This window comes from Osmia lignaria, unplaced genomic scaffold (assembly GCF_051020975.1).
Source record: "Osmia lignaria lignaria isolate PbOS001 unplaced genomic scaffold, iyOsmLign1 scaffold0005, whole genome shotgun sequence".
In the NCBI taxonomy this organism is placed as follows: Eukaryota; Metazoa; Arthropoda; class Insecta; order Hymenoptera; family Megachilidae; genus Osmia; species Osmia lignaria.
In genome coordinates, this window is record NW_027478162.1 from 20,852,364 (window position 1) to 20,924,452 (window position 72,089).

Genomic DNA, 72,089 nt, shown 5'->3' on the forward strand with positions numbered 1-72,089 from the left:
CTCGAAATATGTCCGTCAGGCCCCTTCCCTTGAGATAAATCTGCAAATATCTCGGAAACGAAGCGAGCTATGGCAAAATGTTAAGAGACCTTTTCTGTAGAGAATTATGTTTCCTACAATTTATGTTCTATGATATTTTTTGATCAGAAGCGTAGTTTTCGAGATATATCGAGATATTTAAAAGTTCCGAAGCCGCACCAACATAATAGAGATACAGAAACACCGTGGCCCCTTTCTTTGAGATAACTCTGCACTATTGCGAGCCGCAAATGCCACTTCCAGCTTAGCTGTGCAGAAGAAGAACAACAAGAAGAAGAAATATCTCGAAATATGTCCGTCAGGCCCCTTCCCTTGAGATAAATCTGCAAATATCTCGGAAACGAAGCGAGCTATGGCAAAATGTTAAGAGACGTTTTTTGTAGAGAATTATGTTTCCTACAATTTATGTTCTATGATATTTTTTGATCAGAAGCGTAGTTTTCGAGATATATCGAGATACTTAAAAGTTCCGAAGCCGCACCAACATAATAGAGATACAGAAACACCGTGGCCCCTTTCTTTGAGATAACTGTGCACTAGTGCGAGCCGCAAATGCCACTTCGAGCTTAGCTGTGCAGAAGAAGAACAACAAGAAGAAGAAATATCTCGAAATATGTCCGTCAGACCCCTTCCCTTGAGATGAATCTGCAAATATCTCGGAAACGAAGCGAGCTATGGCAAAATCTTAAGAGACCTTTTTTGTAGAGAATTATGTTTCATACAATTTAGGTTCTATGATATTTTTTGATCAGAAGCGTAGTTTTCGAGATATATCGAGATATTTAAAAGTTCCGAAGCCGCACCAACATAATAGAGATACAGAAACACCGTGGCCCCTTTCATTGAGATAACTCTGCACTAGTGCGAGCCGCAAATGCCACTTCCAGCTTAGCTGTGCAGAAGAAGAACAACAAGAAGAAGAAATATCTCGAAATATGTCCGTCAGGCCCCTTCCCTTGAGATAAATCTGCAAATATCTCGGAAACGAAGAGAGCTATGGCAAAATGTTAAGAGACCTTTTTGGTAGAGAATTAAGTTTCCTACTTTTCATGTTCTATGATATTTTTTGATCAGATGCGTAGTTCTCGAGATATATCAAGATATTTAAAAGTTCCGAAGCCGCACCAACATAATAGAGATACAGAAACACCGTGGCCCCTTTCTTTGAGATAACTCTGCACTGTTGCGAGCTGTAAATGCCACTTCCAGCTTAGATGTGCAGAAGAAGAACAACAAGAAGAAGAAATATCTCGAAATATGTCCGTCAGGCCCCTTCCCTTGAGATATATCTGCAAATATCTCGGAAACGAAGCGAGCTATGGCAAAATGTTAAGAGACCTTTTTTGTAGAGAATTATGCTTCCTACAATTTATGTTCTATGATATTTTTTGATCAGAAGCGTAGTTTTCGAGATATATCGAGATATTTAAAAGTTCCGAAGCCGCACCAACATAATAGAGATACAGAAACACCGTGGCCCCTTTCGTTGAGATAACTCTGCACTAGTGCGAGGGGCAAATGCCACTTCCAGCTTAGCTGTGCAGAAGAAGAACAACAAGAAGAAGAAATATCTCGAAATATGTCCGTCAGGCCCCTTCCCTTGAGATAAATCTGCAAATATCTCGGAAACGAAGCGAGCTATGGCAAAATGTTAAGAGACCGTTGTTGTAGAGAATTAAGTTTCCTACTTTTTATGTTCTATGATATTTTTTGATCAGACGTGTAGTTCTCGAGATATATCAAGATATTTAAAAGTTCCGAAGCCGCACCAACATAATAGAGATACAGAAACACCGTGGCCCCTTTCTTTGAGATAACTCTGCACTGTTGCGAGGTGTAAATGCCACTTCCAGCTTAGATGTGCAGAAGAAGAACAACAAGAAGAAGAAATATCTCGAAATATGTCCGTCAGGCCCCTTCCCTTGAGATATATCTGCAAATATCTCGGAAACGAAGCGAGCTATGGCAAAATGTTAAGAGACCTTTTTTGTAGAGAATTATGCTTCCTACAATTTATGTTCTATGATATTTTTTGATCAGAAGCGTAGTTTTCGAGATATATCGAGATATTTAAAAGTTCCGAAGCCGCACCAACATAATAGAGATACAGAAACACCGTGGCCCCTTTCGTTGAGATAACTCTGCACTAGTGCGAGGGGCAAATGCCACTTCCAGCTTAGCTGTGCAGAAGAAGAACAACAAGAAGAAGAAATATCTCGAAATATGTCCGTCAGGCCCCTTCCCTTGAGATAAATCTGCAAATATATCGGAAACGAAGCGAGCTATGGCAAAATGTTAAGAGACCTTTTTTGTAGAGAATTATGTTTCCTACAATTTATGTTCTATGATATTTTTTGATCAGAAGCGTAGTTTTCGAGATATATCGAGATATTTAAAAGTTCCGAAGCCGCACCAACATGATAGAGATACAGAAACACCGTGGCCCCTTTCTTTGAGATAACTCTGCACTAGTGCGAGCCGCAAATGCCACTTCCAGCTTAGCTGTGCAGAAGAAGAACAACAAGAAGAAGAAATATCTCGAAATATGTCCGTCAGGCCCCTTCCCTTGAGATAAATCTGCAAATATCTCGGAAACGAAGCGAGCTATGGCAAAATGTTAAGAGACCTTTTTTGTAGAGAATTAAGTTTCCTACTTTTTATGTTCTATGATATTTTTTGATCAGATGCGTAGTTCTCGAGATATATCAAGATATTTAAAAGTTCCGAAGCCGCACCAACATAATAGAGATACAGAAACACCGTGGCCCCTTTCTTTGAGATAACTCTGCACTAGTGCGAGCCGCAAATGCCACTTCCAGCTTAGCTGTGCAGAAGAAGAACAACAAGAAGAAGAAATGTCTCGAAATATGTCCGTCAGGCCCCTTCCCTTGAGATAAATCTGCAAATATCTCGGAAACGAAGCGAGCTATGGCAAAATGTTAAGAGACCTTTTCTGTAGAGAATTATGTTTCCTACAATTTATGTTCTATGATATTTTTTGATCAGAAGCGTAGTTTTCGAGATATATCGAGATATTTAAAAGTTCCGAAGCCGCACCAACATAATAGAGATACAGAAACACCGTGGCCCCTTTCTTTGAGATAACTCTGCACTATTGCGAGCCGCAAATGCCACTTCCAGCTTAGCTGTGCAGAAGAAGAACAACAAGAAGAAGAAATATCTCGAAATATGTCCGTCAGGCCCCTTCCCTTGAGATAAATCTGCAAATATCTCGGAAACGAAGCGAGCTATGGCAAAATGTTAAGAGACCTTTTTTGTAGAGAATTAAGTTTCCTACTTTTTATGTTCTATGATATTTTTTGATCAGATGCGTAGTTCTCGAGATATATCAAGATATTTAAAAGTTCCGAAGCCGCACCAACATAATAGAGATACAGAAACACCGTGGCCCCTTTCTTTGAGATAACTCTGCACTAGTGCGAGCCGCAAATGCCACTTCCAGCTTAGCTGTGCAGAAGAAGAACAACAAGAAGAAGAAATGTCTCGAAATATGTCCGTCAGGCCCCTTCCCTTGAGATAAATCTGCAAATATCTCGGAAACGAAGCGAGCTATGGCAAAATGTTAAGAGACCTTTTCTGTAGAGAATTATGTTTCCTATAATTTATGTTCTATGATATTTTTTGATCAGAAGCGTAGTTTTCGAGATATATCGAGATATTTAAAAGTTCCGAAGCCGCACCAACATAATAGAGATACAGAAACACCGTGGCCCCTTTCTTTGAGATAACTCTGCACTATTGCGAGCTGCAAATGCCACTTCCAGCTTTGCTGTGCAGAGGAAGAACACCAAGAAGAAGAAGTATCTCGAAATATGTCCGTCAGGCCCGTTCCTTTGAGCTGAATCTGCAAATATCTCGGAATCGAAGCGAGCTATGGCAAAATGTTAAGAGACGTTTTTTGTAGAGAATTATGTTTCCTACAATTTATGTTCTATGATATTTTTTGATCAGAAGCGTAGTTTTCGAGATATATCGAGATATTTAAAAGTTCCGAAGCCGCACCAACATAATAGAGATACAGAAACACCGTGGCCCCTTTCTTTGAGATAACTCTGCACTAGTGCGAGCCGCAAATGCCACTTCCAGCTTAGCTGTGCAGAAGAAGAACAACAAGAAGAAGAAATATCTCGAAATATGTCCGACAGGCCCCTTCCCTTGAGATAAATCTGCAAATATCTCGGAAACGAAGCGAGCTATGGCGAAATGTTAAGAGACCTTTTTTGTAGAGAATTAAGTTTCCTACTTTTTATCTTCTATGATATTTTTTGATCAGATGCGTAGTTCTCGAGATATATCAAGATATTTAAAAGTTCCGAAGCCGCACCAACATAATAGAGATACAGAAACACCGTGGCCCCTTTCTTTGAGATATCTCTGCACTATTGCGAGCTGCAAATGCCACTTCCAGCTTAGCTGTGCAGAAGAAGAACAACAAGAAGAAGAAATATCTCGAAATATGTCCGTCAGGCCACTTCCCTTGAGATAAATCTGCAAATATCTCGGAAACGAAGCGAGCTATGGCAAAATGCTAAGAGACCTTTTTTGTAGAGAATTAAGTTTCCTACTTCTTATGTTCTATGATATTTTTTGATCAGACGCGTAGTTCTCGAGATATATCAAGATATTTAAAAGTTCCGAAGCCGCACCAACATAATAGAGATACAGAAACACCGTGGCCCCTTTCTTTGAGATAACTCTGCACTATTGCGAGCTGCAAATGCCACTTCCAGCTTAGCTGTGCAGAGCAAGAACAACAAGAAGAAGAAATATCTCGAAATATGTCGGTCAGGCCAGTTCCTTTGAGCTGAATCTGCAAATATCTCGGAAACGAAGCGAGCTATGGCAAAATGTTAAGAAACATTTTTTGTAGAGAATTATGTTTCCTACAATTTATGTTCTATGATATTTTTTGATCAGAAGCGTAGTTTTCGAGATATATCGAGATATTTAAAAGTTCCGAAGCCGCACCAACATAATAGAGATACAGAAACACCGTGGCCCCTTTCTTTGAGATAACTCTGCACCATTGCGAGCTGCAAATGCCACTTCCAGCTTAGCTGTGCAGAGCAAGAACAACAAGAAGAAGAAATATCTCGAAATATGTCGGTCAGGCCAGTTCCTTTGAGCTGAATCTGCAAATATCTCGGAAACGAAGCGAGCTATGGCAAAATGTTAAGAGACATTTTTTGTAGAGAATTATGTTTCCTACAATTTATGTTCTATGATATTTTTTGATCAGAAGCGTACTCTTCGAGATATATCGAGATACTTATAAGTTCCGAAGCCGCACCAACATAATAGAGATACAGAAACACCGTGGCCCCTTTCTTTGAGATAACTGTGCACTAGTGCGAGCCGCAAATGCCACTTCCAGCTTAGCTGTGCAGAAGAAGAACAACAAGTAGAAGAAATATCTCGAAATATGTCCGTCAGGCCCCTTCCCTTGAGATAAATCTGCACGATTGCGAGCTGGAAATGCCACTTCCAGTTTAGCTGTGCAGAGGAAGAACAACAAGAAGAAGAAATATCTCGAAATATGTCCATCAGGACCCTTCCCTTGAGATAAATCTGCAAATATCTCGGAAACGAAGCGAGCTATGGCAAAATGTTAAGAGACCTTTTTTGTAAAGAATTATGTTTCCTATAATTTATGTTCTATGATATTTTTTGATCAGAAGTGTAGTTTTCGAGATATATCGAGATATTTAAAAGTTCCGAAGCCGCACCAACATAATAGAGATACAGAAACACCGTGGCCCCTTTCTTTGAGATAACTCTGCACTGTTGCGAGCTGTAAATGCCACTTCCAGCTTAGATGTGCGGAAGAAGAACAACAAGAAGAAGAAATATCTCGAAATATGTCCGTCAGGCCCCTTCCCTTGAGATATATCTGCAAATATCTCGGAAACGAAGCGAGCTATGGCAAAATGTTAAGAGACCTTTTTTGTAGAGAATTATGCTTCCTACAATTTATGTTCTATGATATTTTTTGATCAGAAGCGTAGTTTTCGAGATATATCGAGATATTTAAAAGTTCCGAAGCTGCACCAACATAATAGAGATACAGAAACACCGTGGCCCATTTCGTTGAGATAACTCTGCACTAGTGCGAGGGGCAAATGCCACTTCCAGCTTAGCTGTGCAGAGGAAGAACACCAAGAAGAAGAAGTATCTCGAAATATGTCCGTCAGGCCCGTTCCTTTGAGCTGAATCTGCAAATATCTCGGAATCGAAGCGAGCTATGGCAAAATGTTAAGAGACGTTTTTTGTAGAGAATTATGTTTCCTACAATTTATGTTCTATGATATTTTTTGATCAGAAGCGTAGTTTTCGAGATATATCGAGATATTTAAAAGTTCCGAAGCCGCACCAACATAATAGAGATACAGAAACACCGTGGCCCCTTTCTTTGAGATAACTCTGCACTAGTGCGAGCCGCAAATGCCACTTCCAGCTTAGCTGTGCAGAAGAAGAACAACAAGAAGAAGAAATATCTCGAAATATGTCCGACAGGCCCCTTCCCTTGAGATAAATCTGCAAATATCTCGGAAACGAAGCGAGCTATGGCGAAATGTTAAGAGACCTTTTTTGTAGAGAATTAAGTTTCCTACTTTTTATCTTCTATGATATTTTTTGATCAGATGCGTAGTTCTCGAAATATATCAAGATATTTAAAAGTTCCGAAGCCGCACCAACATAATAGAGATACAGAAACACCGTGGCCCCTCTCTTTGAGATAACTCTGCACTATTGCGAGCTGCAAATGCCACTTCCAGCTTAGCTGTGCAGAAGAAGAACAACAAGAAGAAGAAATATCTCGAAATATGTCCGTCACGCCCCTTCCCTTGAGATAAATCTGCAAATATCTCGGAAACGAAGCGAGCTATGGCAAAATGTTTAGAGACCTTTCTTGTAGAGAATTAAGTTTCCTACTTTTTATGTAGTATGATATTTTTTGATCAGATGCGTAGTTCTCGAGATATATCAAGATATTTAAAAGTTCCGAAGCCGCACCAACATAATAGAGATACAGAAACACCGTGGCCCCTTTCTTTGAGATAACTCTGCACTATTGCGCGCTGCAAATGCCACTTCCAGCTTAGCTGTGCAGAAGAAGAACAACAAAAAGAAGAAATATCTCGAAATATGTCCGTCAGGCCCCTTCCCTTGAGATAAATCTGCAAATATCTCGGAAACGAAGCGAGCTATGGCAAAATGTTAAGAGACCTTTTTTGTAGAGAATTAAGTTTCCTACTTTTTATGTTCTATGATATTTTTCGATCAGAGGCGTAGTTCTCGAGATATATCAAGATATTTAAAAGTTCCGAAGCCGCACCAACATAATAGAGATACAGAAACACCGTGGCCCCTTTCTTTGAGATAACTCTGCACTATTGCGCGCTGCAAATGCCACTTCCAGCTTAGCTGTGCAGAAGAAGAACAACAAAAAGAAGAAATATCTCGAAATATGTCCGTCAGGCCCCTTCCCTTGAGATAAATCTGCAAATATCTCGGAAACGAAGCGAGCTATGGCAAAATGTTAAGAGACCTTTTTTGTAGAGAATTAAGTTTCCTACTTTTTATGTTCTATGATATTTTTCGATCAGAGGCGTAGTTCTCGAGATATATCAAGATATTTAAAAGTTCCGAAGCCGCACCAACATAATAGAGATACAGAAACACCGTGGCCCCTTTCTTTGAGATAACTCTGCACGATTGCGAGCTGGAAATGCCACTTCCAGTTTAGCTGTGCAGAAGAAGAACAACAAGAAGAAGAAATATCTCGAAATATGTCCATCAGGACCCTTCCCTTGAGATAAATCTGCAAATATCTCGGAAACGAAGCGAGCTATGGCAAAATGCTAAGAGACCTTTTTTGTAAAGAATTATGTTTCCTACAATTTATGTTCTATGATATTTTTTGATCAGAAGCGTAGTTTTCGAGATATATCAAGATATTTAAAAGTTCCGAAGCCGCACCGACATAATAGAGATACAGAAACACCGTGGCCCCTTTCTTTGAGATAACTCTGCACTAGTGCGAGCCGCAAATGCCACTTCCAGCTTAGCTGTGCAGAAAAAGAACAACAAGAAGAAGAAATGTCTCGAAATATGTCCGTCAGGCCCCTTCCCTTGAGATAAATCTGCAAATATCTCGGAAACGAAGCGAGCTATGGCAAAATGTTAAGAGACCTTTTCTGTAGAGAATTATGTTTCCTACAATTTATGTTCTATGATATTTTTTGATCAGAAGCGTAGTTTTCGAGATATATCGAGATATTTAAAAGTTCCGAAGCCGCACCAACATAATAGAGATACAGAAACACCGTGGCCCCTTTCTTTGAGATAACTCTGCACTATTGCGAGCTGCAAATGCCACTTCCAGCTTAGCTGTGCAGAGCAAGAACAACAAGAAGAAGAAATATCTCGAAATATGTCGGTCAGGCCAGTTCCTTTGAGCTGAATCTGCAAATATCTCGGAAACGAAGCGAGCTATGGCAAAATGTTAAGAGACATTTTTTGTAGAGAATTATGTTTCCTACAATTTATGTGCTATGATATTTTTTGATCAGAAGCGTAGTTTTCGAGATATATCGAGATACTTATAAGTTCCGAAGCCGCACCAACATAATAGAGATACAGAAACACCGTGGCCCCTTTCTTTGAGATAACTGTGCACTAGTGCGAGCCGCAAATGCCACTTCCAGCTTAGCTGTGCAGAAGAAGAACAACAAGTAGAAGAAATATCTCGAAATATGTCCGTCAGGCCCCTTCCCTTGAGATAAATCTGCAAATATCTCGGAAACGAAGCGAGCTATGGCAAAATGTTAAGAGACCTTTTTTGTAGAGAATTGCGTTTCTTACTTTTTATGTTCTACGATATTTTTTGATCAGATGCGTAGTTCTCGAGATATATCAAGATATTTAAAAGTTCCGAAGCCGCACCAACATAATAGAGATACAGAAACACCGTGGCCCCTTTCTTTGAGATATCTCTGCACTATTGCGAGCTGCAAATGCCACTTCCAGCTTAGCTGTGCAGAAGAAGAACAACAAGAAGAAGAAATATCTCGAAATATGTCCGTCAGGCCACTTCCCTTGAGATAAATCTGCAAATATCTCGGAAACGAAGCGAGCTATGGCAAAATGTTAAGAGACCTTTTTTGTAGAGAATTCAGTTTCCTACTTCTTATGTTCTATGATATTTTTTGATCAGACGCGTAGTTCTCGAGATATATCAAGATATTTAAGAGTTCCGAAGCCGCACCAACATAATAGAGATACAGAAACACCGTGGCCCCTTTCTTTGAGATAACTCTGCACTATTGCGAGCTGCAAATGCCACTTCCAGCTTAGCTGTGCAGAAGAAGAACAACAAGAAGAAGAAATATCTCGAAATATGTCCGTCAGGCCCCTTCCCTTGAGATAAATCTGCAAATATCTCGGAAACGAAGAGAGCTATGGCAAAATGTTAAGAGACCTTTTTGGTAGAGAATTAAGTTTCCTACTTTTCATGTTCTATGATATTTTTTGATCAGATGCGTAGTTCTCGAGATATATCAAGATATTTAAAAGTTCCGAAGCCGCACCAACATAATAGAGATACAGAAACACCGTGGCCCCTTTCATTGAGATAACTCTGCACCATTGCGAGCTGCAAATGCCACTTCCAGCTTAGCTGTGCAGAGCAAGAACAACAAGAAAAAGAAATATCTCGAAATATGTCGGTCAGGCCAGTTCCTTTGAGCTGAATCTGCAAATATCTCGGAAACGAAGCGAGCTATGGCAAAATGTTAAGAGACATTTTTTGTAGAGAATTATGTTTCCTACAATTTATGTTCTATGATATTTTTTGATCAGAAGCGTAGTTTTCGAGATATATCGAGATACTTAAAAGTTCCGAAGCCGCACCAACATAATAGAGATACAGAAACACCGTGGCCCCTTTCTTTGAGATAACTCTGCACTATTGCGAGCTGTAAATGCCACTTCCAGCTTAGCTGTGCAGAAGAAGAACAACAAGAAGAAGAAATATCTCGAAATATGTCCGTCAGGCCACTTCCCTTGAGATAAATCTGCAAATATCTCGGAAACGAAGCGAGCTATGGCAAAATGTTAAGAGACCTTTTTTGTAGAGAATTCAGTTTCCTACTTCTTATGTTCTATGATATTTTTTGATCAGACGCGTAGTTCTCGAGATATATCAAGATATTTAAGAGTTCCGAAGCCGCACCAACATAATAGAGATACAGAAACACCGTGGCCCCTTTCTTTGAGATAACTCTGCACTATTGCGAGTTGCAAATGCCACTTCCAGCTTAGCTGTGCAGAGCAAGAACAACAAGAAGAAGAAATATCTCGAAATATGTCGGTCAGGCCAGTTCCTTTGAGCTGAATCTGCAAATATCTCGGAAACGAAGCGAGCTATGGCAAAATGTTAAGAGACATTTTTTGTAGAGAATTATGTTTCCTACAATTTATGTTCTATGATATTTTTTGATCAGAAGCGTAGTTTTCGAGATATATCGAGATACTTAAAAGTTCCGAAGCCGCACCAACATAATAGAGATACAGAAACACCGTGGCCCCTTTCTTTGAGATATCTCTGCACTATTGCGAGCTGCAAATGCCACTTCCAGCTTAGCTGTGCAGAAGAAGAACAACAAGAAGAAGAAATATCTCGAAATATGTCCGTCAGGCCACTTCCCTTGAGATAAATCTGCAAATATCTCGGAAACGAAGCGAGCTATGGCAAAATGTTAAGAGACCTTTTTTGTAGAGAATTCAGTTTCCTACTTCTTATGTTCTATGATATTTTTTGATCAGACGCGTAGTTCTCGAGATATATCAAGATATTTAAGAGTTCCGAAGCCGCACCAACATAATAGAGATACAGAAACACCGTGGCCCCTTTCTTTGAGATAACTCTGCACTATTGCGAGCTGCAAATGCCACTTCCAGCTTAGCTGTGCAGAAGAAGAACAACAAGAAGAAGAAATATCTCGAAATATGTCCGTCAGGCCCCTTCCCCTGAGATAAATCTGCAAATATCTCGGAAACGAAGAGAGCTATGGCAAAATGTTAAGAGACCTTTTTGGTAGAGAATTAAGTTTCCTACTTTTCATGTTCTATGATATTTTTTGATCAGATGCGTAGTTCTCGAGATATATCAAGATATTTAAAAGTTCCGAAGCCGCACCAACATAATAGAGATACAGAAACACCGTGGCCCCTTTCATTGAGATAACTCTGCACCATTGCGAGCTGCAAATGCCACTTCCAGCTTAGCTGTGCAGAGCAAGAACAACAAGAAGAAGAAATATCTCGAAATATGTCGGTCAGGCCAGTTCCTTTGAGCTGAATCTGCAAATATCTCGGAAACGAAGCGAGCTATGGCAAAATGTTAAGAGACATTTTTTGTAGAGAATTATGTTTCCTACAATTTATGTTCTATGATATTTTTTGATCAGAAGCGTAGTTTTCGAGATATATCGAGATACTTAAAAGTTCCGAAGCCGCACCAACATAATAGAGATACAGAAACACCGTGGCCCCTTTCTTTGAGATAACTCTGCACTATTGCGAGCTGTAAATGCCACTTCCAGCTTAGCTGTGCAGAAGAAGAACAACAAGAAGAAGAAATATCTCGAAATATGTCCGTCAGGCCCCTTCCCTTGAGATATATCTGCAAATATCTCGGAAACGAAGCGAGCTATGGCTAAATGTTAAGAGACCTTTTTTGTAGAGAATTATGTTTCCTACAATTTATGTTCTATGATATTTTTTGATCAGAAGCGTAGTTTTCGAGATATATCGAGATATTTAAAAGTTCCGAAGCCGCACCAACATAATAGAGATACAGAAACACCGTGGCCCCTTTCTTTGAGATAACTCTGCACTAGTGCGAGCCGCAAATGCCACTTCCAGCTTAGCTGTGCAGAAGAAGAACAACAAAAAGAAGAAATATCTCGAAATATGTCCGTCAGGCCCCTTCCCTTGAGATAAATCTGCAAATATCTCGGAAACGAAGCGAGCTATGGCAAAATGTTAAGAGACCTTTTTTGTAGAGAATTATGTTTCCTACAATTTATGTTCTATGATATTTTTTGATCAGAAGCGTAGTTTTCGAGATATATCGAGATATTTAAAAGTTCCGAAGCCGCACCAACATAATAGAGATACAGAAACACCGTGGCCCCTTTCTTTGAGATAACTCTGCACTAGTGCGAGCCGCAAATGCCACTTCCAGTTTAGCTGTGCAGAAGAAGAACAACAAGAAGAAGAAATATCTCGAAATATGTCCGTTAGGCCCCTTCCCTTGAGATAAATCTGCAAATATCTCGGAAACGAAGCGAGCTATGGCAAAATGTTAAGAGACCTTTTTTGTAGAGAATTAAGTTTCCTACTTTTTATGTTCTATGATATTTTTTGATCAGAAGCGTAGTTTTCGAGATATATCGAGATATTTAAAAGTTCCGAAGCCGCACCAACATAATAGAGATACAGAAACACCGTGGCCCCTTTCATTGAGATAACTCTGCACCATTGCGAGCTGCAAATGCCACTTCCAGCTTAGCTGTGCAGAGCAAGAACAACAAGAAGAAGAAATATCTCGAAATATGTCGGTCAGGCCAGTTCCTTTGAGCTGAATCTGCAAATATCTCGGAAACGAAGCGAGCTATGGCAAAATGTTAAGAGACATTTTTTGTAGAGAATTATGTTTCCTACAATTTATGTTCTATGATATTTTTTGATCAGAAGCGTAGTTTTCGAGATATATCGAGATACTTAAAAGTTCCGAAGCCGCACCAACATAATAGAGATACAGAAACACCGTGGCCCCTTTCTTTGAGATAACTCTGCACTATTGCGAGCTGTAAATGCCACTTCCAGCTTAGCTGTGCAGAAGAAGAACAACAAGAAGAAGAAATATCTCGAAATATGTCCGTCAGGCCCCTTCCCTTGAGATATATCTGCAAATATCTCGGAAACGAAGCGAGCTATGGCAAAATGTTAAGAGACCTTTTTTGTAGAGAATTATGTTTCCTACAATTTATGTTCTATGATATTTTTTGATCAGAAGCGTAGTTTTCGAGATATATCGAGATATTTAAAAGTTCCGAAGCCGCACCAACATAATAGAGATACAGAAACACCGTGGCCCCTTTCTTTGAGATAACTCTGCACTAGTGCGAGCCGCAAATGCCACTTCCAGCTTAGCTGTGCAGAAGAAGAACAACAAAAAGAAGAAATATCTCGAAATATGTCCGTCAGGCCCCTTCCCTTGAGATAAATCTGCAAATATCTCGGAAACGAAGCGAGCTATGGCAAAATGTTAAGAGACCTTTTTTGTAGAGAATTATGTTTCCTACAATTTATGTTCTATGATATTTTTTGATCAGAAGCGTAGTTTTCGAGATATATCGAGATATTTAAAAGTTCCGAAGCCGCACCAACATAATAGAGATACAGAAACACCGTGGCCCCTTTCTTTGAGATAACTCTGCACTAGTGCGAGCCGCAAATGCCACTTCCAGTTTAGCTGTGCAGAAGAAGAACAACAAGAAGAAGAAATATCTCGAAATATGTCCGTTAGGCCCCTTCCCTTGAGATAAATCTGCAAATATCTCGGAAACGAAGCGAGCTATGGCAAAATGTTAAGAGACCTTTTTTGTAGAGAATTAAGTTTCCTACTTTTTATGTTCTATGATATTTTTTGATCAGAAGCGTAGTTTTCGAGATATATCGAGATATTTAAAAGTTCCGAAGCCGCACCAACATAATAGAGATACAGAAACACCGTGGCCCCTTTCTTTGAGATAACTCTCCACTAGTACGAGCCGCAAATGCCACTTCCAGCTTAGCTGTGCAGAAGAAGAACAACAAGAAGAAGAAATATCTCGAAATATGTCCGTCAGGCCCCTTCCCTTGAGATAAATATGCAAATATCTCGGAAACGAAGCGAGCTATGGCAAAATGTTAAGAGACCTTTTTTGTAGAGAATTAAGTTTCCTACCTTTTATGTTCTATGATATTTTTTGATCAGATGCGTAGTTTTCGAGATATATCGAGATATTTAAAAGTTCCGAAGCCGCACCAACATAATAGAGATACAGAAACACCGTGGCCCCTTTCATTGAGATAACTCTGCACCATTGCGAGCTGCAAATGCCACTTCCAGCTTAGCTGTGCAGAGCAAGAACAACAAGAAGAAGAAATATCTCGAAATATGTCGGTCAGGCCAGTTCCTTTGAGCTGAATCTGCAAATATCTCGGAAACGAAGCGAGCTATGGCAAAATGTTAAGAGACATTTTTTGTAGAGAATTATGTTTCCTACAATTTATGTTCTATGATATTTTTTGATCAGAAGCGTAGTTTTCGAGATATATCGAGATACTTAAAAGTTCCGAAGCCGCACCAACATAATAGAGATACAGAAACACCGTGGCCCCTTTCTTTGAGATAACTCTGCACTATTGCGAGCTGTAAATGCCACTTCCAGCTTAGCTGTGCAGAAGAAGAACAACAAGAAGAAGAAATATCTCGAAATATGTCCGTCAGGCCACTTCCCTTGAGATAAATCTGCAAATATCTCGGAAACGAAGCGAGCTATGGCAAAATGTTAAGAGACCTTTTTTGTAGAGAATTCAGTTTCCTACTTCTTATGTTCTATGATATTTTTTGATCAGACGCGTAGTTCTCGAGATATATCAAGATATTTAAGAGTTCCGAAGCCGCACCAACATAATAGAGATACAGAAACACCGTGGCCCCTTTCTTTGAGATAACTCTGCACTATTGCGAGCTGCAAATGCCACTTCCAGCTTAGCTGTGCAGAGCAAGAACAACAAGAAGAAGAAATATCTCGAAATATGTCGGTCAGGCCAGTTCCTTTGAGCTGAATCTGCAAATATCTCGGAAACGAAGCGAGCTATGGCAAAATGTTAAGAGACATTTTTTGTAGAGAATTATGTTTCCTACAATTTATGTTCTATGATATTTTTTGATCAGAAGCGTAGTTTTCGAGATATATCGAGATACTTAAAAGTTCCGAAGCCGCACCAACATAATAGAGATACAGAAACACCGTGGCCCCTTTCTTTGAGATATCTCTGCACTATTGCGAGCTGCAAATGCCACTTCCAGCTTAGCTGTGCAGAAGAAGAACAACAAGAAGAAGAAATATCTCGAAATATGTCCGTCAGGCCACTTCCCTTGAGATAAATCTGCAAATATCTCGGAAACGAAGCGAGCTATGGCAAAATGTTAAGAGACCTTTTTTGTAGAGAATTCAGTTTCCTACTTCTTATGTTCTATGATATTTTTTGATCAGACGCGTAGTTCTCGAGATATATCAAGATATTTAAGAGTTCCGAAGCCGCACCAACATAATAGAGATACAGAAACACCGTGGCCCCTTTCTTTGAGATAACTCTGCACTATTGCGAGCTACAAATGCCACTTCCAGCTTAGCTGTGCAGAAGAAGAACAACAAGAAGAAGAAATATCTCGAAATATGTCCGTCAGGCCCCTTCCCCTGAGATAAATCTGCAAATATCTCGGAAACGAAGAGAGCTATGGCAAAATGTTAAGAGACCTTTTTGGTAGAGAATTAAGTTTCCTACTTTTCATGTTCTATGATATTTTTTGATCAGATGCGTAGTTCTCGAGATATATCAAGATATTTAAAAGTTCCGAAGCCGCACCAACATAATAGAGATACAGAAACACCGTGGCCCCTTTCATTGAGATAACTCTGCACCATTGCGAGCTGCAAATGCCACTTCCAGCTTAGCTGTGCAGAGCAAGAACAACAAGAAGAAGAAATATCTCGAAATATGTCGGTCAGGCCAGTTCCTTTGAGCTGAATCTGCAAATATCTCGGAAACGAAGCGAGCTATGGCAAAATGTTAAGAGACATTTTTTGTAGAGAATTATGTTTCCTACAATTTATGTTCTATGATATTTTTTGATCAGAAGCGTAGTTTTCGAGATATATCGAGATACTTAAAAGTTCCGAAGCCGCACCAACATAATAGAGATACAGAAACACCGTGGCCCCTTTCTTTGAGATAACTCTGCACTATTGCGAGCTGTAAATGCCACTTCCAGCTTAGCTGTGCAGAAGAAGAACAACAAGAAGAAGAAATATCTCGAAATATGTCCGTCAGGCCCCTTCCCTTGAGATATATCTGCAAATATCTCGGAAACGAAGCGAGCTATGGCTAAATGTTAAGAGACCTTTTTTGTAGAGAATTATGTTTCCTACAATTTATGTTCTATGATATTTTTTGATCAGAAGCGTAGTTTTCGAGATATATCGAGATATTTAAAAGTTCCGAAGCCGCACCAACATAATAGAGATACAGAAACACCGTGGCCCCTTTCTTTGAGATAACTCTGCACTAGTGCGAGCCGCAAATGCCACTTCCAGCTTAGCTGTGCAGAAGAAGAACAACAAAAAGAAGAAATATCTCGAAATATGTCCGTCAGGCCCCTTCCCTTGAGATAAATCTGCAAATATCTCGGAAACGAAGCGAGCTATGGCAAAATGTTAAGAGACCTTTTTTGTAGAGAATTATGTTTCCTACAATTTATGTTCTATGATATTTTTTGATCAGAAGCGTAGTTTTCGAGATATATCGAGATATTTAAAAGTTCCGAAGCCGCACCAACATAATAGAGATACAGAAACACCGTGGCCCCTTTCTTTGAGATAACTCTGCACTAGTGCGAGCCGCAAATGCCACTTCCAGTTTAGCTGTGCAGAAGAAGAACAACAAGAAGAAGAAATATCTCGAAATATGTCCGTTAGGCCCCTTCCCTTGAGATAAATCTGCAAATATCTCGGAAACGAAGCGAGCTATGGCAAAATGTTAAGAGACCTTTTTTGTAGAGAATTAAGTTTCCTACTTTTTATGTTCTATGATATTTTTTGATCAGAAGCGTAGTTTTCGAGATATATCGAGATATTTAAAAGTTCCGAAGCCGCACCAACATAATAGAGATACAGAAACACCGTGGCCCCTTTCTTTGAGATAACTCTGCACTATTGCGAGCTGCAAATGCCACTTCCAGCTTAGCTGTGCTGAGCAAGAACAACAAGAAGAAGAAATATCTCGAAATATGTCGGTCAGGCCAGTTCCTTTGAGCTGAATCTGCAAATATCTCGGAAACGAAGCGAGCTATGGCAAAATGTTAAGAGACATTTTTTGTAGAGAATTATGTTTCCTACAATTTATGTTCTATGATATTTTTTGATCAGAGGCGTAGTTTTCGAGATATATCGAGATACTTATAAGTTCCGAAGCCGCACCAACATAATAGAGATACAGAAACACCGTGGCCCCTTTCTTTGAGATAACTGTGCACTAGTGCGAGCCGCAAATGCCACTTCCAGCTTAGCTGTGCAGAAGAAGAACAACAAGTAGAAGAAATATCTCGAAATATGTCCGTCAGGCCCCTTCCCTTGAGATAAATCTGCAAATATCTCGGAAACGAAGCGAGCTATGGCAAAATGTTAAGAGACCTTTTTTGTAGAGAATTGCGTTTCTTACTTTTTATGTTCTACGATATTTTTTGATCAGATGCGTAGTTCTCGAGATATATCAAGATATTTAAAAGTTCCGAAGCCGCACCAACATAATAGAGATACAGAAACACCGTGGCCCCTTTCTTTGAGATATCTCTGCACTATTGCGAGCTGCAAATGCCACTTCCAGCTTAGCTGTGCAGAAGAAGAACAACAAGAAGAAGAAATATCTCGAAATATGTCCGTCAGGCCACTTCCCTTGAGATAAATCTGCAAATATCTCGGAAACGAAGCGAGCTATGGCAAAATGTTAAGAGACCTTTTTTGTAGAGAATTCAGTTTCCTACTTCTTATGTTCTATGATATTTTTTGATCAGACGCGTAGTTCTCGAGATATATCAAGATATTTAAGAGTTCCGAAGCCGCACCAACATAATAGAGATACAGAAACACCGTGGCCCCTTTCTTTGAGATAACTCTGCACTATTGCGAGCTGCAAATGCCACTTCCAGCTTAGCTGTGCAGAAGAAGAACAACAAGAAGAAGAAATATCTCGAAATATGTCCGTCAGGCCCCTTCCCTTGAGATAAATCTGCAAATATCTCGGAAACGAAGAGAGCTATGGCAAAATGTTAAGAGACCTTTTTGGTAGAGAATTAAGTTTCCTACTTTTCATGTTCTATGATATTTTTTGATCAGATGCGTAGTTCTCGAGATATATCAAGATATTTAAAAGTTCCGAAGCCGCACCAACATAATAGAGATACAGAAACACCGTGGCCCCTTTCATTGAGATAACTCTGCACCATTGCGAGCTGCAAATGCCACTTCCAGCTTAGCTGTGCAGAGCAAGAACAACAAGAAGAAGAAATATCTCGAAATATGTCGGTCAGGCCAGTTCCTTTGAGCTGAATCTGCAAATATCTCGGAAACGAAGCGAGCTATGGCAAAATGTTAAGAGACATTTTTTGTAGAGAATTATGTTTCCTACAATTTATGTTCTATGATATTTTTTGATCAGAAGCGTAGTTTTCGAGATATATCGAGATACTTAAAAGTTCCGAAGCCGCACCAACATAATAGAGATACAGAAACACCGTGGCCCCTTTCTTTGAGATAACTCTGCACTATTGCGAGCTGTAAATGCCACTTCCAGCTTAGCTGTGCAGAAGAAGAACAACAAGAAGAAGAAATATCTCGAAATATGTCCGTCAGGCCCCTTCCCTTGAGATATATCTGCAAATATCTCGGAAACGAAGCGAGCTATGGCAAAATGTTAAGAGACCTTTTTTGTAGAGAATTATGTTTCCTACAATTTATGTTCTATGATATTTTTTGATCAGAAGCGTAGTTTTCGAGATATATCGAGATATTTAAAAGTTCCGAAGCCGCACCAACATAATAGAGATACAGAAACACCGTGGCCCCTTTCTTTGAGATAACTCTGCACTAGTGCGAGCCGCAAATGCCACTTCCAGCTTAGCTGTGCAGAAGAAGAACAACAAAAAGAAGAAATATCTCGAAATATGTCCGTCAGGCCCCTTCCCTTGAGATAAATCTGCAAATATCTCGGAAACGAAGCGAGCTATGGCAAAATGTTAAGAGACCTTTTTTGTAGAGAATTATGTTTCCTACAATTTATGTTCTATGATATTTTTTGATCAGAAGCGTAGTTTTCGAGATATATCGAGATATTTAAAAGTTCCGAAGCCGCACCAACATAATAGAGATACAGAAACACCGTGGCCCCTTTCTTTGAGATAACTCTGCACTAGTGCGAGCCGCAAATGCCACTTCCAGTTTAGCTGTGCAGAAGAAGAACAACAAGAAGAAGAAATATCTCGAAATATGTCCGTTAGGCCCCTTCCCTTGAGATAAATCTGCAAATATCTCGGAAACGAAGCGAGCTATGGCAAAATGTTAAGAGACCTTTTTTGTAGAGAATTAAGTTTCCTACTTTTTATGTTCTATGATATTTTTTGATCAGAAGCGTAGTTTTCGAGATATATCGAGATATTTAAAAGTTCCGAAGCCGCACCAACATAATAGAGATACAGAAACACCGTGGCCCCTTTCTTTGAGATAACTCTCCACTAGTACGAGCCGCAAATGCCACTTCCAGCTTAGCTGTGCAGAAGAAGAACAACAAGAAGAAGAAATATCTCGAAATATGTCCGTCAGGCCCCTTCCCTTGAGATAAATATGCAAATATCTCGGAAACGAAGCGAGCTATGGCAAAATGTTAAGAGACCTTTTTTGTAGAGAATTAAGTTTCCTACCTTTTATGTTCTATGATATTTTTTGATCAGATGCGTAGTTTTCGAGATATATCGAGATATTTAAAAGTTCCGAAGCCGCACCAACATAATAGAGATACAGAAACACCGTGGCCCCTTTCTTTGAGATAACTCTGCACTAGTGCGAGCCGCAAATGCCACTTCCAGCTTAGCTGTGCAGAAGAAGAACAACAAGAAGAAGAAATATCTCGAAATATGTCCGTCAGGCCCCTTCCCTTGAGATAAATATGCAAATATCTCGGAAACGAAGCGAGCTATGGCAAAATGTTAAGAGACCTTTTTTGTAGAGAATTAAGTTTCCTACTTTTTATCTTCTATGATATTTTTTGATCAGATGCGTAGTTCTCGAGATATATCAAGATATTTAAAAGTCCGAAGCCGCACCAACATAATAGAGATACAGAAACACCGTGGCCCCTTTCTTTGAGATAACTCTGCACTAGTGCGAGCCGCAAATGCCACTTCCAGCTTAGCTGTGCAGAAGAAGAACAACAAGAAGAAGAAATATCTCGAAATATGTCCGTCAGGCCCCTTCCCTTGAGATAAATCTGCAAATATCTCGGAAACGAAGCGAGCTATGGCAAAATGTTAAGAGACCTTTTTTGTAGAGAATTAAGTTTCCTACTTTTTATGTTCTATGATATTTTTCGATCAGAGGCGTAGTTCTCGAGATATATCAAGATATTTAAAAGTTCCGAAGCCGCACCAACATAATAGAGATACAGAAACACCGTGGCCCCTTTCTTTGAGATAACTCTGCACGATTGCGAGCTGGAAATGCCACTTCCAGTTTAGCTGTGCAGAAGAAGAACAACAAGAAGAAGAAATATCTCGAAATATGTCCATCAGGACCCTTCCCTTGAGATAAATCTGCAAATATCTCGGAAACGAAGCGAGCTATGGCAAAATGCTAAGAGACCTTTTTTGTAAAGAATTATGTTTCCTACAATTTATGTTCTATGATATTTTTTGATCAGAAGCGTAGTTTTCGAGATATATCGAGATATTTAAAAGTTCCGAAGCCGCACCAACATAATAGAGATACAGAAACACCGTGGCCCCTTTCTTTGAGATAACTCTGCACTAGTGCGAGCCGCAAATGCCACTTCCAGCTTAGCTGTGCAGAAGAAGAACAACAAGAAGAAGAAATATCTCGAAATATGTCCGTCAGGCCCCTTCCCTTGAGATAAATATGCAAATATCTCGGAAACGAAGCGAGCTATGGCAAAATGTTAAGAGACCTTTTTTGTAGAGAATTAAGTTTCCTACTTTTTATCTTCTATGATATTTTTTGATCAGATGCGTAGTTCTCGAGATATATCAAGATATTTAAAAGTCCGAAGCCGCACCAACATAATAGAGATACAGAAACACCGTGGCCCCTTTCTTTGAGATAACTCTGCACTAGTGCGAGCCGCAAATGCCACTTCCAGCTTAGCTGTGCAGAAGAAGAACAACAAGAAGAAGAAATATCTCGAAATATGTCCGTCAGGCCAGTTCCTTTGAGCTGAATCTGCAAATATCTCGGAAACGAAGCGAGCTATGGCAAAATGTTAAGAGACCTTTTTTGTAGAGAATTATGTTTCCTACAATTTATGTTCTATGATATTTTTTGATCAGAAGCGTAGTTTTCGAGATATATCGAGATATTTAAAAGTTCCGAAGCCGCACCAACATAATAGAGATACAGAAACACCGTGGCCCCTTTCTTTGAGATAACTCTGCACTAGTGCGAGCCGCAAATGCCACTTCCAGCTTAGCTGTGCAGAAGAAGAACAACAAAAAGAAGAAATATCTCGAAATATGTCCGTCAGGCCCCTTCCCTTGAGATAAATCTGCAAATATCTCGGAAACGAAGCGAGCTATGGCAAAATGTTAAGAGACCTTTTTTGTAGAGAATTATGTTTCCTACAATTTATGTTCTATGATATTTTTTGATCAGAAGCGTAGTTTTCGAGATATATCGAGATATTTAAAAGTTCCGAAGCCGCACCAACATAATAGAGATACAGAAACACCGTGGCCCCTTTCTTTGAGATAACTCTGCACTAGTGCGAGCCGCAAATGCCACTTCCAGTTTAGCTGTGCAGAAGAAGAACAACAAGAAGAAGAAATATCTCGAAATATGTCCGTTAGGCCCCTTCCCTTGAGATAAATCTGCAAATATCTCGGAAACGAAGCGAGCTATGGCAAAATGTTAAGAGACCTTTTTTGTAGAGAATTAAGTTTCCTACTTTTTATGTTCTATGATATTTTTTGATCAGAAGCGTAGTTTTCGAGATATATCGAGATATTTAAAAGTTCCGAAGCCGCACCAACATAATAGAGATACAGAAACACCGTGGCCCCTTTCTTTGAGATAACTCTCCACTAGTACGAGCCGCAAATGCCACTTCCAGCTTAGCTGTGCAGAAGAAGAACAACAAGAAGAAGAAATATCTCGAAATATGTCCGTCAGGCCCCTTCCCTTGAGATAAATATGCAAATATCTCGGAAACGAAGCGAGCTATGGCAAAATGTTAAGAGACCTTTTTTGTAGAGAATTAAGTTTCCTACCTTTTATGTTCTATGATATTTTTTGATCAGATGCGTGGTTTTCGAGATATATCGAGATATTTAAAAGTTCCGAAGCCGCACCAACATAATAGAGATACAGAAACACCGTGGCCCCTTTCTTTGAGATAACTCTGCACTAGTGCGAGCCGCAAATGCCACTTCCAGTTTAGCTGTGCAGAAGAAGAACAACAAGAAGAAGAAATATCTCGAAATATGTCCGTTAGGCCCCTTCCCTTGAGATAAATCTGCAAATATCTCGGAAACGAAGCGAGCTATGGCAAAATGTTAAGAGACCTTTTTTGTAGAGAATTAAGTTTCCTACTTTTTATGTTCTATGATATTTTTTGATCAGAAGCGTAGTTTTCGAGATATATCGAGATATTTAAAAGTTCCGAAGCCGCACCAACATAATAGAGATGCAGAAACACCGTGGCCCCTTTCTTTGAGATAACTCTCCACTAGTACGAGCCGCAAATGCCACTTCCAGCTTAGCTGTGCAGAAGAAGAACAACAAGAAGAAGAAATATCTCGAAATATGTCCGTCAGGCCCCTTCCCTTGAGATAAATATGCAAATATCTCGGAAACGAAGCGAGCTATGGCAAAATGTTAAGAGACCTTTTTTGTAGAGAATTAAGTTTCCTACCTTTTATGTTCTATGATATTTTTTGATCAGATGCGTAGTTTTCGAGATATATCGAGATATTTAAAAGTTCCGAAGCCGCACCAACATAATAGAGATACAGAAACACCGTGGCCCCTTTCTTTGAGATAACTCTGCACTAGTGCGAGCCGCAAATGCCACTTCCAGCTTAGCTGTGCAGAAGAAGAACAACAAGAAGAAGAAATATCTCGAAATATGTCCGTCAGGCCCCTTCCCTTGAGATAAATATGCAAATATCTCGGAAACAAAGCGAGCTATGGCAAAATGTTAAGAGACCTTTTTTGTAGAGAATTAAGTGTCCTACTTTTTATCTTCTATGATATTTTTTGATCAGATGCGTAGTTCTCGAGATATATCAAGATATTTAAAAGTCCGAAGCCGCACCAACATAATAGAGATACAGAAACACCGTGGCCCCTTTCTTTGAGATAACTCTGCACTAGTGCGAGCCGCAAATGCCACTTCCAGCTTAGCTGTGCAGAAGAAGAACAACAAGAAGAAGAAATATCTCGAAATATGTCCGTCAGGCCCCTTCCCTTGAGATAAATCTGCAAATATCTCGGAAACGAAGCGAGCTATGGCAAAATGTTAAGAGACCTTTTTTGTAGAGAATTAAGTTTCCTACTTTTTATGTTCTATGATATTTTTTGATCAGATGCGTAGTTCTCGAGATATATCAAGATATTTAAAAGTTCCGAAGCCGCACCAACATAATAGAGATACAGAAACACCGTGGCCCCTTTCTTTGAGATAACTCTGCACTATTGCGAGCTGGAAATGCCACTTCCAGTTTAGCTGTGCAGAAGAAGAACAACAAGAAGAAGAAATATCTCGAAATATGTCCGTTAGGCCCCTTCCCTTGAGATAAATCTGCAAATATCTCGGAAACGAAGCGAGCTATGGCAAAATGTTAAGAGACCTTTTTTGTAGAGAATTAAGTTTCCTACTTTTTATGTTCTATGATATTTTTTGATCAGAAGCGTAGTTTTCGAGATATATCGAGATATTTAAAAGTTCCGAAGCCGCACCAACATAATAGAGATACAGAAACACCGTGGCCCCTTTCTTTGAGATAACTCTCCACTAGTACGAGCCGCAAATGCCACTTCCAGCTTAGCTGTGCAGAAGAAGAACAACAAGAAGAAGAAATATCTCGAAATATGTCCGTCAGGCCCCTTCCCTTGAGATAAATATGCAAATATCTCGGAAACGAAGCGAGCTATGGCAAAATGTTAAGAGACCTTTTTTGTAGAGAATTAAGTTTCCTACCTTTTATGTTCTATGATATTTTTTGATCAGATGCGTAGTTCTCGAGATATATCAAGATATTTAAAAGTTCCGAAGCCGCACCAACATAATAGAGATACAGAAACACCGTGGCCCCTTTCTTTGAGATAACTCTGCACTATTGCGAGCTGCAAATGCCACTTCCAGCTTAGCTGTGCAGAGGAAGAACAACAAGAAGAAGAAATATCTCGAAATATGTCCGTCAGGCCCCTTCCCTTGAGATATATCTGCAAATATCTCGGAAACGAAGCGAGCTATGGCAAAATGTTAAGAGACCTTTTTTGTAGAGAATTAAGTTTCCTACTTTTTATGTTCTATGATATTTTTTGATCAGATGCGTAGTTCTCGAGATATATCAAGATATTTAAAAGTTCCGAAGCCGCACCAACATAATAGAGATACAGAAACACCGTGGCCCCTCTCTTTGAGATAACTCTGCACTATTGCGAGCTGCAAATGCCACTTCCAGCTTAGCTGTGCAGAACAAGAACAACAAGAAGAAGAAATATCTCGAAATATGTCCGTCAGGCCCCTTCCCTTGAGATAAATCTGCAAATATCTCGGAAACGAAACGAGCTATGGCAAAATGTTTAGAGACCTTTCTTGTAGAGAATTAAGTTTCCTACTTTTTATGTAGTATGATATTTTTTGATCAGATGCGTAGTTCTCGAGATATATCAAGATATTTAAAAGTTCCGAAGCCGCACCAACATAATAGAGATACAGAAACACCGTGGCCCCTTTCTTTGAGATAACTCTGCACTAGTGCGAGCCGCAAATGCCACTTCCAGCTTAGCTGTGCAGAAGAAGAACAACAAGAAGAAGAAATATCTCGAAATATGTCCGTCAGGCCCCTTCCCTTGAGATAAATATGCAAATATCTCGGAAACGAAGCGAGCTATGGCAAAATGTTAAGATACCTTTTTTGTAGAGAATTAAGTTTCCTACTTTTTATGTTCTATGATATTTTTTGATCAGATGCGTAGTTCTCGAGATATATCAAGATATTTAAAAGTTCCGAAGCCGCACCAACATAATAGAGATACAGAAACACCGTGGCCCCTTTCTTTGAGATAACTCTGCACTAGTGCGAGCCGCAAATGCCACTTCCAGCTTAGCTGTGCAGAAGAAGAACAACAAGAAGAAGAAATATCTCGAAATATGTCCGTCAGGCCCCTTCCCTTGAGATAAATCTGCAAATATCTCGGAAACGAAGCGAGCTATGGCAAAATGTTAAGAGACCTTTTTTGTAGAGAATTAAGTTTCCTACTTTTTATGTTCTATGATATTTTTTGATCAGATGCGTAGTTCTCGAGATATATCAAGATATTTAAAAGTTCCGAAGCCGCACCAACATAATAGAGATACAGAAACACCGTGGCCCCTTTCTTTGAGATAACTCTGCACTAGTGCGAGCCGCAAATGCCACTTCCAGCTTAGCTGTGCAGAAGAAGAACAACAAGAAGAAGAAATATCTCGAAATATGTCCGTTAGGCCCCTTCCCTTGAGATAAATCTGCAAATATCTCGGAAACGAAGCGAGCTATGGCAAAATGTTAAGAGACCTTTTTTGTAGAGAATTAAGTTTGCTACTTTTTATGTTCTATGATATTTTTTGATCAGAAGCGTAGTTTTCGAGATATATCGAGATATTTAAAAGTTCCGAAGCCGCACCAACATAATAGAGATACAGAAACACCGTGGCCCCTTTCTTTGAGATAACTCTCCACTAGTACGAGCCGCAAATGCCACTTCCAGCTTAGCTGTGCAGAAGAAGAACAACAAGAAGAAGAAATATCTCGAAATATGTCCGTCAGGCCCCTTCCCTTGAGATAAATATGCAAATATCTCGGAAACGAAACGAGCTATGGCAAAATGTTTAGAGACCTTTCTTGTAGAGAATTAAGTTTCCTACTTTTTATGTAGTATGATATTTTTTGATCAGATGCGTAGTTCTCGAGATATATCAAGATATTTAAAAGTTCCGAAGCCGCACCAACATAATAGAGATACAGAAACACCGTGGCCCCTTTCTTTGAGATAACTCTGCACTAGTGCGAGCCGCAAATGCCACTTCCAGCTTAGCTGTGCAGAAGAAGAACAACAAGAAGAAGAAATATCTCGAAATATGTCCGTCAGGCCCCTTCCCTTGAGATAAATATGCAAATATCTCGGAAACGAAGCGAGCTATGGCAAAATGTTAAGAGACCTTTTTTGTAGAGAATTAAGTTTCCTACTTTTTATGTTCTATGATATTTTTTGATCAGATGCGTAGTTCTCGAGATATATCAAGATATTTAAAAGTTCCGAAGCCGCACCAACATAATAGAGATACAGAAACACCGTGGCCCCTTTCTTTGAGATAACTCTGCACTAGTGCGAGCCGCAAATGCCACTTCCAGCTTAGCTGTGCAGAAGAAGAACAACAAGAAGAAGAAATATCTCGAAATATGTCCGTCAGGCCCCTTCCCTTGAGATAAATCTGCAAATATCTCGGAAACGAAGCGAGCTATGGCAAAATGTTAAGAGACCTTTTTTGTAGAGAATTAAGTTTCCTACTTTTTATGTTCTATGATATTTTTTGATCAGATGCGTAGTTCTCGAGATATATCAAGATATTTAAAAGTTCCGAAGCCGCACCAACATAATAGAGATACAGAAACACCGTGGCCCCTTTCTTTGAGATAACTCTGCACTAGTGCGAGCCGCAAATGCCACTTCCAGCTTAGCTGTGCAGAAGAAGAACAACAAGAAGAAGAAATATCTCGAAATATGTCCGTTAGGCCCCTTCCCTTGAGATAAATCTGCAAATATCTCGGAAACGAAGCGAGCTATGGCAAAATGTTAAGAGACCTTTTTTGTAGAGAATTAAGTTTGCTACTTTTTATGTTCTATGATATTTTTTGATCAGAAGCGTAGTTTTCGAGATATATCGAGATATTTAAAAGTTCCGAAGCCGCACCAACATAATAGAGATACAGAAACACCGTGGCCCCTTTCTTTGAGATAACTCTCCACTAGTACGAGCCGCAAATGCCACTTCCAGCTTAGCTGTGCAGAAGAAGAACAACAAGAAGAAGAAATATCTCGAAATATGTCCGTCAGGCCCCTTCCCTTGAGATAAATATGCAAATATCTCGGAAACGAAGCGAGCTATGGCAAAATGTTAAGAGACCTTTTTTGTAGAGAACTAAGTTTCCTACTTTTTATGTTCTATGATATTTTTTGATCAGATGCGTAGTTCTCGAGATATATCAAGATATTTAAAAGTTCCGAAGCCGCACCAACATAATAGAGATACAGAAACACCGTGGCCCCTTTCTTTGAGATAACTCTGCACTAGTGCGAGCCGCAAATGCCACTTCCAGCTTAGCTGTGCAGAAGAAGAACAACAAGAAGAAGAAATATCTCGAAATATGTCCGTCAGGCCCCTTCCCTTGAGATAAATCTGCAAATATCTCGGAAACGAAGCGAGCTATGGCAAAATGTTAAGAGACCTTTTTTGTAGAGAATTAAGTTTCCTACGTTTTATGTTCTATGATATTTTTTGATCAGATGCGTAGTTCTCGAGATATATCAAGATATTTAAAAGTTCCGAAGCCGCACCAACATAATAGAGATACAGAAACACCGTGGCCCCTTTCTTTGAGATAACTCTGCACTAGTGCGAGCCGCAAATGCCACTTCCAGCTTAGCTGTGCAGAAGAAGAACAACAAGAAGAAGAAATATCTCGAAATATGTCCGTCAGGCCCCTTCCCTTGAGATAAATATGCAAATATCTCGGAAACGAAGCGAGCTATGGCAAAATGTTAAGAGACCTTTTTTGTAGAGAATTAAGTTTCCTACTTTTTATGTTTCATGATATTTTTTGATCAGATGCGTAGTTCTCGAGATATATCAAGATATTTAAAAGTTCCGAAGCCGCACCAACATAATAGAGATACAGAAACACCGTCGCCCCTTTCTTTGAGATAACTCTGCACTAGTGCGAGCCGCAAATGCCACTTCCAGCTTAGCTGTGCAGAAGAAGAACAACAAGAAGAAGAAATATCTCGAAATATGTCCGTCAGGCCCCTTCCCTTGAGATAAATCTGCAAATATCTCGGAAACGAAGCGAGCTATGGCAAAATGTTAAGAGACCTTTTTTGTAGAGAATTAAGTTTCCTACGTTTTATGTTCTATGATATTTTTTGATCAGATGCGTAGTTCTCGAGATATATCAAGATATTTAAAAGTTCCGAAGCCGCACCAACATAATAGAGATACAGAAACACCGTGGCCCCTTTCTTTGAGATAACTCTGCACTATTGCGAGCTGGAAATGCCACTTCCAGTTTAGCTGTGCAGAAGAAGAACAACAAGAAGAAGAAATATCTCGAAATATGTCCGTTAGGCCCCTTCCCTTGAGATAAATCTGCAAATATCTCGGAAACGAAGCGAGCTATGGCAAAATGTTAAGAGACCTTTTTTGTAGAGAATTAAGTTTCCTACTTTTTATATTCTATGATATTTTTTGATCAGAAGCGTAGTTTTCGAGATATATCGAGATACTTAAAAGTTCCGAAGCCGCACCAACATAATAGAGATACAGAAACACCGTGGCCCCTTTCTTTGAGATAACTCTGCACTAGTGCGAGCCGCAAATGCCACTTCCAGCTTAGCTGTGCAGAAGAAGAACAACAAGAAGAAGAAATATCTCGAAATATGTCCGTCAGGCCCCTTCCCTTGAGATAAATATGCAAATATCTCGGAAACGAAGCGAGCTATGGCAAAATGTTAAGAGACCTTTTTTGTAGAGAATTAAGTTTCCTACTTTTTATGTTCTATGATATTTTTTGATCAGATGCGTAGTTCTCGAGATATATCAAGATATTTAAAAGTTCCGAAGTCGCACCAACATAATAGAGATACAGAAACACCGTGGCCCCTTTCTTTGAGATAACTCTGCACTAGTGCGAGCCGCAAATGCCACTTCCAGCTTAGCTGTGCAGAAGAAGAACAACAAGAAGAAGAAATATCTCGAAATATGTCCGTCAGGCCCCTTCCCTTGAGATAAATCTGCAAATATCTCGGAAACGAAGCGAGCTATGGCAAAATGTTAAGAGACCTTTTTTGTAGAGAATTAAGTTTCCTACTTTTTATATTCTATGATATTTTTTGATCAGAAGCGTAGTTTTCGAGATATATCGAGATATTTAAAAGTTCCGAAGCCGCACCAACATAATAGAGATACAGAAACACCGTGGCCCCTTTCTTTGAGATAACTCTGCACTATTGCGAGCTGTAAATGCCACTTCCAGCTTAGCTGTGCAGAAGAAGAACAACAAGAAGAAGAAATATCTCGAAATATGTCCGTCAGGCCCCTTCCCTTGAGATATATCTGCAAATATCTCGGAAACGAAGCGAGCTATGGCAAAATGTTAAGAGACCTTTTTTGTAGAGAATTATGTTTCCTACAATTTATGTTCTATGATATTTTTTGATCAGAAGCGTAGTTTTCGAGATATATCGAGATATTTAAAAGTTCCGAAGCCGCACCAACATAATAGAGATACAGAAACACCGTGGCCCCTTTCTTTGAGATAACTCTGCACTATTGCGAGCTGGGAATGCCACTTCCAGTTTAGCTGTGCAGAAGAAGAACAACAAGAAGAAGAAATATCTCGAAATATGTCCGTCAGGACCCTTCCCTTGAGATATATCTGCAAATATCTCGGAAACGAAGCGAGCTATGGCAAAATGTTAAGAGACCTTTTTTGTAGAGAATTATGTTTCCTACAATTTATGTTCTATGATATTTTTTGATCAGAAGCGTAGTTTTCGAGATATATCGAGATATTTAAAAGTTCCGAAGCCGCACCAACATAATAGAGATACAGAAACACCGTGGCCCCTTTCTTTGAGATAACTCTGCACTAGTGCGAGCCGCAAATGCCACTTCCAGCTTAGCTGTGCAGAAGAAGAACAACAAGAAGAAGAAATATCTCGAAATATGTCCGTCAGGCCCCTTCCCTTGAGATAAATATGCAAATATCTCGGAAACGAAGCGAGCTATGGCAAAATGTTAAGAGACCTTTTTTGTAGAGAATTAAGTTTCCTACTTTTTATGTTCTATGATATTTTTTGATCAGATGCGTAGTTCTCGAGATATATCAAGATATTTAAAAGTTCCGAAGCCGCACCAACATAATAGAGATACAGAAACACCGTGGCTCCTTTCTTTGAGATAACTCTGCACTATTGCGAGCTGGAAATGCCACTTCCAGTTTAGCTGTGCAGAAGAAGAACAACAAGAAGAAGAAATATCTCGAAATATGTCCGTTAGGCCCCTTCCCTTGAGATAAATCTGCAAATATCTCGGAAACGAAGCGAGCTATGGCAAAATGTTAAGAGACCTTTTTTGTAGAGAATTAAGTTTCCTACTTTTTATGTTCTATGATATTTTTTGATCAGAAGCGTAGTTTTCGAGATATATCGAGATATTTAAAAGTTCCGAAGCCGCACCAACATAATAGAGATACAGAAACACCGTGGCCCCTTTCTTTGAGATAACTCTCCACTAGTACGAGCCGCAAATGCCACTTCCAGCTTAGCTGTGCAGAAGAAGAACAACAAGAAGAAGAAATATCTCGAAATATGTCCGTCAGGCCCCTTCCCTTGAGATAAATATGCAAATATCTCGGAAACGAAGCGAGCTATGGCAAAATGTTAAGAGACCTTTTTTGTAGAGAATTAAGTTTCCTACCTTTTATGTTCTATGATATTTTTTGATCAGATGCGTAGTTCTCGAGATATATCAAGATATTTAAAAGTTCCGAAGCCGCACCAACATAATAGAGATACAGAAACACCGTGGCCCCTTTCTTTGAGATAACTCTGCACTATTGCGAGCTGCAAATGCCACTTCCAGCTTAGCTGTGCAGAGGAAGAACAGCAAGAAGAAGAAATATCTCGAAATATGTCCGTCAGGCCCCTTCCCTTGAGATATATCTGCAAATATCTCGGAAACGAAGCGAGCTATGGCAAAATGTTAAGAGACCTTTTTTGTAGAGAATTATGTTTCCTACAATTTATGTTCTATGATATTTTTTGATCAGAAGCGTAGTTTTCGAGATATATCGAGATATTTAAAAGTTCCGAAGCCGCACCAACATAATAGAGATACAGAAACACCGTGGCCCCTTTCTTTGAGATAACTCTGCACTAGTGCGAGCCGCAAATGCCACTTCCAGCTTAGCTGTGCAGAAGAAGAACAACAAGAAGAAGAAATATCTCGAAATATGTCCGTCAGGCCCCTTCCCTTGAGATAAATATGCAAATATCTCGGAAACGAAGCGAGCTATGGCAAAATGTTAAGAGACCTTTTTTGTAGAGAATTAAGTTTCCTACTTTTTATGTTCTATGATATTTTTTGATCAGATGCGTAGTTCCCGAGATATATCAAGATATTTAAAAGTTCCGAAGCCGCACCAACATAATAGAGATACAGAAACACCGTGGCCCCTTTCTTTGAGATAACTCTGCACTAGTGCGAGCCGCAAATGCCACTTCCAGCTTAGCTGTGCAGAAGAAGAACAACAAGAAGAAGAAATATCTCGAAATATGTCCGTCAGGCCCCTTCCCTTGAGATAAATCTGCAAATATCTCGGAAACGAAGCGAGCTATGGCAAAATGTTAAGAGACCTTTTTTGTAGAGAATTAAGTTTCCTACTTTTTATGTTCTATGATATTTTTTGATCAGATGCGTAGTTCTCGAGATATATCAAGATATTTAAAAGTTCCGAAGCCGCACCAACATAATAGAGATACAGAAACACCGTGGCCCCTTTCTTTGAGATAACTCTGCACTATTGCGAGCTGGAAATGCCACTTCCAGTTTAGCTGTGCAGAAGAAGAACAACAAGAAGAAGAAATATCTCGAAATATGTCCGTCAGGCCCCTTCCCTTGAGATAAATATGCAAATATCTCGGAAACGAAGCGAGCTATGGCAAAATGTTAAGAGACCTTTTTTGTAGAGAATTAAGTTTCCTACCTTTTATGTTCTATGATATTTTTTGATCAGATGCGTAGTTCTCGAGATATATCAAGATATTTAAAAGTTCCGAAGCCGCACCAACATAATAGAGATACAGAAACACCGTGGCCCCTTTCTTTGAGATAACTCTGCACTATTGCGAGCTGCAAATGCCACTTCCAGCTTAGCTGTGCAGAGGAAGAACAGCAAGAAGAAGAAATATCTCGAAATATGTCCGTCAGGCCCCTTCCCTTGAGATATATCTGCAAATATCTCGGAAACGAAGCGAGCTATGGCAAAATGTTAAGAGACCTTTTTTGTAGAGAATTATGTTTCCTACAATTTATGTTCTATGATATTTTTTGATCAGAAGCGTAGTTTTCGAGATATATCGAGATACTTAAAAGTTCCGAAGCCGCACCAACATAATAGAGATACAGAAACACCGTGGCCCCTTTCTTTGAGATAACTCTGCACTAGTGCGAGCCGCAAATGCCACTTCCAGCTTAGCTGTGCAGAAGAAGAACAACAAGAAGAAGAAATATCTCGAAATATGTCCGTCAGGCCCCTTCCCTTGAGATAAATATGCAAATATCTCGGAAACGAAGCGAGCTATGGCAAAATGTTAAGAGACCTTTTTTGTAGAGAATTAAGTTTCCTACGTTTTATGTTCTATGATATTTTTTGATCAGATGCGTAGTTCTCGAGATATATCAAGATATTTAAAAGTTCCGAAGCCGCACCAACATAATAGAGATACAGAAACACCGTGGCCCCTTTCTTTGAGATAACTCTGCACTATTGCGAGCTGCAAATGCCACTTCCAGCTTAGCTGTGCAGAGGAAGAACAGCAAGAAGAAGAAATATCTCGAAATATGTCCGTCAGGCCCCTTCCCTTGAGATATATCTGCAAATATCTCGGAAACGAAGCGAGCTATGGCAAAATGTTAAGAGACCTTTTTTGTAGAGAATTATGTTTCCTACAATTTGTGTTCTATGATATTTTTTGATCAGAAGCGTAGTTTTCGAGATATATCGAGATACTTAAAAGTTCCGAAGCGGCACCAACATAATAGAGATACAGAAACACCGTGGCCCCTTTCTTTGAGATAACTCTGCACTAGTGCGAGCCGCAAATGCCACTTCCAGCTTAGCTGTGCAGAAGAAGAACAACAAGAAGAAGAAATATCTCGAAATATGTCCGTCAGGCCCCTTCCCTTGAGATAAATATGCAAATATCTCGGAAACGAAGCGAGCTATGGCAAAATGTTAAGAGACCTTTTTTGTAGAGAATTAAGTTTCCTACTTTTTATGTTCTATGATATTTTTCGATCAGAGGCGTAGTTCTCGAGATATATCAAGATATTTAAAAGTTCCGAAGCCGCACCAACATAATAGAGATACAGAAACACCGTGGCCCCTTTCTTTGAGATAACTCTGCACTAGTGCGAGCCGCAAATGCCACTTCCAGCTTAGCTGTGCAGAAGAAGAACAACAAGAAGAAGAAATATCTCGAAATATGTCCGTCAGGCCCCTTCCCTTGAGATAAATATGCAAATATCTCGGAAACGAAGCGAGCTATGGCAAAATGTTAAGAGACCTTTTTTGTAGAGAATTAAGTTTCCTACTTTTTATGTTCTATGATATTTTTTGATCAGATGCGTAGTTTTCGAGATATATCGAGATATTTAAAAGTTCCGAAGCCGCACCAACATAATAGAGATACAGAAACACCGTGGCCCCTTTCTTTGAGATAACTCTCCACTAGTACGAGCCGCAAATGCCACTTCCAGCTTAGCTGTGCAGAAGAAGAACAACAAGAAGAAGAAATATCTCGAAATATGTCCGTCAGGCCCCTTCCCTTGAGATAAATATGCAAATATCTCGGAAACGAAGCGAGCTATGGCAAAATGTTAAGAGACCTTTTTTGTAGAGAATTAAGTTTCCTACTTTTTATGTTCTATGATATTTTTTGATCAGATGCGTAGTTCTCGAGATATATCAAGATATTTAAAAGTTCCGAAGCCGCACCAACATAATAGAGATACAGAAACACCGTGGCCCCTTTCTTTGAGATAACTCTGCACTATTGCGAGCTGCAAATGCCACTTCCAGCTTAGCTGTGCAGAGGAAGAACAGCAAGAAGAAGAAATATCTCGAAATATGTCCGTCAGGCCCCTTCCCTTGAGATATATCTGCAAATATCTCGGAAACGAAGCGAGCTATGGCAAAATGTTAAGAGACCTTTTTTGTAGAGAATTATGTTTCCTACAATTTATGTTCTATGATATTTTTTGATCAGAAGCGTAGTTTTCGAGATATATCGAGATACTTAAAAGTTCCGAAGCCGCACCAACATAATAGAGATACAGAAACACCGTGGCCCCTTTCTTTGAGATAACTCTGCACTATTGCGAGCTGCAAATGCCACTTCCAGCTTAGCTGTGCAGAGGAAGAACAGCAAGAAGAAGAAATATCTCGAAATATGTCCGTCAGGCCCCTTCCCTTGAGATATATCTGCAAATATCTCGGAAACGAAGCGAGCTATGGCAAAATGTTAAGAGACCTTTTTTGTAGAGAATTATGTTTCCTACAATTTGTGTTCTATGATATTTTTTGATCAGAAGCGTAGTTTTCGAGATATATCGAGATACTTAAAAGTTCCGAAGCCGCACCAACATAATAGAGATACAGAAACACCGTGGCCCCTTTCTTTGAGATAACTCTGCACTAGTGCGAGCCGCAAATGCCACTTCCAGCTTAGCTGTGCAGAAGAAGAACAACAAGAAGAAGAAATATCTCGAAATATGTCCGTCAGGCCCCTTCCCTTGAGATAAATATGCAAATATCTCGGAAACGAAGCGAGCTATGGCAAAATGTTAAGAGACCTTTTTTGTAGAGAATTAAGTTTCCTACTTTTTATGTTCTATGATATTTTTCGATCAGAGGCGTAGTTCTCGAGATATATCAAGATATTTAAAAGTTCCGAAGCCGCACCAACATAATAGAGATACAGAAACACCGTGGCCCCTTTCTTTGAGATAACTCTGCACTAGTGCGAGCCGCAAATGCCACTTCCAGCTTAGCTGTGCAGAAGGAGAACAACAAGAAGAAGAAATATCTCGAAATATGTCCGTCAGGCCCCTTCCCTTGAGATAAATATGCAAATATCTCGGAAACGAAGCGAGCTATGGCAAAATGTTAAGAGACCTTTTTTGTAGAGAATTAAGTTTCCTACTTTTTATGTTCTATGATATTTTTTGATCAGATGCGTAGTTCTCGAGATATATCAAGATATTTAAAAGTTCCGAAGCCGCACCAACATAATAGAGATACAGAAACACCGTGGCCCCTTTCTTTGAGATAACTCTGCACTAGTGCGAGCCGCAAATGCCACTTCCAGCTTAGCTGTGCAGAAGAAGAACAACAAGAAGAAGAAATATCTCGAAATATGTCCGTTAGGCCCCTTCCCTTGAGATAAATCTGCAAATATCTCGGAAACGAAGCGAGCTATGGCAAAATGTTAAGAGACCTTTTTTGTAGAGAATTAAGTTTCCTACTTTTTATGTTCTATGATATTTTTTGATCAGAAGCGTAGTTTTCGAGATATATCGAGATATTTAAAAGTTCCGAAGCCGCACCAACATAATAGAGATACAGAAACACCGTGGCCCCTTTCTTTGAGATAACTCTCCACTAGTACGAGCCGCAAATGCCACTTCCAGCTTAGCTGTGCAGAAGAAGAACAACAAGAAGAAGAAATATCTCGAAATATGTCCGTCAGGCCCCTTCCCTTGAGATAAATATGCAAATATCTCGGAAACGAAGCGAGCTATGGCAAAATGTTAAGAGACCGTTTTTGTAGAGAATTAAGTTTCCTACCTTTTATGTTCTATGATATTTTTTGATCAGATGCGTAGTTCTCGAGATATATCAAGATATTTAAAAGTTCCGAAGCCGCACCAATATAATAGAGATACAGAAACACCGTGGCCCCTTTCTTTGAGATAACTCTGCACTATTGCGAGCTGCAAATGCCACTTCCAGCTTAGCTGTGCAGAGGAAGAACAGCAAGAAGAAGAAATATCTCGAAATATGTCCGTCAGGCCCCTTCCCTTGAGATATATCTGCAAATATCTCGGAAACGAAGCGAGCTATGGCAAAATGTTAAGAGACCTCTTTTGTAGAGAATTATGTTTCCTACAATTTATGTTCTATGATATTTTTTGATCAGAAGCGTAGTTTTCGAGATATATCGAGATACTTAAAAGTTCCGAAGCCGCACCAACATAATAGAGATACAGAAACACCGTGGCCCCTTTCTTTGAGATAACTCTGCACTAGTGCGAGCCGCAAATGCCACTTCCAGCTTAGCTGTGCAGAAGAAGAACAACAAGAAGAAGAAATATCTCGAAATATGTCCGTCAGGCCCCTTCCCTTGAGATAAATATGCAAATATCTCGGAAACGAAGCGAGCTATGGCAAAATGTTAAGAGACCTTTTTTGTAGAGAATTAAGTTTCCTACGTTTTATGTTCTATGATATTTTTTGATCAGATGCGTAGTTCTCGAGATATATCAAGATATTTAAAAGTTCCGAAGCCGCACCAACATAATAGAGATACAGAAACACCGTGGCCCCTTTCTTTGAGATAACTCTGCACTATTGCGAGCTGCAAATGCCACTTCCAGCTTAGCTGTGCAGAGGAAGAACAGCAAGAAGAAGAAATATCTCGAAATATGTCCGTCAGGCCCCTTCCCTTGAGATATATCTGCAAATATCTCGGAAACGAAGCGAGCTATGGCAAAATGTTAAGAGACCTTTTTTGTAGAGAATTATGTTTCCTACAATTTATGTTCTATGATATTTTTTGATCAGAAGCGTAGTTTTCGAGATATATCGAGATACTTAAAAGTTCCGAAGCCGCACCAACATAATAGAGATACAGAAACACCGTGGCCCCTTTCTTTGAGATAACTCTGCACTAGTGCGAGCCGCAAATGCCACTTCCAGCTTAGCTGTGCAGAAGAAGAACAACAAGAAGAAGAAATATCTCGAAATATGTCCGTCAGGCCCCTTCCCTTGAGATAAATCTGCAAATATCTCGGAAACGAAGCGAGCTATGGCAAAATGTTAAGAGACCTTTTTTGTAGAGAATTAAGTTTCCTACGTTTTATGTTCTATGATATTTTTTGATCAGATGCGTAGTTCTCGAGATATATCAAGATATTTAAAAGTTCCGAAGCCGCACCAACATAATAGAGATACAGAAACACCGTGGCCCCTTTCTTTGAGCTAACTCTGCACTAGTGCGAGCCGCAAATGCCACTTCCAGCTTAGCTGTGCAGAAGAAGAACAACAAGAAGAAGAAATATCTCGAAATATGTCCGTCAGGCCCCTTCCCTTGAGATGAATATGCAAATATCTCGGAAACGAAGCGAGCTATGGCAAAATGTTAAGAGACCTTTTTTGTAGAGAATTAAGTTTCCTACTTTTTATGTTCCATGATATTTTTTGATCAGATGCGTAGTTCTCGAGATATATCAAGATATTTAAAAGTTCCGAAGCCGCACCAACATAATAGAGATACAGAAACACCGTGGCCCCTTTCTTTGAGATAACTCTGCACTAGTGCGAGCCGCAAATGCCACTTCCAGCTTAGCTGTGCAGAAGAAGAACAACAAGAAGAAGAAATATCTCGAAATATGTCCGTTAGGCCCCTTCCCTTGAGATAAATCTGCAAATATCTCGGAAACGAAGCGAGCTATGGCAAAATGTTAAGAGAACTTTTTTGTAGAGAATTAAGTTTCCTACTTTTTATATTCTATGATATTTTTTGATCAGAAGCGTAGTTTTCGAGATATATCGAGATACTTAAAAGTTCCGAAGCCGCACCAACATAATAGAGATACAGAAACACCGTGGCCCCTTTCTTTGAGATAACTCTGCACTAGTGCGAGCCGCAAATGCCACTTCCAGCTTAGCTGTGCAGAAGAAGAACAACAAGAAGAAGAAATATCTCGAAATATGTCCGTCAGGCCCCTTCCCTTGAGATAAATATGCAAATATCTCGGAAACGAAGCGAGCTATGGCAAAATGTTAAGAGACCTTTTTTGTAGAGAATTAAGTTTCCTACTTTTTATGTTCTATGATATTTTTTGATCAGATGCGTAGTTCTCGAGATATATCAAGATATTTAAAAGTTCCGAAGCCGCACCAACATAATAGAGATACAGAAACACCGTGGCCCCTTTCTTTGAGATAACTCTGCACTAGTGCGAGCCGCAAATGCCACTTCCAGCTTAGCTGTGCAGAAGAAGAGCAACAAGAAGAAGAAATATCTCGAAATATGTCCGTCAGGCCCCTTCCCTTGAGATAAATATGCAAATATCTCGGAAACGAAGCGAGCTATGGCAAAATGTTAAGAGACCTTTTTTGTAGAGAATTAAGTTTCCTACTTTTTATGTTCTATGATATTTTTTGATCAGAAGCGTAGTTTTCGAGATATATCGAGATAGTTAAAAGTTCCGAAGCCGCACCAACATAATAGAGATACAGAAACACCGTGGCCCCTTTCTTTGAGATAACTCTGCACTAGTGCGAGCCGCAAATGCCACTTCCAGCTTAGCTGCGCAGAAGAAGAACAACAAGAAGAAGAAATATCTCGAAATATGTCCGTCAGGCCCCTTCCCTTGAGATATATCTGCAAATATCTCGGAAACGAAGCGAGCTATGGCAAAATGTTAAGAGACCTTTTTTGTAGAGAATTATGTTTCCTACAATTTATGTTCTATGATATTTTTTGATCAGAAGCGTAGTTTTCGAGATATATCGAGATTTTTAAAAGTTCCGAAGCCGCACTAACATAATAGAGATACAGAAACACCGTGGCCCCTTTCTTTGAGATAACTCTGCACTAGTGCGAGCCGCAAATGCCACTTCCAGCTTAGCTGTGCAGAAGAAGAACAACAAGAAGAAGAAATATCTCGAAATATGTCCGTCAGGCCCCTTCCCTTGAGATAAATATGCAAATATCTCGGAAACGAAGCGAGCTGTGGCAAAATGTTAAGAGACCGTTGTGGTAGAGAATTAAGTTTCCTACTTTTTATGTTCTATGATATTTTTTGATCAGACGCGTAGTTCTCGAGATATATCAAGATATTTAAAAGTTCCGAAGCCGCACCAACATAATAGAGATACAGAAACACCGTGGCCCCTTTCTTTGAGATAATTCTCTACTATTGCGAGCTGCAAATGCCACTTCCAGCTTAGCTGTGCAGAAGAAGAACAACAAGAAGAAGAAATATCTCGAAATATGTCCGTCAGGCCCCTTCCCTTGAGATAAATCTGCAAATATCTCGGAAACGAAGAGAGCTATGGCAAAATGTTAAGAGACCTTTTTTGTAGAGAATTATGTTTCCTACAATTTATGTTCTATGATATTTTTTGATCAGAAGCGTAGTTTTCGAGATATATCGAGATATTTAAAAGTTCCGAAGCCGCACCAACATAATAGAGACACAGAAACACCGTGGCCCCTTTCTGTGAGATAACTCTGCAATATTGCGAGCTGCAAATGCTACTTCCAGCTTAGCTGTGCAGAGGAAGAACAACAAGAAGAAGAAATATCTCGAAATATGTCCGTCAGGCCAGTTCCTTTGAGCTGAATCTGCAAATATCTCGGAAACGAAGCGAGCTATGGCAAAATGTTAAGAGACCTTTTTTGTAAAGAATTAAGTTTCCTACTTTTTATGTTCTATGATATTTTTTGATCAGAAGCGTAGTTTTCGAGATATATCGAGATATTTAAAAGTTCCGAAGCCGCACCAACATAATAGATATACAGAAACACCGTGGCCCCTTTCTTTGAGATAACTCTGCACTAGTGCGAGCCGCAAATGCCACTTCCAGCTTAGCTGTGCAGAAGAAGAACAACAAGAAGAAGAAATATCTCGAAATATGTCCGTCAGGCCCCTTCCCTTGAGATAAATATGCAAATATCTCGGAAACGAAGCGAGCTATGGCAAAATGTTAAGAGACCTTTTTTGTAGAGAATTAAGTTTCCTACTTTTTATGTTCTATGATATTTTTTGATCAGACGCGTAGTTCTCGAGATATATCAAGATATTTAAAAGTTCCGAAGCCGCACCAACATAATAGAGATACAGAAACACCGTGGCCCCTTTCTTTGAGATAACTCTGCACTATTGCGAGCTGGAAATGCCACTTCCAGTTTAGCTGTGCAGAAGAAGAACAACAAGAAGAAGAAATATCTCGAAATATGTCCGTTAGGCCCCTTCCCTTGAGATAAATCTGCAAATATCTCGGAAACGAAGCGAGCTATGGCAAAATGTTAAGAGACCTTTTTTGTAGAGAATTAAGTTTCCTACTTTTTATGTTCTATGCTATTTTTTGATCAGATGCGTAGTTCTCGAGATATATCAAGATATTTAAAAGTTCCGAAGCCGCACCAACATAATAGAGATACAGAAACACCGTGGCCCCTTTCTTTGAGATAACTCTGCACTATTGCGAGCTGGAAATGCCACTTCCAGTTTGGCTGTGCAGAAGAAGAACAACAAGAAGAAGAAATATCTCGAAATATGTCCGTTAGGCCCCTTCCCTTGAGATAAATCTGCAAATATCTCGGAAACGAAGCGAGCTATGGCAAAATGTTAAGAGACCTTTTTTGTAGAGAATTAAGTTTCCTACTTTTTATGTTCTGTGATATTTTTTGATCAGAAGCGTAGTTTTCGAGATATATCGAGATATTTAAAAGTTCCGAAGCCGCACCAACATAATAGAGATACAGAAACACCGTGGCCCCTTTCTTTGAGATAACTCTGCACTAGTGCGAGCCGCAAATGCCACTTCCAGCTTAGCTGTGCAGAAGAAGAACAACAAGAAGAAGAAATATCTCGAAATATGTCCGTCAGGCCCCTTCCCTTGAGATAAATATGCAAATATCTCGGAAACGAAGCGAGCTATGGCAAAATGTTAAGAGACCTTTTTTGTAGAGAATTAAGTTTCCTACTTTTTATGTTCTATGATATTTTTTGATCAGATGCGTAGTTCTCGAGATATATCAAGATATTTAAAAGTTCCGAAGCCGCACCAACATAATAGAGATACAGAAACACCGTGGCCCCTTTCTTTGAGATAACTCTGCACTATTGCGAGCTGGAAATGCCACTTCCAGTTTAGCTGTGCAGAAGAAGAACAACAAGAAGAAGAAATATCTCGAAATATGTCCGTTAGGCCCCTTCCCTTGAGATAAATCTGCAAATATCTCGGAAACGAAGCGAGCTATGGCAAAATGTTAAGAGACCTTTTTTGTAGAGAATTAAGTTTCCTACTTTTTATGTTCTATGATATTTTTTGATCAGAAGCGTAGTTTTCGAGATATATCGAGATATTTAAAAGTTCCGAAGCCGCACCAACATAATAGAGATACAGAAACACCGTGGCCCCTTTCTTTGAGATAACTCTGCACTAGTGCGAGCCGCAAATGCCACTTCCAGCTTAGCTGTGCAGAAGAAGAACAACAAGAAGAAGAAATATCTCGAAATATGTCCGTCAGGCCCCTTCCCTTGAGATAAATATGCAAATATCTCGGAAACGAAGCGAGCTATGGCAAAATGTTAAGAGACCTTTTTTGTAGAGAATTAAGTTTCCTACTTTTTATGTTCTATGATATTTTTTGATCAGATGCGTAGTTCTCGAGATATATCAAGTTATTTAAAAGTTCCGAAGCCGCACCAACATAATAGAGATACAGAAACACCGTGGCCCCTTTCTTTGAGATAACTCTGCACTATTGCGAGCTGGAAATGCCACTTCCAGTTTAGCTGTGCAGAAGAAGAACAACAAGAAGAAGAAATATCTCGAAATATGTCCGTTAGGCCCCTTCCCTTGAGATAAATCTGCAAATATCTCGGAAACGAAGCGAGCTATGGCAAAATGTTAAGAGACCTTTTTTGTAGAGAATTAAGTTTCCTACTTTTTATGTTCTATGATATTTTTTGATCAGAAGCGTAGTTTTCGAGATATATCGAGATATTTAAAAGTTCCGAAGCCGCACCAACATAATAGAGATACAGAAACACCGTGGCCCCTTTCTTTGAGATAACTCTGCACTAGTGCGAGCCGCAAATGCCACTTCCAGCTTTGCTGTGCAGAAGAAGAACAACAAGAAGAAGAAATATCTCGAAATATGTCCGTCAGGCCCCTTCCCTTGAGATAAATCTGCAAATATCTCGGAAACGAAGCGAGCTATGGCAAAATGTTAAGAGACCTTTTTTGTAGAGAATTAAGTTTCCTACTTTTTATGTTCTATGATATTTTTTGATCAGAAGCGTAGTTTTCGAGATATATCGAGATATTTAAAAGTTCCGAAGCCGCACCAACATAATAGAGATACAGAAACACCGTGGCCCCTTTCTTTGAGATAACTCTGCACTAGTGCGAGCCGCAAATGCCACTTCCAGCTTAGCTGTGCAGAAGAAGAACAACAAGAAGAAGAAATATCTCGAAATATGTCCGTCAGGCCCCTTCCCTTGAGATAAATATGCAAATATCTCGGAAACGAAGCGAGCTATGGCAAAATGTTAAGAGACCTTTTTTGTAGAGAATTAAGTTTCCTACTTTTTATGTTCTATGATATTTTTTGATCAGATGCGTAGTTCTCGAGATATATCAAGATATTTAAAAGTTCCGAAGCCGCACCAACATAATAGAGATACAGAAACACCGTGGCCCCTTTCTTTGAGATAACTCTGCACTATTGCGAGCTGGAAATGCCACTTCCAGGTTAGCTGTGCAGAAGAAGAACAACAAGAAGAAGAAATATCTCGAAATATGTCCGTTAGGCCCCTTCCCTTGAGATAAATCTGCAAATATCTCGGAAACGAAGCGAGCTATGGCAAAATGTTAAGAGACCTTTTTTGTAAAGAATTAAGTTTCCTACTTTTTATGTTCTATGATATTTTTTGATCAGAAGCGTAGTTTTCGAGATATATCGAGATATTTAAAAGTTCCGAAGCCGCACCAACATAATAGATATACAGAAACACCGTGGCCCCTTTCTTTGAGATAACTCTGCACTAGTGCGAGCCGCAAATGCCACTTCCAGCTTAGCTGTGCAGAAGAAGAATAACAAGAAGAAGAAATATCTCGAAATATGTCCGTCAGGCCCCTTCCCTTGAGATAAATATGCAAATATCTCGGAAACGAAGCGAGCTATGGCAAAATGTTAAGAGACCTTTTTTGTAGAGAATTAAGTTTCCTACTTTTTATGTTCTATGATATTTTTTGATCAGACGCGTAGTTCTCGAGATATATCAAGATATTTAAAAGTTCCGAAGCCGCACCAACATAATAGAGATACAGAAACACCGTGGCCCCTTTCTTTGAGATAACTCTGCACTATTGCGAGCTGGAAATGCCACTTCCAGTTTAGCTGTGCAGAAGAAGAACAACAAGAAGAAGAAATATCTCGAAATATGTCCGTTAGGCCCCTTCCCTTGAGATAAATCTGCAAATATCTCGGAAACGAAGCGAGCTATGGCAAAATGTTAAGAGACCTTTTTTGTAGAGAATTAAGTTTCCTACTTTTTATGTTCTATGATATTTTTTGATCAGAAGCGTAGTTTTCGAGATATATCGAGATATTTAAAAGTTCCGAAGCCGCACCAACATAATAGAGATACAGAAACACCGTGGCCCCTTTCTTTGAGATAACTCTGCACTAGTGCGAGCCGCAAATGCCACTTCCAGCTTAGCTGTGCAGAAGAAGAACAACAAGAAGAAGAAATATCTCGAAATATGTCCGTCAGGCCCCTTCCCTTGAGATAAATATGCAAATATCTCGGAAACGAAGCGAGCTATGGCAAAATGTTAAGAGACCTTTTTTGTAGAGAATTAAGTTTCCTACTTTTTATGTTCTATGCTATTTTTTGATCAGATGCGTAGTTCTCGAGATATATCAAGATATTTAAAAGTTCCGAAGCCGCACCAACATAATAGAGATACAGAAACACCGTGGCCCCTTTCTTTGAGATAACTCTGCACTATTGCGAGCTGGAAATGCCACTTCCAGTTTAGCTGTGCAGAAGAAGAACAACAAGAAGAAGAAATATCTCGAAATATGTCCGTTAGGCCCCTTCCCTTGAGATAAATCTGCAAATATCTCGGAAACGAAGCGAGCTATGGCAAAATGTTAAGAGACCTTTTTTGTAGAGAATTAAGTTTCCTACTTTTTATGTTCCATGATATTTTTTGATCAGAAGCGTAGTTTTCGAGATATATCGAGATATTTAAAAGTTCCGAAGCCGCACCAACATAATAGAGATACAGAAACACCGTGGCCCCTTTCTTTGAGATAACTCTGCACTAGTGCGAGCCGCAAATGCCACTTCCAGCTTAGCTGTGCAGAAGAAGAACAACAAGAAGAAGAAATATCTCGAAATATGTCCGTCAGGCCCCTTCCCTTGAGATAAATATGCAAATATCTCGGAAACGAAGCGAGCTATGGCAAAATGTTAAGAGACCTTTTTTGTAGAGAATTAAGTTTCCTACTTTTTATGTTCTATGATATTTTTTGATCAGATGCGTAGTTCTCGAGATATATCAAGATATTTAAAAGTTCCGAAGCCGCACCAACATAATAGAGATACAGAAACACCGTGGCCCCTTTCTTTGAGATAACTCTGCACTATTGCGAGCTGGAAATGCCACTTCCAGTTTAGCTGTGCAGAAGAAGAACAACAAGAAGAAGAAATATCTCGAAATATGTCCGTTAGGCCCCTTCCCTTGAGATAAATCTGCAAATATCTCGGAAACGAAGCGAGCTATGGCAAAATGTTAAGAGACCTTTTTTGTAGAGAATTAAGTTTCCTACTTTTTATGGTCTATGATATTTTTTGATCAGAAGCGTAGTTTTCGAGATATATCGAGATATTTAAAAGTTCCGAAGCCGCACCAACATAATAGAGATACAGAAACACCGTGGCCCCTTTCTTTGAGATAACTCTGCACTAGTGCGAGCCGCAAATGCCACTTCCAGCTTAGCTGTGCAGAAGAAGAACAACAAGAAGAAGAAATATCTCGAAATATGTCCGTCAGGCCCCTTCCCTTGAGATAAATATGCAAATATCTCGGAAACGAAGCGAGCTATGGCAAAATGTTAAGAGACCTTTTTTGTAGAGAATTAAGTTTCCTACTTTTTATGTTCTATGATATTTTTTGATCAGATGCGTAGTTCTCGAGATATATCAAGATATTTAAAAGTTCCGAAGCCGCACCAACATAATAGAGATACAGAAACCCCGTGGCCCCTTTCTTTGAGATAACTCTGCACTATTGCGAGCTGGAAATGCCACTTCCAGTTTAGCTGTGCAGAAGAAGAACAACAAGAAGAAGAAATATCTCGAAATATGTCCGTTAGGCCCCTTCCCTTGAGATAAATCTGCAAATATCTCGGAAACGAAGCGAGCTATGGCAAAATGTTAAGAGACCTTTTTTGTAGAGAATTAAGTTTCCTACTTTTTATGTTCTATGATATTTTTTGATCAGAAGCGTAGTTTTCGAGATATATCGAGATATTTAAAAGTTCCGAAGCCGCACCAACATAATAGAGATACAGAAACACCGTGGCCCCTTTCTTTGAGATAACTCTGCACTAGTGCGAGCCGCAAATGCCACTTCCAGCTTAGCTGTGCAGAAGAAGAACAACAAGAAGAAGAAATATCTCGAAATATGTCCGTCAGGCCCCTTCCCTTGAGATAAATATGCAAATATCTCGGAAACGAAGCGAGCTATGGCAAAATGTTAAGAGACCTTTTTTGTAGAGAATTAAGTTTCCTACTTTTTATGTTCTATGATATTTTTTGATCAGATGCGTAGTTCTCGAGATATATCAAGATATTTAAAAGTTCCGAAGCCGCACCAACATAATAGAGATACAGAAACACCGTGGCCCCTTTCTTTGAGATAACTCTGCACTATTGCGAGCTGGAAATGCCACTTCCAGTTTAGCTGTGCAGAAGGAGAACAACAAGAAGAAGAAATATCTCGAAATATGTCCGTTAGGCCCCTTCCCTTGAGATAAATCTGCAAATATCTCGGAAACGAAGCGAGCTATGGCAAAATGTTAAGAGACCTTTTTTGTAGAGAATTAAGTTTCCTACTTTTTATGTTCTATGATATTTTTTGATCAGAAGCGTAGTTTTCGAGATATATCGAGATATTTAAAAGTTCCGAAGCCGCACCAACATAATAGAGATACAGAAACACCGTGGCCCCTTTCTTTGAGATAACTCTGCACTAGTGCGAGCCGCAAATGCCACTTCCAGCTTAGCTGTGCAGAAGAAGAACAACAAGAAGAAGAAATATCTCGAAATATGTCCGTCAGGCCCCTTCCCTTGAGATAAATATGCAAATATCTCGGAAACGAAGCGAGCTATGGCAAAATGTTAAGAGACCTTTTTTGTAGAGAATTAAGTTTCCTACTTTTTATGTTCTATGATATTTTTTGATCAGATGCGTAGTTCTCGAGATATATCAAGATATTTAAAAGTTCCGAAGCCGCACCAACATAATAGAGATACAGAAACACCGTGGCCCCTTTCTTTGAGATAACTCTGCACTATTGCGAGCTGGAAATGCCACTTCCAGTTTAGCTGTGCAGAAGAAGAACAACAAGAAGAAGAAATATCTCGAAATATGTCCGTTAGGCCCCTTCCCTTGAGATAAATCTGCAAATATCTCGGAAACGAAGCGAGCTATGGCAAAATGTTAAGAGACCTTTTTTGTAGAGAATTAAGTTTCCTACTTTTTATGTTCTATGATATTGTTTGATCAGATGCGTAGTTCTCGAGATATATCAAGATATTTAAAAGTTCCGAAGCCGCACCAACATAATAGAGATACAGAAACACCGTGGCCCCTTTCTTTGAGATAACTCTGCACTAGTGCGAGCCGCAAATGCCACTTCCAGTTTAGCTGTGCAGAAGAAGAACAACAAGAAGAAGAAATATCTCGAAATATGTCCGTTAGGCCCCTTCCCTTGAGATAAATCTGCAAATATCTCGGAAACGAAGCGAGCTATGGCAAAATGTTAAGAGACCTTTTTTGTAGAGAATTAAGTTTCCTACTTTTTATGTTCTATGATATTGTTTGATCAGATGCGTAGTTCTCGAGATATATCAAGATATTTAAAAGTTCCGAAGCCGCACCAACATAATAGAGATACAGAAACACCGTGGCCCCTTTCTTTGAGATAACTCTGCACTAGTGCGAGCCGCAAATGCCACTTCCAGCTTAGCTGTGCAGAAGAAGAACAACAAGAAGAAGAAATATCTCGAAATATGTCCGTCAGGCCCCTTCCCTTGAGATAAATATGCAAATATCTCGGAAACGAAGCGAGCTATGGCAAAATGTTAAGAGACCTTTTTTGTAGAGAATTAAGTTTCCTACTTTTTATGTTCTATGATATTGTTTGATCAGATGCGTAGTTCTCGAGATATATCAAGATATTTAAAAGTTCCGAAGCCGCACCAACATAATAGAGATACAGAAACACCGTGGCCCCTTTCTTTGAGATAACTCTGCACTAGTGCGAGCCGCAAATGCCACTTCCAGTTTAGCTGTGCAGAAGAAGAACAACAAGAAGAATAAATATCTCGAAATATGTCCGTTAGGCCCCTTCCCTTGAGATAAATCTGCAAATATCTCGGAAACGAAGCGAGCTATGGCAAAATGTTGAGAGACCTTTTTTGTAGAGAATTAAGTTTCCTACTTTTTATGTTCTATGATATTTTTTGATCAGAAGCGTAGTTTTCGAGATATATCGAGATATTTAAAAGTTCCGAAGCCGCACCAACATAATAGAGATACAGAAACACCGTGGCCCCTTTCTTTGAGATAACTCTGCACTAGTGCGAGCCGCAAATGCCACTTCCAGCTTAGCTGTGCAGAAGAAGAACAACAAGAAGAAGAAATATCTCGAAATATGTCCGTCAGGCCCCTTCCCTTGAGATATATCTGCAAATATCTCGGAAACGAAGCGAGCTATGGCAAAATGTTAAGAGACCTTTTTTGTAGAGAATTATGTTTCCTACAATTTATGTTCTATGATATTTTTTGATCAGATGCGTAGTTCTCGAGATATATCAAGATATTTAAAAGTTCCGAAGCCGCACCAACATAATAGAGATACAGAAACACCGTGGCCCCTTTCTTTGAGATAACTCTGCACTATTGCGAGCTGGAAATGCCACTTCCAGTTTAGCTGTGCAGAAGAAGAACAACAAGAAGAAGAAATATCTCGAAATATGTCCGTTAGGCCCCTTCCCTTGAGATAAATCTGCAAATATCTCGGAAACGAAGCGAGCTATGGCAAAATGTTGAGAGACCTTTTTTGTAGAGAATTAAGTTTCCTACTTTTTATGTTCTATGATATTTTTTGATCAGAAGCGTAGTTTTCGAGATATATCGAGATATTTAAAAGTTCCGAAGCCGCACCAACATAATAGAGATACAGAAACACCGTGGCCCCTTTCTTTGAGATAACTCTGCACTAGTGCGAGCCGCAAATGCCACTTCCAGCTTAGCTGTGCAGAAGAAGAACAACAAGAAGAAGAAATATCTCGAAATATGTCCGTCAGGCCCCTTCCCTTGAGATATATCTGCAAATATCTCGGAAACGAAGCGAGCTATGGCAAAATGTTAAGAGACCTTTTTTGTAGAGAATTATGTTTCCTACAATTTATGTTCTATGATATTTTTTGATCAGAAGCGTAGTTTTCGAGATATATCGAGATTTTTAAAAGTTCCGAAGCCGCACCAACATAATAGAGATACAGAAACACCGTGGCCCCTTTCTTCGAGATAACTCTGCACTAGTGCGAGCCGCAAATGCCACTTCCAGCTTAGCTGTGCAGAAGAAGAACAACAAGAAGAAGAAATATCTCGAAATATGTCCGTCAGGCCCCTTCCCTTGAGATAAATATGCAAATATCTCGGAAACGAAGCGAGCTATGGCAAAATGTTAAGAGACCTTTTTTGTAGAGAATTAAGTTTCCTACTTTTTATGTTCTATGATATTTTTTGATCAGATGCGTAGTTCTCCAGATATATCAAGATATTTAAAAGTTCCGAAGCCGCACCAACATAATAGAGATACAGAAACACCGTGGCCCCTTTCTTTGAGATAACTCTGCACTAGTGCGAGCCGCAAATGCCACTTCCAGCTTAGCTGTGCAGAAGAAGAACAACAAGAAGAAGAAATATCTCGAAATATGTCCGTCAGGCCCCTTCCCTTGACATAAATCTGCAAATATCTCGGAAACGAAGCGAGCTATGGCAAAATGTTAAGAGACCTTATTTGTAGAGAATTAAGTTTCCTACTTTTTACGTTCTATGATATTTTTTGATCAGATGCGTAGTTCTCGAGATATATCAAGATATTTAAAAGTTCCGAAGCCGCACCAACATAATAGAGATACAGAAACACCGTGGCCCCTTTCTTTGAGATAACTCTGCACTAGTGCGAGCCGCAAATGCCACTTCCAGCTTAGCTGTGCAGAAGAAGAACAACAAGAAGAAGAAATATCTCGAAATATGTCCGTCAGGCCCCTTCCCTTGAGATAAATCTGCAAATATCTCGGAAACGAAGCGAGCTATGGCAAAATGTTAAGAGACCTTTTTTTTAGAGAATTATGTTTCCTACTTTTTATGTTCTATGATATTTTTTGATCAGACCCGTAGTTCTCGAGATATATCAAGATATTTAAAAGTTCCGAAGCCGCACCAACATAATAGAGATACAGAAACACCGTGGCCCCTTTCTCTGAGATATCTCTGCACTATTGCGAGCTGCAAATGCCACTTCCAGCTTAGCTGTGCAGAAGAAGAACAACAAGAAGAAGAAATATCTCGAAATATGTCCGTCAGGCCCCTTCCCTTGAGATAAATCTGCAAATATCTCGGAAACGAAGCGAGCTATGGCAAAATGTTAAGAGACCGTTTTTGTAGAGAATTAAGTTTCCTACTTTTTACGTTCTATGATATTTTTTGATCAGACGCGTAGTTCTCGAGATATATCAAGATATTTAAAAGTTCCGAAGCCGCACCAACATAATAGAGATACAGAAACACCGTGGCCCCTTTCTTTGAGATAACTGTGCACTAGTGCGAGCCGCAAATGCCACTTCCAGCTTAGCTGTGCAGAAGAAGAACAACAAGAAGAAGAAATATCTCGAAATATGTCCGTCAGGCCCCTTCCCTTGAGATAAATCTGCAAATATCTCGGAAACGAAGCGAGCTATGGCAAAATGTTAAGAGACCGTTTTTGTAGAGAATTAAGTTTCCTACTTTTTACGTTCTATGATATTTTTGGATCAGACGCGTAGTTCTCGAGATATATCAAGATATTTAAAAGTTCCGAAGCCGCACCAACATAATAGAGATACAGAAACACCGTGGCCCCTTTCTTTGAGATAACTCTGCACTATTGCGAGCTGCAAATGCCACTTCCAGCTTAGCTGTGCAGAAGAAGAACAACAAGAAGAAGAAATATCTCGAAATATGTCCGTCAGGCCCCTTCCCTTGAGATAAATCTGCAAATATCTCGGAAACGAAGAGAGCTATGGCAAAATGTTAAGAGACCTTTTTTGTAGATAATTAAGTTTCCTACTTTTCATGTTCTATGATATTTTTTGATCAGATGCGTAGTTCTCGAGATATATCAAGATATTTAAAAGTTCCGAAGCCGCACCAACATAATAGAGATACAGAAACACCGTGGCCCCTTTCTTTGAGATAACTCTGCACTAGTGCGAGCCGCAAATGCCACTTCCAGCTTAGCTGTGCAGAAGAAGAACAACAAGAAGAAGAAATATCTCGAAATATGTCCGTCAGGCCCCTTCCCTTGAGATATATCTGCAAATATCTCGGAAACGAAGCGAGCTATGGCAAAATGTTAAGAGACCTTTTTTGTAGAGAATTATGTTTCCTACTTTTTATGTTCTATGATATTTTTTGATCAGACCCGTAGTTCTCGAGATATATCAAGATATTTAAAAGTTCCGAAGCCGCACCAACATAATAGAGATACAGAAACACCGTGGCCCCTCTCTTTGAGATAACACTGCACTATTGCGAGCTGGAAATGCCACTTCCAGTTTAGCTGTGCAGAAGAAGAACAACAAGAAGCAAAAACATCTCGAAATATGTCCGTTAGGCCCCTTCCCTTGAGATAAATCTGCAAATATCTCGGAAACGAAGCGAGCTATGGCAAAATGTTAAGAGACCTTTTTTGTAGAGAATTATGTTTCCTACAATTTATGTTCTATGATATTTTTTGATCAGAAGCGTAGTTTTCGCGATATATCGAGATATTTAAAAGTTCCGAAGCCGCACCAACATAATAGAGATACAGAAACACCGTGGCCCCTTTCTTTGAGATAACTCTGCACTAGTGCGAGCCGCAAATGCCACTTCCAGCTTAGCTGTGCAGAAGAAGAACAACAAGAAGAAGAAATATCTCGAAATGTGTCCGTCAGGCCCCTTCCCTTGAGATAAATCTGCAAATATCTCGGAAACGAAGCGAGCTATGGCAAAATGTCAAGAGACCTTTTTTGTAGCGAATTAAGTTTCCTACTTTTTATGTTCTATGATATTTTTTGATCAGATGCGTAGTTCTCGAGATATATCAAGATATTTAAAAGTTCCGAAGCCGCACCAACATAATAGAGATACAGAAACACCGTGGCCCCTTTCTTTGAGATAACTCTGCACTATTGCGAGCTGCAAATGCCACTTCCAGCTTAGCTGTGCAGAAGAAGAACAACAAGAAGAAGAAATATCTCGAAATATGTCCGTCACGCCCCTTCCCTTGAGATAAATCTGCAAATATCTCGGAAACGAAGAGAGCTATGGCAAAATGTTAAGAGACCTTTTTTGTAGAGAATTAAGTTTCCTACTTTTTATGTTCTATGATATTTTTTGATCAGATGCGTAGTTCTCGAGATATATCAAGATATTTAAAAGTTCCGAAGCCGCACCAACATAATAGAGATACAGAAACACCGTGGCCCCGTTCTTTCAGATAACTATGCACTATTGCGAGCTGCAAATGCCACTTCCAGCTTAGCTGTGCAGAAGAACAACAAGAAGAAGAAATATCTCGAAATATGTCCGTCAGGCCCCTTCCCTTGAGATAAATCTGCAAATATCTCGGAAACGAAGAGAGCTATGGCAAAATGTTAAGAGACATTTTTTGTAGAGAATTAAGTTTCCTACTTTTTATGTTCTATGATATTTTTTGATCTGATGCGTAGTTCTCGAGATATATCAAGATATTTAAAAGTTCCGAAGCCGCACCAACATAATAGAGATACAGAAACACCGTGGCCCCTTTCTTTGAGATAACTCTGCACTATTGCGAGCTGTAAATGCCACTTCCAGCTTAGCGGTGCAGAAGAAGAACAACAAGAAGAAGAAATATCTCGAAATATGTCCGTCAGGCCCCTTCCCTTGAGATATATCTGCAAATATCTCGGAAACGAAGCGAGCTATGGCAAAATGTTAAGAGACCTTTTTTGTAGAGAATTATGTTTCCTACAATTTATGCTCTATGATATTTTTTGATCAGAAGCGTAGTTTTCGAGATATATCGAGATATTTAAAAGTTCCGAAGCCGCACCAACATAATAAAGATACAGAAACACCGTGGCCCCTTTCTTTGAGATAACTGTGCACTAGTGCGAGCCGCAAATGCCACTTCCAGCTTAGCTGTGCAGAAGAAGAACAACAAGAAGAAGAAATATCTCGAAATATGTCCGTCAGGCCCCTTCCCTTGAGATAAATCTGCAAATATCTCGGAAACGAAGCGAGCTATGGCAAAATGTTAAGAGACCGTTTTTGTAGAGAATTAAGTTTCCTACTTTTTACGTTCTATGATATTTTTTGATCAGACGCGTAGTTCTCGAGATATATCAAGATATTTAAAAGTTCCGAAGCCGCACCAACATAATAGAGATACAGAAACACCGTGGCCCCTTTCTTTGAGATAACTCTGCACTATTGCGAGCTGCAAATGCCACTTCCAGCTTAGCTGTGCAGAAGAAGAACAACAAGAAGAAGAAATATCTCGAAATATGTCCGTCAGGCCCCTTCCCTTGAGATAAATCTGCAAATATCTCGGAAACGAAGAGAGCTATGGCAAAATGTTAAGAGACCTTTTTTGTAGATAATTAAGTTTCCTACTTTTCATGTTCTATGATATTTTTTGATCAGATGCGTAGTTCTCGAGATATATCAAGAGATTTAAAAGTTCCGAAGCCGCACCAACATAATAGAGATACAGAAACACCGTGGCCCCTTTCTTTGAGATAACTCTGCACTAGTGCGAGCCGCAAATGCCACTTCCAGCTTAGCTGTGCAGAAGAAGAACAACAAGAAGAAGAAATATCTCAAAATATGTCCGTCAGGCCCCTTCCCTTGAGATAAATCTGCAAATATCTCGGAAACGAAGCGAGCTATGGCAAAATGTTAAGAGACCTTTTTTGTAGAGAATTATGTTTCCTACTTTTTATGTTCTATGATATTTTTTGATCAGACCCGTAGTTCTCGAGATATATCAAGATATTTAAAAGTTCCGAAGCCGCACCAACATAATAGAGATACAGAAACACCGTGGCCCCTTTCTGTGAGATAACTGTGCACTAGTGCGAGCCGCAAATGCCACTTCCAGCTTAGCTGTGCAGAAGAAGAACAACAAGAAGAAGAAATATCTCGAAATATGTCCGTCAGGCCCCTTCCCTTGAGATAAATCTGCAAATATCTCGGAAACGAAGCGAGCTATGGCAAAATGTTAAGAGATCTTTTTTGTAGAGAATTAAGTTTCCTACTTTTTATGTTCTATGATATTTTTTGATCAGATGCGTAGTTCTCGAGATATATCAAGATATTTAAAAGTTCCGAAGCCGCACCAACATAATAGAGATACAGAAACACCGTGGCCCCTCTCTTTGAGATAACTCTGCACTATTGCGAGCTGGAAATGCCACTTCCAGTTTAGCTGTGCAGAAGAAGAACAACAAGAAGCAAAAATATCTCGAAATATGTCCGTTAGGCCCCTTCCCTTGAGATAAATCTGCAAATATCTCGGAAACGAAGCGAGCTATGGCAAAATGTTAAGAGACCTTTTTTGTAGAGAATTATGTTTCCTACAATTTATGTTCTATGATATTTTTTGATCAGAAGCGTAGTTTTCGCGATATATCGAGATATTTAAAAGTTCCGAAGCCGCACCAACATAATAGAGATACAGAAACACCGTGGCCCCTTTCTTTGAGATAACTCTGCACTAGTGCGAGCCGCAAATGCCACTTCCAGCTTAGCTGTGCAGAAGAAGAACAACAAGAAGAAGAAATATCTCGAAATGTGTCCGTCAGGCCCCTTCCCTTGAGATAAATCTGCAAATATCTCGGAAACGAAGCGAGCTATGGCAAAATGTTAAGAGACCTTTTTTGTAGCGAATTAAGTTTCCTACTTTTTATGTTCTATGATATTTTTTGATCAGATGCGTAGTTCTCGAGATATATCAAGATATTTAAAAGTTCCGAAGCCGCACCAACATAATAGAGATACAGAAACACCGTGGCCCCTTTCTTTGAGATAACTATGCACTATTGCGAGCTGCAAATGCCACTTCCAGCTTAGCTGTGCAGAAGAACAACAAGAAGAAGAAATATCTCGAAATATGTCCGTCAGGCCCCTTCCCTTGAGATAAATCTGCAAATATCTCGGAAACGAAGAGAGCTATGGCAAAATGTTAAGAGACATTTTTTGTAGAGAATTAAGTTTCCTACTTTTTATGTTCTATGATATTTTTTGATCTGATGCGTAGTTCTCGAGATATATCAAGATATTTAAAAGTTCCGAAGCCGCACCAACATAATAGAGATACAGAAACACCGTGGCCCCTTTCTTTGAGATAACTCTGCACTATTGCGAGCTGCAAATGCCACTTCCAGCTTAGCTGTGCAGAAGAAGAACAACAAGAAGAAGAAATATCTCGAAATATGTCCGTCAGGCCCCTTCCCTTGACATAAATCTGCAAATATCTCGGAAACGAAGCGAGCTATGGCAAAATGTTAAGAGACCTTATTTGTAGAGAATTAGGTTTCCTACTTTTTACGTTCTATGATATTTTTTGATCAGATGCGTAGTTCTCGAGATATATCAAGATATTTAAAAGTTCCGAAGCCGCACCAACATAATAGAGATACAGAAACACCGTGGCCCCTTTCTTTGAGATAACTCTGCACTATTGCGAGCTGTAAATGCCACTTCCAGCTTAGCGGTGCAGAAGAAGAACAACAAGAAGAAGAAATATCTCGAAATATGTCCGTCAGGCCCCTTCCCTTGAGATATATCTGCAAATATCTCGGAAACGAAGCGAGCTATGGCAAAATGTTAAGAGACCTTTTTTGTAGAGAATTATGTTTCCTACAATATATGTTCTATGATATTTTTTGATCAGAAGCGTAGTTTTCGAGATATATCGAGATATTTAAAAGTTCCGAAGCCGCACCAACATAATAAAGATACAGAAACACCGTGGCCCCTTTCTTTGAGATAACTGTGCACTAGTGCGAGCCGCAAATGCCACTTCCAGCTTAGCTGTGCAGAAGAAGAACAACAAGAAGAAGAAATATCTCGAAATATGTCCGTCAGGCCCCTTCCCTTGAGATAAATCTGCAAATATCTCGGAAACCAAGCGAGCTATGGCAAAATGTTAAGAGACCGTTTTTGTAGAGAATTAAGTTTCCTACTTTTTACGTTCTATGATATTTTTTGATCAGACGCGTAGTTCTCGAGATATATCAAGATATTTAAAAGTTCCGAAGCCGCACCAACATAATAGAGATACAGAAACACCGTGGCCCCTTTCTTTGAGATAACTCTGCACTATTGCGAGCTGCAAATGCCACTTCCAGCTTAGCTGTGCAGAAGAATAACAACAAGAAGAAGAAATATCTCGAAATATGTCCGTCAGGCCCCTTCCCTTGAGATAAATCTGCAAATATCTCGGAAACGAAGAGAGCTATGGCAAAATGTTAAGAGACCTTTTTTGTAGAGAATTAAGTTTCCTACTTTTTATGTTGTATGATATTTTTTGATCAGATGCGTAGTTCTCGAGATATATCAAGATATTTAAAAGTTCCGAAGCCGCACCAACATAATAGAGATACAGAAACACCGTGGCCCCGTTCTTTCAGATAACTATGCACTATTGCGAGCTGCAAATGCCACTTCCAGCTTAGCTGTGCAGAAGAACAACAAGAAGAAGAAATATCTCGAAATATGTCCGTCAGGCCCCTTCCCTTGAGATAAATCTGCAAATATCTCGGAAACGAAGAGCGCTATGGCAAAATGTTAAGAGACATTTTTTGTAGAGAATTAAGTTTCCTACTTTTTATGTTCTATGATATTTTTTGATCTGATGCGTAGTTCTCGAGATATATCAAGATATTTAAAAGTTCCGAAGCCGCACCAACATAATAGAGATACAGAAACACCGTGGCCCCTTTCTTTGAGATAACTCTGCACTATTGCGAGCTGGAAATGCCACTTCCAGCTTAGCTGTGCAGAAGAAGAACAACAAGAAGAAGAAATATCTCGAAATATGTCCGTCAGGCCCCTTCCCTTGAGATATATCAGCAAATATCTCGGAAACGAAGCGAGCTATGGCAAAATGTTAAGAGACCTTTTTTGTAGAGAATTATGTTTCCTACAATTTATGTTCTCTGATATTTTTTGATCAGAAGCGTAGTTTTCGAGATACATCGAGATATTTAAAAGTTCCGAAGCCGCACCAACATAATAGAGATACAGAAACACCGTGGCCCCTTTCTTTGAGATAACTCTGCACTAGTGCGAGCCGCAAATGCCACTTCCAGCTTAGCTGTGCAGAAGAAGAACAACAAGAAGAAGAAATATCTCGAAATATGTCCGTCAGGCCCCTTCCCTTGAGATATATCAGCAAATATCTCGGAAACGAAGCGAGCTATGGCAAAATGTTAAGAGACCTTTTTTGTAGAGAATTATGTTTCCTACAATTTATGTTCTATGATATTTTTTGATCAGAAGCGTAGTTTTCGAGATATATCGAGATATTTAAAAGTTCCGAAGCCGCACCAACATAATAGAGATACAGAAACACCGTGGCCCCTTTCTTTGAGATAACTCTGCACTAGTGCGAGCCGCAAATGCCACTTCCAGCTTAGCTGTGCAGAAGAAGAACAACAAGAAGAAGAAATATCTCGAAATATGTCCGTCAGGCCCCTTCCCTTGAGATAAATCTGCAAATATCTCGGAAACGAAGCGAGCTATGGCAAAATGATAAGAGACCTTTTTTGTAGAGAATTAAGTATCCTACTTTTTATGTTCTATGATATTTTTTGATCAGATGCGTAGTTCTCGAGATATATCAAGATATTTAAAAGTTCCGAAGCCGCACCAACATAATAGAGATACAGAAACACCGTGGCCCCTTTCTTTGAGATAACTCTGCACTATTGCGAGCTGCAAATGCCACTTCCAGCTTAGCTGTGCAGAGGAAGAACAACAAGAAGAAGAAATATCTCGAAATATGTCCGTCAGGCCAGTTCCTTTGAGCTGAATCTGCAAATATCTCGGAAACGAAGCGAGCTATGACAAAATGTTAAGAGATGTTTTTTATAGAGAATTATGTTTCCTACAATTTATGTTCTATGATATTTTTTGATCCGAAGCGTAGTTTTCGAGATATATCGAGATATTTAAAAGTTCCGAAGCCGCACCAACATAATAGGGATACAGAAACACCGTGGCCCCTTTCTTTGAGATAACTCTGCACTAGTGCGAGCCGCAAATGCCACTTCCAGCTTAGCTGTGCAGAAGAAGAACAACAAGAAGAAGAAATATCTCGAAATATGTCCGTCAGGCCCCTTCCCTTGAGATAAATCTGCAAATATCTCGGAAACGAAGCGAGCTATGGCAAAATGTTAAGAGACCTTTTTTGTAGAGAATTATGTTTCCTACAATTTATGTTCTATGATATTTTTTGATCAGAAGCGTAGTTTTCGAGATACATCGAGATATTTAAAAGTTCCGAAGCCGCACCAACATAATAGAGATACAGAAACACCGTGGCCCCTTTCTTTGAGATAACTCTGCACTAGTGCGAGCCGCAAATGCCACTTCCAGCCTAGCTGTGCAGAAGAAGAACAACAAGAAGAAGAAATATCTCGAAATATGTCCGTCAGGCCAGTTCCTTTGAGCTGAATCTGCAAATATCTCGGAAACGAAGCGAGCTATGGCAAAATGTTAAGAGACGTTTTTTATAGAGAATTATGTTTCCTACTTTTTATGTGTTATGATATTTTTTGATCAGATGCGTAGTTCTCGAGATATATCAAGATATTTAAAAGTTCCGAAGCCGCACCAACATAATACAGATACAGAAACACCGTGGCCCCTTTCTTTGAGATAACTCTGCACTATTGCGAGCTGCAAATGCCACTTCCAGCTTAGCTGTGCAGAAGAAGAACAACAAGAAGAAGAAATATCTCGAAATATGTCCGTCAGGCCCCTTCCCTTGAGATAAATCTGCAAATATCTCGGAAACGAAGAGAGCTATGGCAAAATGTTAAGAGACCTTTTTTGTAGAGAATTAAGTTTCCTACTTTTTATGTTCTATGATATTTTTTGATCGGATGCGTAGTTCTCGAGATATATCAAGATATTTAAAAGTTCCGAAGCCGCACCAACATAATAGAGATACAGAAACACCGTGGCCCCTTTCTTTGAGATAACTCTGCACTATTGCGAGCTGTAAATGCCACTTCCAGCTTAGCTGTGCAGAAGAAGAACAACAAGAAGAAGAAATATCTCGAAATATGTCCGTCAGGCCCCTTCCCTTGAGATATATCTGCAAATATCTCGGAAACGAAGCGAGCTATGGCAAAATGTTAAGAGACCTATTTTGTAGAGAATTATGTTTCCTACAATTTATGTTCTATGATATTTTTTGATCAGAAGCGTAGTTTTCGAGATACATCGAGATATTTAAAAGTTCCGAAGCCGCACCAACATAATAGAGATACAGAAACACCGTGGCCCCTTTCTTTGAGATAACTCTGCACTAGTGCGAGCCGCAAATGCCACTTCCAGCTTAGCTGTGCAGAAGAAGAACAACAAGAAGAAGAAATATCTCGAAATATGTCCGTCAGGCCCCTTCCCTTGAGATAAATCTGCAAATATCTCGGAAACGAAGCGAGCTATGGCAAAATGTTAAGAGACCTTTTTTGTAGAGAATTAAGTTTCCTACTTTTTATGTTCTATGATATTTTTTGATCAGATGCGTAGTTCTCGAGATATATCAAGATATTTAAAAGTTCCGAAGCCGCACCAACATAATAGAGATACAGAAACACCGTGGCCCCTTTCTTTGAGATAACTCTGCACTATTGCGAGCTGCAAATGCCACTTCCAGCTTAGCTGTGCAGAAGAAGAACAACAAGAAGAAGAAATATCTCGAAATATGTCCGTCAGGCCAGTTCCTTTGAGCTGAATCTGCAAATATCTCGGAAACGAAGCGAGCTATGGCAAAATGTTAAGAGACGTTTTTTATAGAGAATTATGTTTCCTACAATTTATGTTCTATGATATTTTTTGATCAGAAGCGTAGTTTTCGAGATATATCGAGATATTTAAAAGTTCCGAAGCCGCACCAACATAATAGGGATACAGAAACACCGTGGCCCCTTTCTTTGAGATAACTCTGCACTATTGCGAGCTGGAAATGCCACTTCCAGTTTAGCTGTGCAGAAGAAGAACAACAAGAAGAAGAAATATCTCGAAATATGTCCGTTAGGCCCCTTCCCGTGAGATAAATCTGCAAATATCTCGGAAACGAAGCGAGCTATGGCAAAATGTTAAGAGACCTCTTTTGTAGAGAATTAGGTTTCCTACTTTTTATGTTCTATGATATTTTTTGATCAGAAGCGTAGTTCTCGAGATATATCAAGATATTTAAAAGTTCCGAAGCCGCACCAACATAATAGAGATACAGAAACACCGTGGCCCCTTTCTTTGAGATAACTCTGCTCTAGTGCGAGCCGCAAATGCCACTTCCAGCTTAGCTGTGCAGAAGAAGAACAACAAGAAGAAGAAATATCTCGAAATATGTCCGTCAGGCCCCTTCCCTTGAGATATATATGCAAATATCTCGGAAACGAAGCGAGCTATGGCAAAATGTTAAGAGACCTTTTTTGTAGAGAATTATGTTTCCTACAATTTATGTTCTCTGATATTTTTTGATCAGAAGCGTAGTTTTCGAGATACATCGAGATATTTAAAAGTTCCGAAGCCGCACCAACATAATAGAGATACAGAAACACCGTGGCCCCTTTCTTTGAGATAACTCTGCACTAGTGCGAGCCGCAAATGCCACTTCCAGCTTAGCTGTGCAGAAGAAGAACAACAAGAAGAAGAAATATCTCGAAATATGTCCGTCAGGCCCCTTCCCTTGAGATATATCAGCAAATATCTCGGAAACGAAGCGAGCTATGGCAAAATGTTAAGAGACCTTTTTTGTAGAGAATTATGTTTCCTACAATTTATGTTCTATGATATTTTTTGATCAGAAGCGTAGTTTTCGAGATATATCGAGATATTTAAAAGTTCCGAAGCCGCACCAACATAATAGAGATACAGAAACACCGTGGCCCCTTTCTTTGAGATAACTCTGCACTAGTGCGAGCCGCAAATGCCACTTCCAGCTTAGCTGTGCAGAAGAAGAACAACAAGAAGAAGAAATATCTCGAAATATGTCCGTCAGGCCCCTTCCCTTGAGATAAATCTGCAAATATCTCGGAAACGAAGCGAGCTATGGCAAAATGATAAGAGACCTTTTTTGTAGAGAATTAAGTATCCTACTTTTTATGTTCTATGATATTTTTTGATCAGATGCGCAGTTCTCGAGATATATCAAGATATTTAAAAGTTCCGAAGCCGCACCAACATAATAGAGATACAGAAACACCGTGGCCCCTTTCTTTGAGATAACTCTGCACTATTGCGAGCTGCAAATGCCACTTCCAGCTTAGCTGTGCAGAGGAAGAACAACAAGAAGAAGAAATATCTCGAAATATGTCCGTCAGGCCAGTTCCTTTGAGCTGAATCTGCAAATATCTCGGAAACGAAGCGAGCTATGACAAAATGTTAAGAGATGTTTTTTATAGAGAATTATGTTTCCTACAATTTATGTTCTATGATATTTTTTGATCCGAAGCGTAGTTTTCGAGATATATCGAGATATTTAAAAGTTCCGAAGCCGCACCAACATAATAGGGATACAGAAACACCGTGGCCCCTTTCTTTGAGATAACTCTGCACTAGTGCGAGCCGCAAATGCCACTTCCAGCTTAGCTGTGCAGAAGAAGAACAACAAGAAGAAGAAATATCTCGAAATATGTCCGTCAGGCCCCTTCCCTTGAGATAAATCTGCAAATATCTCGGAAACGAAGCGAGCTATGGCAAAATGTTAAGAGACCTTTTTTGTAGAGAATTATGTTTCCTACAATTTATGTTCTATGATATTTTTTGATCAGAAGCGTAGTTTTCGAGATACATCGAGATATTTAAAAGTTCCGAAGCCGCACCAACATAATAGAGATACAGAAACACCGTGGCCCCTTTCTTTGAGATAACTCTGCACTAGTGCGAGCCGCAAATGCCACTTCCAGCCTAGCTGTGCAGAAGAAGAACAACAAGAAGAAGAAATATCTCGAAATATGTCCGTCAGGCCAGTTCCTTTGAGCTGAATCTGCAAATATCTCGGAAACGAAGCGAGCTATGGCAAAATGTTAAGAGACGTTTTTTATAGAGAATTATGTTTCCTACTTTTTATGTGTTATGATATTTTTTGATCAGATGCGTAGTTCTCGAGATATATCAAGATATTTAAAAGTTCCGAAGCCGCACCAACATAATACAGATACAGAAACACCGTGGCCCCTTTCTTTGAGATAACTCTGCACTATTGCGAGCTGCAAATGCCACTTCCAGCTTAGCTGTGCAGAAGAAGAACAACAAGAAGAAGAAATATCTCGAAATATGTCCGTCAGGCCCCTTCCCTTGAGATAAATCTGCAAATATCTCGGAAACGAAGAGAGCTATGGCAAAATGTTAAGAGACCTTTTTTGTAGAGAATTAAGTTTCCTACTTTTTATATTCTATGATATTTTTTGATCGGATGCGTAGTTCTCGAGATATATCAAGATATTTAAAAGTTCCGAAGCCGCACCAACATAATAGAGATACAGAAACACCGTGGCCCCTTTCTTTGAGATAACTCTGCACTATTGCGAGCTGTAAATGCCACTTCCAGCTTAGCTGTGCAGAAGAAGAACAACAAGAAGAAGAAATATCTCGAAATATGTCCGTCAGGCCCCTTCCCTTGAGATATATCTGCAAATATCTCGGAAACGAAGCGAGCTATGGCAAAATGTAAAGAGACCTATTTTGTAGAGAATTATGTTTCCTACAATTTATGTTCTATGATATTTTTTGATCAGAAGCGTAGTTTTCGAGATACATCGAGATATTTAAAAGTTCCGAAGCCGCACCAACATAATAGAGATACAGAAACACCGTGGCCCCTTTCTTTGAGATAACTCTGCACTATTGCGAGCTGCAAATGCCACTTCCAGCTTAGCTGTGCAGAAGAAGAACAACAAGAAGAAGAAATATCTCGAAATATGTCCGTCAGGCCAGTTCCTTTGAGCTGAATCTGCAAATATCTCGGAAACGAAGCGAGCTATGGCAAAATGTTAAGAGACGTTTTTTATAGAGAATTATGTTTCCTACAATTTATGTTCTATGATATTTTTTGATCAGAAGCGTAGTTTTCGAGATATATCGAGATATTTAAAAGTTCCGAAGCCGCACCAACATAATAGGGATACAGAAACACCGTGGCCCCTTTCTTTGAGATAACTCTGCACTATTGCGAGCTGGAAATGCCACTTCCAGTTTAGCTGTGCAGAAGAAGAACAACAAGAAGAAGAAATATCTCGAAATATGTCCGTTAGGCCCCTTCCCGTGAGATAAATCTGCAAATATCTCGGAAACGAAGCGAGCTATGGCAAAATGTTAAGAGACCTCTTTTGTAGAGAATTAGGTTTCCTACTTTTTATGTTCTATGATATTTTTTGATCAGAAGCGTAGTTCTCGAGATATATCAAGATATTTAAAAGTTCCGAAGCCGCACCAACATAATAGAGATACAGAAACACCGTGGCCCCTTTCTTTGAGATAACTCTGCACTAGTGCGAGCCGCAAATGCCACTTCCAGCTTAGCTGTGCAGAAGAAGAACAACAAGAAGAAGAAATATCTCGAAATATGTCCGTCAGGCCCCTTCCCTTGAGATATATATGCAAATATCTCGGAAACGAAGCGAGCTATGGCAAAATGTTAAGAGACCTTTTTTGTAGAGAATTAAGTTTCCTACTTTTTATGTTCTATGATATTTTTTGATCAGATGCGTAGTTCTCGAGATATATCAAGATATTTAAAAGTTCCGAAGCCGCACCAACATAATAGAGATACAGAAACACCGTGGCCCCTTTCTTTGAGATAACTCTGCACTATTGCGAGCTGCAAATGCCACTTCCAGCTTAGCTGTGCAGAGGAAGAACAACAAGAAGAAGAAATATCTCGAAATATGTCCGTTAGGCCCCTTCCCTTGAGATAAATGTGCAAATATCTCGGAAACGAAGCGAGCTATGGCAAAATGTTAAGAGACCGTTTTTGTAGAGAATTAAGTTTCCTACTTTTTATGTTGTATGATATTTTTTGATCAGACGCGTAGTTCTCGAGATATATCAAGATATTTAAAAGTTCCGAAGCCGCACCAACATAATAGAGATACAGAAACACCGTGGCCCCTTTCTTTGAGATAACTCTGCACTATTGCGAGCTGCAAACGCCACTTCCAGCTTAGCTGTGCAGAAGAAGAACAACAAGAAGAAGAAATATCTCGAAATATGTCCGTCAGGCCCCTTCCCTTGAGATAAATATGCAAATATCTCGGAAACGAAGCGAGGTATGGCAAAATGTTAAGAGACCTTTTTTGTAGAGAATTAAGTTTCCTACTTTTTATGTTCTATGATATTTTTGGATCAGAAGCGTAGTTTTCGAGATATATCGAGATATTTAAAAGTTCCGAAGCCGCACCAACATAATAGAGATACAGAAACACCGTGGCCCCTTTCTTTGAGATAACTCTGCACTATTGCGAGCTGGAAATGCCACTTCCAGTTTAGCTGTGCAGAAGAAGAACAACAAGAAGAAGAAATATCTCGAAATATGTCCGTTAGGCCCCTTCCCTTGAGATAAATCTGCAAATATCTCGGAAACGAAGCGAGCTATGGCAAAATGTTAAGAGACCTTTTTTGTAGAGAATTAAGTTTCCTACTTTTTATGTTCTATGATATTTTTTGATCAGATGCGTAGTTCTCGAGATATATCAAGATATTTAAAAGTTCCGAAGCCGCACCAACATAATAGAGATACAGAAACACCGTGGCCCCTTTCTTTGAGATAACTCTGCACTATTGCGAGCTGCAAATGCCACTTCCAGCTTAGCTGTGCAGAGGAAGAACAACAAGAAGAAGAAATATCTCGAAATATGTCCGTCAGGCCCCTTCCCTTGAGATATATCTGCAAATATCTCGGAAACGAAGCGAGCTATGGCAAAATGTTAAGAGACCTTTTTTGTAGAGAATTAAGTTTCCTACTTTTTATGTTCTATGATATTTTTTGATCAGATGCGTAGTTCTCGAGATATATCAAGATATTTAAAAGTTCCGAAGCCGCACCAACATAATAGAGATACAGAAACACCGTGGCCCCTTTCTTTGAGATAACTCTGCACTATTGCGAGCTGTAAATGCCACTTCCAGTTTAGCTGTGCAGAAGAAGAACAACAAGAAGAAGAAATATCTCGAAATATGGCCGTCAGGCCCCTTCCCTTGAGATATATCTGCAAATATCTCGGAAACGAAGCGAGCTATGGCAAAATGTTAAGAGACGTTTTTTGTAGAGAATTATGTTTCCTACAATTTATGTTCTATGATATTTTTTGATCAGAAGCGTAGTTTTCGAGATATATCGAGATATTTAAAAGTTCCGAAGACGCACCAACATAATAGAGATACAGAAACACCGTGGCCCCTTTCTTTGAGATAACTCTGCGCTATTGCGAGCTGGAAATGCCACTTCCAGTTTAGCTGTGCAGAAGAAGAACAACAAGAAGAGGACATATCTCGAAATATGTCCGTCAGGCCCCTTCCCTTGAGATATATCTGCAAATATCTCGGAAACGAAACGAGCTATGGCAAAATGTTAAGAGACCTTTTTTGTAGAGAATTATGTTTCCTACAATTTATGTTCTATGATATTTTTTAATCAGAAGCGTAGTTTTCGAGATATATCGAGATATTTAAAAGATCCGAAGCCGCACCAACATAATAGAGATACAGAAACACCGTGGCCCCTTTCTTCGAGATAACTCTGCACTATTGCGAGCTGCAAATGCCACTTCCAGCTTAGCTGTGCAGAAGAAGAACAACAAGAAGAAGAAATATCTCGAAAAATGTCCGTCAGGCCCCTTCCCTTGAGATAAATCTGTAAATATCTCGGAAACGAAGCGAGCTATGGCAAAATGTTAAGAGACCTTATTTGTAGAGAATTATGTTTCCTACAATTTATGTTCTATGATATTTTTTGATCAGAAGCGTAGTTTTCGAGATATATCGAGATATTTAAAAGATCCGAAGCTGCACCAACATAATAGAGATACAGAAACACCGTGGCCCCTTTCTTTGAGATAACTCTGCACTAGTGCGAGCCGCAAATGCCGCTTCCAGCTTAGCTGTGCAGAAGAAGAACAACAAGAAGAAGAAATATCTCGAAATATGTCCGTCAGGCCCCTTCCCTCGAGATAAATCTGCAAATATCTCGGAAATGAAGCGAGCTATGGCAAAATGTTAAGAGACCTTTTTTGTAGAGAATTAAGTTTCCTACTTTTTATGTTCTATGATATTTTTTGATCGGATGCGTAGTTCTCGAGATATATCAAGATATTTAAAAGTTCCGAAGCCGCACCAACATAATAGAGATACAGAAACACCGTGGCCCCTTTCTTTGAGATAACTCTGCACTATTGCGAGCTGCAAATGCCACTTCCAGCTTAGCTGTGCAGAAGAAGAACAACAAGAAGAAGAAATATCTCGAAATATGTCCGTCAGGCCCCTTCCCTTGAGATACATCTGCAAATATCTCGGAAACGAAGCGAGCTATGGCAAAATGTTAAGAGACCTTATTTGTAGAGAATTAGGTTTCCTACTTTTTATGTTCTATGATATTTTTTGATCAGATGCGTAGTTCTCGAGATATATCAAGATATTTAAAAGTTCCGAAGCCGCACCAACATAATAGAGATACAGAAACACCGTGGCCCCTTTCTTTGAGATAACTCTGCGCTATTGCGAGCTGGAAATGCCACTTCCAGTTTAGCTGTGCAGAAGAAGAACAACAAGAAGAGGAAATATCTCGAAATATGTCCGTCAGGCCCCTTCCCTTGAGATATATCTGCAAATATCTCGGAAACGAAACGAGCTATGGCAAAATGTTAAGAGACCTTTTTTGTAGAGAATTATGTTTCCTACTTTTGATGTTCTATGATATTTTTCGATCAGAGGCGGAGTTCTCGAGATATATCAAGATATTTAAAAGTTCCGAAGCCGCACCAACATAATAGAGATACAGAAACACCGTGGCCCCTTTCTTTGAGATAACTCTGCACGATTGCGAGCTGGAAATGCCACTTCCAGTTTAGCTGTGCAGAAGAAGAACAACAAGAAGAAGAAATATCTCGAAATATGTCCATCAGGACCCTTCCCTTGAGATAAATCTGCAAATATCTCGGAAACGAAGCGAGCTATGGCAAAATGTTAAGAGACCTTTTTTGTAGCGAATTAAGTTTCCTACTTTTTATGTTCTATGATATTTTTTGATCAGATGCGTAGTTCTCGAGATATATCAAGATATTTAAAAGTTCCGAAGCCGCACCAACATATAGAGATACAGAAACACCGTGGCCCCTCTCTTTGAGATAACTCTGCACAATTGCGAGCTGCAAATGCCACTTCCAGCTTAGCTGTGCAGAAGAAGAACAACAAGAAGAAGAAATATCACGAAATATGTCCGTTAGGCCCCTTCCCTTGAGATAAATCTGCAAATATCTCGGAAACGAAGCGAGCTATGGCAAAATGTTAAGAGACCTTTTTGTAGCGAATTAAGTTTCCTACTTTTTATGTTCTATGATATTTTTTGATCAGATGCGTAGTTCTCGAGATATATCAAGATATTTAAAAGTTCCGAAGCCGCACCAACATAATAGAGATACAGAAACACCGTGGCCCCTTTCTTTGAGATAACTCTGCACTAGTGCGAGCCGCAAATGCCACTTCCAGCTTAGCTGTGCAGAAGAAGAACAACAAGAAGAAGAAATATCTCGAAATATGTCCGTCAGGCCCCTTCCCTTGAGATAAATCTGCAAATATCTCGGAAACGAAGCGAGCTATTGCAAAACGTTAAGAGACCTTTTTTGTAGAGAATTGAGTTTCCTACTTTTTATGTTCTATGATATTTTTTGATCAGATGCGTAGTTCTCGAGATATATCGAGATATTTAAAAGTTCCGAAGCAGCACCAACATAATAGAGATACAGAAACACCGTGGCCCCTTTCTTTGAGATAACTCTGCACTAGTGCGAGCCGCAAATGCCACTTCCAGCTTAGCTGTGCAGAAGAAGAACAACAAGAAGAAGAAATATCTCGAAATATGTCCGTCAGGCCCCTTCCCTTGAGATAAATCTGCAAATATCTCGGAAACGAAGCGAGCTATTGCAAAATGTTAAGAGACCTTTTTTGTAGAGAATTGAGTTTCCTACTTTTTATGTTCTATGATATTTTTTGATCAGATGCGTAGTTCTCGAGATATATCAAGATATTTAAAAGTTCCGAAGCCGCACCAACATAATAGAGATACAGAAACACCGTGGCCCCTTTCTTTGAGATAACTCTGCACTATTGCGAGCTGCAAATGCCACTTCCAGCTTAGCTGTGCAGAGGAAGAACAACAAGAAGAAGAAATATCTCGAAATATGTCCGTCAGGCCAGTTCCTTTGAGCTGAATCTGCAAATATCTCGGAAACGAAGCGAGCTATGGCAAAATGTTAAGAGACCTTTTTTGTAGAGAATTAAGTTTCCTACTTTTTATCTTCTATGATATTTTCTGATCAGATGCGTAGTTCTCGAGATATATCAAGATATTTAAAAGTTCCGAAGCCGCACCAACATAATAGAGATACAGAAACACCGTGGCCCCTTTCTTTGAGATAACTCTGCACTATTGCGAGCTGGAAATGCCACTTCCAGTTTAGCTGTGCAGAAGAAGAACAACAAGAAGAAGAAATATCTCGAAATATGTCCGTTAGGCCCCTTCCCTTGAGATATATCTGCAAATATCTCGGAAACGAAGCGAGCTATGGCAAAATGTTAAGAGACCTTTTTTGTAGAGAATTATGTTTCCTACTTTTTATGTTCTATGATATTTTTTGATCAGAAGCGTAGTTTTCGAGATATATCGAGATATTTAAAAGTTCCGAAGCCGCACCAACATAATAGAGATACAGAAACACCGTGGCCCCTTTCTTTGAGATAACTCTGCACTATTGCGAGCTGCAAATGCCACTTCCAGCTTAGCTGTGCAGAGGAAGAACAACAAGAAGAAGAAATATCTCGAAATATGTCCGTCAGGCCAGTTCCTTTGAGCTGAATCTGCAAATATCTCGGAAACGAAGCGAGCTATGGCAAAATGTTAAGAGACCTTTTTTGTAGCGAATTAAGTTTCCTACTTTTTATGTTCTATGATATTTTTTGATCAGATGCGTAGTTCTCGAGATATATCAAGATATTTAAAAGTTCCGAAGCCGCACCAACATAATAGAGATACAGAAACACCGTGGCCCCTCTCTTTGAGATAACTCTGCACAATTGCGAGCTGCAAATGCCACTTCCAGCTTAGCTGTGCAGAAGAAGAACAACAAGAAGAAGAAATATCACGAAATATGTCCGTTAGGCCCCTTCCCTTGAGATATATCTGCAAATATCTCGGAAACGAAGCGAGCTATGGCAAAATGTTAAGAGACCTTTTTGTAGCGAATTAAGTTTCCTACTTTTTATGTTCTATGATATTTTTTGATCAGATGCGTAGTTCTCGAGATATATCAAGATATTTAAAAGTTCCGAAGCCGCACCAACATAATAGAGATACAGAAACACCGTGGCCCCTTTCTTTGAGATAACTCTGCACTAGTGCGAGCCGCAAATGCCACTTCCAGCTTAGCTGTGCAGAAGAAGAACAACAAGAAGAAGAAATATCTCGAAATATGTCCGTCAGGCCCCTTCCCTTGAGATAAATCTGCAAATATCTCGGAAACGAAGCGAGCTATTGCAAAACGTTAAGAGACCTTTTTTGTAGAGAATTGAGTTTCCTACTTTTTATGTTCTATGATATTTTTTGATCAGATGCGTAGTTCTCGAGATATATCGAGATATTTAAAAGTTCCGAAGCAGCACCAACATAATAGAGATACAGAAACACCGTGGCCCCTTTCTTTGAGATAACTCTGCACTAGTGCGAGCCGCAAATGCCACTTCCAGCTTAGCTGTGCAGAAGAAGAACAACAAGAAGAAGAAATATCTCGAAATATGTCCGTCAGGCCCCTTCCCTTGAGATAAATCTGCAAATATCTCGGAAACGAAGCGAGCTATTGCAAAATGTTAAGAGACCTTTTTTGTAGAGAATTGAGTTTCCTACTTTTTATGTTCTATGATATTTTTTGATCAGATGCGTAGTTCTCGAGATATATCAAGATATTTAAAAGTTCCGAAGCCGCACCAACATAATAGAGATACAGAAACACCGTGGCCCCTTTCTTTGAGATAACTCTGCACTATTGCGAGCTGCAAATGCCACTTCCAGCTTAGCTGTGCAGAGGAAGAACAACAAGAAGAAGAAATATCTCGAAATATGTCCGTCAGGCCAGTTCCTTTGAGCTGAATCTGCAAATATCTCGGAAACGAAGCGAGCTATGGCAAAATGTTAAGAGACCTTTTTTGTAGAGAATTAAGTTTCCTACTTTTTATCTTCTATGATATTTTCTGATCAGATGCGTAGTTCTCGAGATATATCAAGATATTTAAAAGTTCCGAAGCAGCACCAACATAATAGAGATACAGAAACACCGTGGCCCCTTTCTTTGAGATAACTCTGCACTATTGCGAGCTGGAAATGCCACTTCCAGTTTAGCTGTGCAGAAGAAGAACAACAAGAAGAAGAAATATCTCGAAATATGTCCGTTAGGCCCCTTCCCTTGAGATATATCTGCAAATATCTCGGAAACGAAGCGAGCTATGGCAAAATGTTAAGAGACCTTTTTTGTAGAGAATTATGTTTCCTACTTTTTATGTTCTATGATATTTTTTGATCAGAAGCGTAGTTTTCGAGATATATCGAGATATTTAAAAGTTCCGAAGCCGCACCAACATAATAGAGATACAGAAACACCGTGGCCCCTTTCTTTGAGATAACTCTGCACTATTGCGAGCTGCAAATGCCACTTCCAGCTTAGCTGTGCAGAGGAAGAACAACAAGAAGAAGAAATATCTCGAAATATGTCCGTCAGGCCAGTTCCTTTGAGCTGAATCTGCAAATATCTCGGAAACGAAGCGAGCTATGGCAAAATGTTAAGAGACCTTTTTTGTAGAGAATTAAGTTTCCTACTTTTTATCTTCTATGATATTTTCTGATCAGATGCGTAGTTCTCGAGATATATCAAGATATTTAAAAGTTCCGAAGCCGCACCAACATAATAGAGATACAGAAACACCGTGGCCCCTTTCTTTGAGATAACTCTGCACTAGTGCGAGCCGCAAATGCCACTTCCAGCTTAGCTGTGCAGCAGAAGAACAACAAGAAGAAGAAATATCTCGAAATATGTCCGTCAGGCCACTTCCCTTGAGATAAATCTGCAAATATCTCGGAAACGAAGCGAGCTATGGCAAAATGTTAAGAGACCTTTTTTGTAGAGAATTATGTTTCCTACTTTTTATGTTCTATGATATTTTTTGATCAGACGCGTAGCTCTCGAGATATATCAAGATATTTAAAAGTTCCGAAGCCGCACCAACATAATAGAGATACAGAAACACCGTGGCCCCTCTCTTTGAGATAACTCTGCACTATTGCGAGCTGGAAATGCCACTTCCAGTTTAGCTGTGCAGAAGAAGAACAACAAGAAGAAGAAATATCTCGAAATATGTCCGTTAGGCCCCTTCCCTTGAGATAAATCTACAAATATCTCGGAAACGAAGCGAGCTATGGCAAAATGTTAAGAGACCTTTTTTGTAGAGAATTATGTTTCCTACAATTTATGTTCTATGATATTTTTTGATCAGAAGCGCAGTTTTCGAGATATATCGAGATATTTAAAAG